This window comes from Chiroxiphia lanceolata, chromosome 2 (genome assembly GCF_009829145.1).
Source record: "Chiroxiphia lanceolata isolate bChiLan1 chromosome 2, bChiLan1.pri, whole genome shotgun sequence".
Lineage (NCBI taxonomy): Eukaryota > Metazoa > Chordata > Aves > Passeriformes > Pipridae > Chiroxiphia > Chiroxiphia lanceolata.
The window spans coordinates 37,080,624-37,152,712 of NC_045638.1; the positions used below are offsets into that span (position 1 = coordinate 37,080,624).

The 72,089-nt window shown below is 39.6% G+C and overlaps 1 protein-coding gene across 1 annotated transcript; it reads left to right on the forward strand.

Moving 5' to 3' along the window:
* The first annotated feature begins 3,571 nt into the window (after window positions 1–3,571).
* EFNB2 (ephrin B2) lies at window positions 3,572–48,835 on the forward strand. Its single transcript, XM_032680887.1, has 5 exons — window positions 3,572–4,768; window positions 26,154–26,437; window positions 42,727–42,819; window positions 43,578–43,691; window positions 45,007–48,835. The coding sequence occupies exons 1-5, from the start codon at window positions 4,641–4,643 to the stop codon at window positions 45,387–45,389; spliced, it is 1,002 nt and encodes a 333-aa protein (XP_032536778.1). The 5' UTR covers window positions 3,572–4,640; the 3' UTR covers window positions 45,390–48,835.
* The last annotated feature ends 23,254 nt before the right edge of the window (window positions 48,836–72,089 follow it).

The following is a 72,089-nucleotide window of genomic DNA, read 5'->3' on the forward strand; positions in this document are numbered from 1 at the left end:
ATCATTTCTCTTTATTAAATGTAACAGTAATTGTATCCATTAAGTTATATATTTTCGACTTTTAAAATTGGTACATTTTTAAGTAATGATTGATCATGGTGAGCTTTTCCACTTAATAAAAAGATTCATGTCCCATATATTCTCATTGCCGATGTTTAGACTGATGTTTAAAAGAGAATGAAGGATTGTGGGCCCAATCCTGATCCCATTCAGATTAGCTGCCTTTTATTATGGATTTCGTAGGACCAGAGCAAATGTCTATGTAATTATTATCTGCATCACTATCCAAAAAAAGGCGAAAAGGGTTATTCAGCGATAAACCCGAATTTTTGTTTTAAGCCTGGCTGAGGTACAGGAAATTTAAGCGATGCAAACGACGGAGTCCCAGTTTTTCAGTGAAGGAAAGGGATAGGTGGGTCTCACCTGCTCGCTGGCCGTACTCATCCATCCATCCGTCCGTCCATTTGTGTGTCCATCCTCTCCCGCGGAGCCGGACCGCCCGGGCGCCGGGGAACCGCGGTGCCGTTCCTACGGCCGCGGCAGGATTTCCCCCAGCAGCCTGTCCCCTGCGAGTTCGTATGTCAGGAAACCCCGTTCCCTGCGAAACCCGAAATGTCTGCCGGAACCTCCTCCTGAAATAGCCCTCAGAGAAGACGCGGCCGAAGCCGATTTCTAACTTCCGAACATCTGTCATCTTTTTTGCTTTAAAACCCCCGTCCCCAAGCTCTACTCTCACGTTTCCCCCGGGTCCGAGGCGATCCCTGCTGCTTCTCGGAGGCGAGACGGGAATGCTGGAGGCCGATGCAGCGGGCGCAGGGTTCGGGGATCAGGCGGGGAGCGCGGTCGCAGCGCGACTGCCCGGGGGCTTCGCGCCGCCGCGGCCCCTCCGAGCGCCGCCCGCTCCGGCCCGCCCCCCGCCTCTTGGTCCGGCCCGGTCCTGCTCTCAGCCGTAAGTACCTCCGCGGCGCTGAAAGGGCCCCCCGGCCCGACCCCAGCCGCAGGGACCGGTCCCTTGGCCAAAAAGGGTGACCTGGGTGGAGTAGCTACCGAGCCCCCATTTCTTTGGATGTCTTAATCTTCGATGCTCAGGTTATTTCGGAGATAAAGTGTCGTTTTTCTCTCAGTTCTTACTTAAAAGTGATTTTATTAACGCAATTTTTTATACACTTAGAGTGTGCATCGGTAGGATGCCGGACGGTAGTAAAACAGCTGTATTTGCGTAAAATGATTAGCCGCTGGACAATAGGCGTCGTGTGATATATTTAGATACTGGAGGATATTTTCAGACAATACTAAGGCTCTTCATTTCCTCTGGTTTACTTAAAGCAAGGATACGGAGAGTTAGAGGTCACAGTTTACTCACAGCTTTTACAAAACACCGCTCCTAACCTTTTGCATCCAAACAAACAGAACCAGCAGTATCACAAAACTGAGGTAGACCTATTTTACACGTCTCTGTTGCTGGAAGCATTTATCGGGCTCCGTGTTTACATTGCCTCACGACCGGCAACACACCACACATTTGTTTAAAAGTTTAATAATTAAGTACTTTCCTCCCCTCACTGGCGAAGCTCTCCTTTGATGCCCCTTGTAGTGCATAGATACCCAAGCTCTGTCTCCCACTTGAGCGCTAAGTTTCCGTCCCGGGAATCAGATCCTTTTCCACCAAATTGCGTTGCCGGATCTGCAATTCCTTCCTCACTGCAAATTAAATTTAATTAAGCAGTTTACTTAAAACGTATTCGATGTTTTGTGTGAAAAGCAAACTGATTTCCTTGTTTCCTTAGGTGGTAGATTTCATTAGAGAACTACCAAACACAACACAAAATCTATGGGGCTTCGAGCGCACCTCAAATTTCTTTACCCTCTGTTGCGAGCGAAAAGAGCGGGCTCCGCCAGGCTGAAACACTGGTTTAGTTAAAGAGGTGGAAAGAGAACATTGGCTTCCAAAATTGATCCGAGAAAGAAATTACAGTACCAGTTGTTTTCCTTATATGAGCTTCTTGGCGTTCGTCTAAAAGCCGGACAAGCACCCCCACGAAGCCGATTTTTAGGTGAATGCCCGTATTTTTTCGGGAATAAAATTATGCGAAATTGGTTCTTTTTAGGGTCTTTGGTAGCATGTTCCTTGCGTGCCTCGACTAAAAGGTAAGATAATAACAGAAACAACGTCGTAATTTCCTGGGATTTAACTTTTAAACCTTTCTGCAGATACTATTTTGGCAAGAAATCACCGCTGGAAGAAATTCGGTAACTCCCTTAATTTCACAGGAGCGACTATTACATTACACAACCCGTGTTTAGCCTCGGTACAGCTCTTGTTGCGGACCTCTCGCGTGTGCTGCCTGCCCAGCCCGGTGCCGCCGTACCGCCGCCCCGTTTCACCTTGCACGGCGGCTTGTGCGGGGGAACGGCGTAGGCGGCGGGCCGGGCAGGACGCGGGGGAGCAGCGGAGGGGCACAGCCGGGGGCACCACTCCCCCCGCAGAGGCCAGCGGCTGGCCGCTAGTGGGAGCTGTGGTCCCGTGGAAGAGCTGCGGGAGCGGCCGCGCGTCGGGCTCCGAGCGCGGCGTAGGGAGCACCCGCGGGGGCCGCCGTGACCCCCCGGCGCCTTCCGCACCCCTCGGGGGACCTGCGGGGCCGCAGGGGAAGCATCTCCCGCACTGCTCGTAGGTAGCTCGCTCTGGCCAGAAATTAATGATAGAATGAAATAAAAGGGCCAGGTGTCGTGCCGTTGGGATACGCGAAGAACTGTGTCCGAACCCTTCCCCACCGAATTCTGGAGGGGAGGAAAGAAGTGCTGAGCGATCGCCAGGGAAAGGCGAGGGAACCCGCACCCGGCCCCAGAGCCCCGCATTGCCCGCCGCTCCGCATCCCTTTGAGGGGCTCCGCGTGCCCGATTCCTCTTTATTTAGTGACGGCCTGTGGCTAATTGTCGCGCAACCAGACAAACTTTGGAAACTCCCAGAAACCAGGGGAAGGGCCAGTGGGGACCGAGCGCGGGAGCACCCCCTGCCCTCCTCCCCGCCAGGAAACCCGCAGAAAGTTGCGGGGGGAGCTCCGCGCCAACGGGGACACGGCCCGGTACTTCCTCGCGCAGCGCCGGCAGCCGCGCTCCCCCGGGGCGCTGCGCCCTCACCGGCGGGCGGGGTGCGGGGGAGCCCCGTACTCCCTGGCCTTGCCGCTGCTCCCCGCTCTATAAACTGCACTGTACTGGAGGAACAGTTTTAGCAAAGACTGGGTTTTAATGCTTATTTAATTTCTTCCCCCCCCCCCCCCCCGGTTTCGCCCCGCGTAGGCCCGCCGTCCGTCCCGCACCACCCTGGCATGACTAAGAGCCACTGGGCTTCCCAGTCCCGCCGGCCGCCCGCGGCGCGGCGTGGCGGGGCCAGGGGGTGTTACCTGGCGGCCCCGCTCGGCCGGGCCCGGCGCGGCCCCGCCCGCCGCCGCCGCGGTAAGTGACAGGCGCGGCGCCCAACCAGCGCGGCGGCCCGGCGGCGGCCCTATGAGCGGCGGCGGCGGGGCGGCGGGGCCGCGCTTATATGGCTACGGCGGCGCGCTGCCGCCGGCCGTGCTTCTGCGCCGGGAACTCGCCGAGGCGGCAGGGGTGGCAGCAGCAGCAGCAGCAGCAGTAGGGGAGCGGAGCGGCGACATCGCGGGTTGGAGGCGCCGCGGTGGGAACGGCCGTGGCTGGCGCCGCTCCTCTCCTCTCGCCCCCTCCCTTCTCCTCCGCGGTGGGGCTGCGTGGCGGCGCAAGTCCCGCGCTCGGCGATCCTCGTCCTCCGTCGGTCGGCCGCCGCGGCGCGCACTGCAGATCGCGAAACGGGGGAGAAGGACGATTTGACGCTGCGACCCCCCGCCGCCCATTTATTTTTTTTTTAATTATTTACTGTTATCTGTTCCTCTTTCTTTCCTTGCTACGCTCCGTGGTCTTTGCCGGCGACAAGGACAGCAGTGCTGCTCCCCGGGGAAGCCGGAGCCCTGTGGATGCGCCTCCCTGGGACCGGGGGAGCTGACTCGGAGTGGATTTATTGACTCGTGGGTGTTTCCGAGCTCCCCGAAACAGCCCGGGCTAGCGTCCTGCGGATTGTAAACTGCGGGGAGCAGTGAGAGACACGCAGGAGGAGCCTCCCGCCGAAGCTGTGTCCTTTTCCCTCCCCCCTTTATTTCTCCTACCACCGTTTGTTTTACCCTGCTTTTTTTTTTTTTTAATTCCCTACTCCTTTTCACGCGAGCCTTAAGACACTGTGAACGCGTATGGCGCTCTGGATTCAAATGGGAGTTGGCAGTTTGAGTGGCATCTTCCAAGGCAGCCGGGAGACCCCCTGTAAGAGGAAGAACTGAGGCGTTTGCATTTTTTTGTTATTGCTTCGGAGGTAGCTTGGATCTTACCTCTCAGGAGATATTGCTACATGCGAGTGGCATACATGACTCAGTAGATCTGCTTACAGCTCTCGCCAAGTGCATCGTCGACTCTTAGCTTGTGATTTTTTAATTTTATTTTATTATTATTATTCCCTATTAATCGTCCCAGCTGTTGGGATACCGGGCACCCACCCTACTGTTGCTGCTCAGGTGCGGGGGAAGGCGCACGGCGGAGTTGGCGAGGTTCTGGGGAGGGACTCGGTGCCGCCTGCGACCATGGCAGCGCGGAGGCGAGATGCCTCCGCCTGGAAGTACTGCTGGGGAGCCGTGATGGTTTTATGCAGAACTGCACTGGCGCGGTCCATCGTTTTAGACCCCATATATTGGAATTCCTCCAACCCCAAGTAAGTTTCTATCCCGCTCCCGTCCGCCGTCTCTCCGGGGGCCGGCGCTGTCCTCCGCGGCCGTGTGCGGGGGAGGGACTGGACAGTGCGGCAGACCGGCCGCGGCTGCCTGGAGACGCGGGGACAGGGTGGGTGCAGCAGCGATGAGCAGCGGCTGCAGGGGATTCTGGCCAGCGTTGGCAGCAGGATCCGGCCCTCCCCAGGGGGAGGGTTCCGTGTGGCGGTGGAGCGCCCCGTCGCCCCTTGTCCCCGGCAGGAGGGCCCCGGGAAGGGGGGCTGGCCACGACGGGAGGGGGCAGCGGACCGGGAGCGGGATGGAGAGTGGGGCGGCGGTAGCAGGCTGAGACCTGCAGGCGGGGTCCGGGCTCGCCCGAGCTAGAGCAGCGGCGGAGGCCGGAGGAGCCGGGCTGCCTGCCCTGGGCTGCCAGGAAAAGGTGATACTCTTCAACTTCTCCGTCTGCAGATGCAAACTCATCCCATTGACTCCAGCGAAGTTACATCTGCTTATAACAGGGCTAAATTTGGTTGTGGAGTTGATGGTATCAAGGCACATGTCAGTGAGTAATGAACTAAGCATTACCCATCACACAACCATTTAGTGTCATTCTTCATTAACAAACCCGGGCAAAAATGTACATGCGTTCCCAGGACTTCACTGTTAAAGCACACTCTTAAAATAGAAGCATATCCTTTAAAAAAAAAATCCTCTTTACTTAAACATACAAAATTATTGCTGTTGGAAAGAGGAAATTCTGGAAAGTGGGCCGTCCTTCTAAAAAGAAGTCTGAGGCAGTAATGAAAAGCTAATTTTGCTACTCTTTTGTCCCCTTGAATTTTTGACATACAAAGTGGAAGTTGGCTCTGTACAGTTGTGAGATCTTTTGAACTTTTGTGATTATAACCACTAGTTTAGAAAACAGAAATCACAGTAAGAAGAAATAGTCTGTAATGCGTTTAGGGAGTTTTAAAGCAGTGATGCAACACCAGAAGTGGGTTAAAATAATTTCTTTAAACGCATGCTCTATCTTCAATTATAGATATTTAAAATCAAAACATACGCACTGGGTTAATTGAATTTAGAAGTTCCCATTAAGTCCAGCGAGTACACATCTTGTTTTCCCAGGGGACTTTGTACAGGAAGTGTTAGGTGGTGATGAGAAAGGAATGAACGGAGTATTTCCTGGATCGAGGATTAATTCTGCGTAGGTGGCAGGATCTCCAGGAGTTTGTTGAAGATTTCAAAGTTTGAATTGGAAGTAGCATCTCAAGTTTATCAAGTAGCCTTGCCTTACAGGCATCATTATCTCCTGTTGTTTTCACTGAAGGAAAAAAATCGCTACAGATTTCTGCATGTTTTGTTTTTTTTTTAATAATGTGAATAGTTGCTATATTTCTGCAAGACTTCTTTACCGAGTAGTTTTTCTGATATTTCTTAAAAAACACCAGGAACGCTGTGGACTGCTCAATTCGGTGTCTTTATTTGTAACATTAATTGACAAATGCTCATTTTATATATGCACCAGGTGGGAAGCCTGTTAAAATAACCTTTAGCTCCAGTCACTGGCTCAGCACTTGCATGATGCTACATAGCTAAAGCCTTTCTTTGACTTAAGAAAGACACGGCATCACATCAGAGACTAAAAGCGGCCTGGCTGGTTGTAAAGCGGGCTTTATAAGGCTCTTTAGGCTCTCGAAAGGCAAAGGCTGCGAGCCGGGGTTACATTGCAGGAGTGGGCCTGCTGTGCTGGTGGAAAACAGCCTTGGCTCGGCCTTAGAGGAAAGTGAAGGCTTTTGCATCCCAGCCCTCGCTGTGTTTATGCCTACAGAGGTCACTCTTCCAAAGCAGAAGAGCCGGCTGCTCTGAGCTCTCCTCCACCAGCCCCAACCTGCTTTCGCTTTTTTTAACTTACCTTGATCGCTTTTATTACCTATCAGTGAAACGAAAGTATCCGGGCAGCTGAATTCAACCCATCTTACAGAGCCTGGGGATATGCTTCCTTTATCAAACACGATTTTTGTTTCCATTTAGTTAATTCTAAACTGTTTGATTACGAAAAAGGTTTGAATGTTGTTAATGGTAGATCTAATGATAATATCTAATTACTTTTTCAACTTAAATGCACGCTTAAAAATAGGTTGTGTTGCTGATGTAATTGAATTTTCTCGAGTGATTCATTGAGGCTTAATCACCACAGTGAAGAAGTACACTATTAAAATTAGTCTTTTCAATTGCTGGGGCTAGTGATTTATAGGCCACTTGGAGGCCTGGAGTTTGAGGAGGCTTACAAATGCATTCCTGATATTGCTGCCGGTAAGGCAGCTCCACTTCTCAGAGCAGGATTTCTTACTAATTCTTCTCACAGTTGTTTGCCTGAAGGATACTGAATAATTTCTCCTTAGATGAGATTGTCCTTACTCTGGATTCAAGCTGCATGTTAGCCTGAGAAGTAAAGCTGCTGAATAGATCTTGGTATGGTGTAATAATAAAGCTCCTTTCTAGGTTTGAAATAATAACTGTCTTTGGTGCTGTTTAATTTATTCAGGGAAGAAGTGCATTTAACTCTATTGAAAGCCTCAACACATAAATCTGCTGAACAGGTAGGCAATTAAATGTTGGCAGAAGTTGTTAGTCAGGTTAATATATAGTATGAAATAATAAATTTTATGTTAAGGTGAATGTATAAACTGAATTGGTTTTGCACTGAAGTCTAGAGGTTATAATTTCTAGCAGGTGGTTGGGATGGAGAGCACACGGTAGCTATTTCAACACAGAGCTCCCTCCCTTGTTCCCCCCCTGCTTTTTAGAGATCTGTTTTATTGCCTTGGCCAAATCACGAGGTTAAAGTGACCTCCATATAATAATTATACCTGTGACTTTATTACTTGTGAGGTTAAACATCATTGTTGCAGATGGTCTTGGTAGACTTTACAGACTTACGATCTGAAGAACTTCGGATCTCCTGATCCTGAAAACACTGAGGAAAAAATACTCTGTAGCTTTAACTCCTGTTACCACTTTTTAAAGGGGGGGCTTTCTGCCTGTGTTGTTTCTGCCAAGACAAACAATGTATGCAGATAGCACGGCTTACCTCAGTTTCACCTCACAAGGGCTCAGCACTGCCTTTGATACCCAGGGCCGCATGTAGTGTTATGGGGTGCTTTTTTTTGTGAAGCAGTACAGGAATCTCATTCAAAAAGCATCGCTTATGTCTAAGTGTCATTATTCCCTGCGTGCTATAGGCCGGCGAGCAGGGCGGTTCTTCTTAAGACATGTGGAAGGTTATCCTCACAAGTGGTGCCTTTGACACTGATTAAGTTAGGTTATATAGCTGTTTTTCTCTCCCTCTGATAACCAGTTATATATGGGATGTTTCACAGCCCGCCTCTGAATGAATGCTAACATGTCAGAAACTGATAAAATAAACTACAATTGATGACCCTGTTAAATGTTCTATTCAGTAGCATATAGACTAGTCTGCTTTTCATTGTATCTGAAATTCTTATTTTTGTAGGTAAACAAATGCACATTCACTACGGATTGAATAGCCCCTTGAACTATGCTCTGCAGTTTGCATTTGGGTTAATCTTGTCGGTTTTAATACAGAGAGAAAAAAGGGAGAAAGCACCAGGGGTGGAATTGTTAGTGCTTTCACATCCACATTCCTCACATTTTGTCAGGATGATAAACTGTAGGTAATGGACAGCCCTTGTTTCACAGGACCGGGCTAGCCAGCCAGAGCACAAAGAGCTTGCTAAAACGATATCTCACAACATGTTTGGGAGCCTCACAGCTAGACAAGAATTTATTTGGGACTCTTGTGCTGTGGGACCGCATTTTCTAACCTCAGCAATTACAGCTTCAAGCTGAAGAAACAGGAGTGGAAGATTAAAATGATTTAAACACATGCTCCTAAATTGTACCCAAAACATAGCTATTGACACTTGGCATGCTAAGAGAAGGAGCGAGAGGTGGCTTCCAGTTCATTTGATATCTCTGGCATTTGTAGCCAGGTCTCTGAAGCACAAGTGAATTAGCAAAATTAATTCAGAATAAACTGAAGGCTGATTTCTTTAGCGCATTATTTTCTCCAGCCTTTTTTATATGCAGTATAATTGCTATATTATTTATAGTAATTATCTTAAAGCATGTTATCTGTAAGCTGTGCTACGTTATTTCACTTTGTTTAATGAAGTAATTGCTTTTGGAGAGGCAGTGACTAAAAGTCATGCTAAAATCACTTAAGTTCTCCCTCTTCCCACACACAAGAATGCCGCCCTCCCCCCCCTTTTTTTTTCCCCCCTTTTTTTCTCTTCCCTGTTTTATTGTGAGGAGATCACATTGCTCGAGGTGTGACACTCTGGATCATCTCAAATTCGGCCAAGGTTTCCGTCATGGGAAGTCAGCAGCAGAGGAGCTGAGGTGACTGCTGTGACACGCTGGCAAAGACAGGCCTTTCAGCCCTGAGCAGCAGCCACAGGCAGGCCTGCTTTGAGGACTTTTTTTTTTTTTTTTTTTTTTTTTAAGGATTTGGTCTTCATGTGTCAGTGCAAACCTGCAGTACTTGAAATTGCTTGTTGCAAATGAGAAGAAAGTGTTCTTCTGAGGAAAAAATAGTGATTAAAATGTTATTCATGTTTGCCTAATGTCTGTCTGCCTTGACTGCTGACATAAAGAAACCTGTTTTTCTGGTCATTTATCATACATCTACATGGATTTCCTTATGAGCTCATTCTTTGTGAGGCGTTGTGGAAACTTACATAGGAATGTTAAACTGCTTGAAATATTTTGATTAAAATACTCAGTGCCACTGAATATAGACTTTTAACCAGCACACTATTGTCTTGGGGGAGGGGAGCTTTTTTTTGGAGGGTAGGGAGGGAGCAGGGAGGGAGAAGAGTTTATGGGGGAGTTGCATGAAAAAGCAGAGGAAGGGAGGATGGCAAATAGACAGTGTTAGAAGAGCTTGGAAAAAAACTCCTGTGGCTTCATTGTCTCTTTAAAGCCAGAGAACACAAAGACAAATGCAGTTCAGCCTTTCTCCCATGATGGTAAATGTAAACCGTTGACACAGCTCCCATGTTTAACTTGTTTAATTCTCATTTTAAATTCAGTACTATACCAGCCGTGTGAACTCTGAAGATTTCTTTAGTAATCCATTTTGTAGTTCCGAATCAAAAACAAAGTGAAAAGGTCTGACACAATTTGCTTTTATTTTTAGGCAAATCAACCCTGGTCATAGTTAATAAGGGGATTACAACCCAGACTAGGTCTTTACAGATGTAATGTAAATCAAGGGCAGAGTATAAAGAAACTGATCCCTTTTGATTGAAGTATGGTAAAAAGGCATAGAGAAACTAGCAGCAGTAATCTGATTGTATGGCAATAAAACCACCATTTTCTGTCTTTCAGATAAAAATAATGTGGTAAATCCATGCAGTTCATAAGATGTAAAGGCAGATAAAGGGTGGTGCCATGGCAACATATAGATTAGCTTGATGTTAGAAATGACACGTCTCTGAAAGGAGTGTTATAAACTAAGGGCCTTGCTCCGGGCTGTAAGGTATTATGTGAGAACTGCACAAAACTTGGGGGCCGGGATTAGGAAGTATGAAAGGCCTACTTGTGGCTTGGGGTGGTTGAAGCGGTGAAGAAAAGCTGCTCAGTTCTTGCTCATTGGTGGTGTATAATATGGTAAAGATAGATTCCATTTACTCCTTTTTGCCGAGATGGGGGCCGATTAAAACTTGAGATGGCTGCAATTGTGAGGTGTGGAAGATTTTCCTTTTTAACTCCTGCCCTAGCAGCAGCCTTTCTGAAGAATTGGCTGCGCTTGGGGTTTGTTGCCTTAATCTATTAGGGCTTCGGGCAGTAGCATGCTGGCAAGGCATAGACAGCAGAGGGGATAGGTGGGATTGGGGTTATCTGGAAAGAAAACAAAGACCTTTTGATTTCAGCTGTGTTTCAGTCTGTGGTCTCCATCTCACCCTCCGTGGGAGCAGCAAAGATAAACATGCTGCATTGTCTGTGCCTTGGCCAGGTGATAGTTGAGAGAATCTCTTGTGTTTCCCGTCCTGCAAAAATATAAAAGAAAAAAAACACAAAACAAAACCACCACAAACGAAACAGCATCCATTCTTATTTACCAGTCAGGCTGCAGATAACCAAATGGATCTGGCTCAGTCTCTAGGTGGTGTTTATTTTCGAAAGGCAGGCTGAAATCTAGAAATGAATGAGATAAACATCTGCCTCCCCCCCCTCCCAGTTTACAATCCCTGGGATGAGTTTGCTGTTGGCCTCTTGAGTTCAGCCTGCAGACAATTTAGCTATGTTTTGTCATTTATTTTAAGCAATCTGCAGCTGTAAAGGTAGTAAAAAACCTCTCCTAGTGCGGCTACTTAGATTTGGTTTTTCTTGCCTTTTCTTTTAAAGAGCTTTCTAAATAGTTAATACCTGCTTTTCTACCCAGCTGACAACCCTGAACACTCTCAAAGTCAGTATTACATTGCAAATCAGCGGTACGATTCAAATGAGAAATACCTACTTTATTGCCTGCTCATTCGACTGCTAAGGGGGGAAGGAAAGCACTCAGCATTTGTTAGGCACAGTCTAGACACAAGAGGAAAAAACACCGAAGCCTACAATAACAGTTGTGTCTTTCTTTAGTGGGAGTGAGCCTGGGATGAGCTTGGCAAAATGGAATTCATGCTGTTTGTTTGGCAGTGGCTCGGACACTTTTAAAGTGTTTTTTTTTTTTTTTTTTTTTTTTTTTGTTTTGATTTGGTTTTTTTTTCTTTTTTTTTTTTTAATATAAAGATGTTAATTACATGCTTGAATCTATCATTCTTATCCTACCCGATGGTATGCTGGAAATCTTCACAATTCTGACTGAAAAGGGAACTCCAGAGCCCGATGTCTAGCTGCTGATGCTGATGTGATTTAACAAATGAAAAATAAACAAGTGCATATAGGGAGCCAGACAGATTGGCAGAATACAGGGGGCCTGAAGTGCTCAGATAGGTTTCCTGTCTTGCAATTTAACCTTCACAAATCTATATCAAAAGATCCAATTCATTTGCTGAAATTCTCCAAAGCTCAGGGGCACCCTCATCTAATTTACAGGCCGGTCACATCCAAGCACCTTGCATTCTGCATTTGACAATGATTGCTAATGGGCCATTCAACTAAAGTATTTGCTTGTTAACAGGGAACAGAGCATGATAAATGTCCAGCAAGCTTGCAGCCTCCTTCAGCTTTTCAAATGCAGACTGGTGCATATTTATGGCAGGCAAATGACAAAGAGAGAAGCTGAATTACTCTGGCCTTATGCTTTCTGTTCGAACGAGGGTTAAAGTAATTAAAGAAATAATGCAAAAACCGATGTCCTTTGTTTGCCCACCATTATCCAACGTTTAGCTTTCGAACCTGCCTGCCATGTCACATTTCAGAAATGTCCCAGATAAGGCACGACAGGTTTGGCAGGGAGAAGTGGGGAATCCTCTATGGAGAGCATCTTGGGCAGCGCACCCCACCTCTTCCAGCGCACACACTGAGTCCTTCCCCTCCAGGTTCCCCTCTCCTGAAGGAGTTTTCAGTGACATAAACTCGGAAGATGTCTTTAAAACACAGAGGTTTTGCAATTTGCACTCCTGTTCCTTAGATGAGAAAAAAAAAAAAACCACACAGAAAAATGGAGAGGCTTTGAGAAAACAAGTACATTGAGCTCAATATGTTTCTGAAAGCCTAGTATGAAAACAAAATGGCAGAACAAAAAACAGTTTTGTAATGCTCCTCCGCCCCCAGATAGATCTTAAGACCTGAAACGATAAAGCATACACACAGAAATTTCCTAAACTTGAAGGGTCTTCATTGTCATTTTGAATTATCTGGAGTTTTTTTGGTTACCGTTTCTATCCCTGTAAAATCATGTTTAATCTTAGCCCGGTTTTCAGAAGTCTTTGAGCAGACTTAAATACAGAATTACAGTAGGTAATTTTAAATTTCGTATACGAAAATCTCATTTAGTATTTTGTATTTGTAGTTTCAAGTAGATAAACGTGTTCAAAGCTTCTGTCTAGCTCCTATTCAACTCCATGAAAATACCTCCTGTGATTTCAATGGGTACTGCAAGTCTTGCAAGCCTGCAAAGGCTTTGCATTATAATTGTTTTTTCATTATAGGCAAAATTCAAATTTTCTTATAATGAACAAAATCTATCATTTTAGTCTAGGAAAGAGAACATCCAGATTTTATTTTTCTGTTAACTGTGATGCACAGAACTTTGATGCAATTATATACGTTGTCAGAGACAGCAAATAAGGGCAGGACCTCTATCTTTTTTGGCAATCCTGGCCAGCCAACACCCAGTGTTTATTGCGGTATCAGCATGATAATTATAGTGCAGCTGATTTAAACTTTGTTGTAATAGTCTGTGCTTTCTTCTGATTTTAAACATAAGTTCCAAGCCAAAAACGATAAAGGCTGGTAGAGGATTATGTTGCTAGGTGATTCATTCCTGGTGTATGGTATATACATAACTATAAGATGGGTTTCCTACCTATAATGTTCTTTTTAAATGTCTTGTGGTTGATGGCTAAAATAAGATTTACGAAACTTTATTTAGTAGGATCAGAGCTTTGTACACTTTAAAGCATAATCAAGTTTTACATGTGTCAATGGAAAATGAGAAATTATTTGGCTTGTCTTACACAGGAGGATAGGTTGGATGGTGGAATGATAATGTTAGGCTGAAAAATCTGTGATGCTGCAAATTGCTTCTCACTGTTTGTTAGTTTTTTTTCCTAATTATGCATTTACTTAGGTACCAAAACTAGAGAACGTCAGTGGGAAAGGTGAACACTGCACAGTAAAGGGAAGTGCATTTTAAAGCTGCAAAGAGGAATTTGAAATTTTATTATTATTATTATTGTTAGTTAAAGCCCAGTCTCACTTGAATGCAATTTTATTTTGAATTGGGAGTTCTGCCAGACTTCAGCCTGTCAGAGCTAAGAAGACTCAAATCAAGTCCAGGCCTATTTCTGCAGCAAACTGGAATCCTGGCTCCTTGCCTGTGGATTCATTCAGGAAGACCCATCTGGCTTTTGATGTTCTGCAAGTTTGAAGCAGTTTGTTTAAGGAACCTATCCAGTGAGCACTGGTAGAAGCACACATAACTGGGCTTCTTCTGACTCTTCGGGTGGTGCATCGTTTCGCAGTTTCATTTTTGCTTGGTGCTTGCCATCTGCTTACGTGCTGCCTGAGCAGCAGTTGGTTTCTATACCTGACTGGATAAAAGTGTAAATTTGGAGTTGGGAACATCTTGACTCCTTTTGAGGATTTGCAGTCCCACTTCAGTTGCTGTCCACACTTCAGTTGCTATCTTCATGTTTAATTAATTTAAGTTTAGTTCAGAAGCAGTCTAGCTTAATCACTGCAGAAGGCTTGACCTTCAGGTTTTTGGGGTGTTTCTTTTTCCAGGGTATTTCTGAGCTATATAGATTAGGTGAACAGAGAAAGTCACATTGGCAGACAAGATTACTAGTCTGCGTGAAAAATATTTTAAAAGATAATTTTTAATGGTAATCATTGTTCTTTCTATCAGACAGTTTTTAGGCACTTTTTGAAGAAAACCAAAAGCCAATTCTTCTTAAATTTTTAGCTTATTGTAGTCTTTTCCATTTTGTGGATCTTTGTGTGAAACCAAGGCAAGCAGGACTGCACTGTGCTGCTAGGGCCTGACTTGGGGAACTGTTCTTATTCAGAAAAATTCATGTCAAACATGTTCTGAATGCTGAGTATTTTTGCTGAAGCGGGATGAATTTGAGCATGAGCTGTCTTGAACCAAGGCCAGAGTGAAGAGTTTTTTGGGCTTGGACAAATACAGATCTCTCTGAAGCTTCATTGCTCTTTTTTAAATATCAGAAAATTACGTCAAAAACTACAGCCCTGTCTGCATTTGGAAAGAGATGTGTAGCTTACCAGTAGTCAGAGGTGATCCCTTGTGCCAGTGATGATCCCTTGTGATGATCCCTTGTGCCAGTGGTGATCCCTTGTGCCAGCTGGGAGCTTGAGCGGGCACATAAGCTGTGCCTCTGGAGTCTGGCTGCGCTGATAGCTCTGCTGGAACTGAGTTTTCTGTGCTTTTTTTTGCTCACCGTTTGGTGTACTACCAGCAGCACATTTCCACTGACAACTGATCACTGAGGATGACCCCGCTGTTCCCAAGATCCCCTGTTTTCCCCTGAGAGAGAACCCAATGTGCAAGGGGTGCACAGGCTTAGCCTCCCTGGCGATAGAGCCTGCATGAAATGTCACTGTCTCATGGGTGCAGGGCAATGGGTTAAAACTGAGTGGCTGGATCTTTTGTTGTCCCCAGCTTTCTGCTGAACCCCTCTGATGGACTCTTCTTTTGGGGCAGGGATGTCAGTCATGTGTGTAATGCCCTTTTGGGTGTTTACAGAGTTTTTTTAACTAATCCAGTGTCAGTGTAACTTCATTTGAGAGGCTCAGACCTGCAGTGGGCCAAAAGCTGATTCTTGGTAGGTCAGATATTGCTACTGCCTTGAAGGTGGCTGTGGCCACCCAGTTTATGCTGCTTCTGCAAGTCAGTCAAACTTGGGTGAAGTTGGTACACAATGTAAGAACGTAGGATCTTCATGCTTGTAAGTGGCTGAATCTGGGGTTTGATGCGAGAAACAAGTGCAGACTTATTGCAGATCTCCCACTCGGTTTTTGCTCAAGGTCATTTGCTCCTCAGCATAACAATGGTTTGCCAAAATAGATTTGTTATACAAACTTTTATACAAGGCTGTTATTGATTTGGCATAACTTTTCCTGAAAGTAGTGAGTTAACAACTTCTACTTCCGATGTTTACTTATGCAGGCAAATGGTATGCAATAATATATTTTCTAAAGACTGCCAAGCAGATGAGATTTTTTCTTTGAATTTGAGATATAATCACTGATCATTAATGTCTCATCAACTAAAAGGCAGTCCCTGCCCTCTTTTATAGACTTAGCTCGGAGCATGTCCTGAAACAAGACTGTACAGGTGTGAACAACCTCTAGTTAAGAGAAGGAAGACTGAAAACTTTGATTGGCATTCTTACATTGTGGCTGACATAAGACATTTGTTTTTCTAACAGGAATGGTGGAGAAGAGCACAGAATAGCTCAGCAATAGAACAATCTGGTTGGCACTTTTGAAAAGTAGTTCTTTGGCAAGTGCCAGCTACTCGCTGTTAGCTTTCTAAAAGCTAAGACTTAAGTGACTTGTGGAAGAAACACACATGGTTTAGTTTGACTTTGTGTTCCATGCTAACTACTGCTCTGCATTTCTTTAATAAAGTGCTATCTCTCTTGGTTTTGGCACACCCTGCCTCTGTGTGCACAAGTCAAATAGAGCAGTGGTTTTGCGTTACGCTGAATTCATGGCACAGATTTTTTTTATTTTACTTTCTTTTTTAGTTTTTACCCAAAATTCAAACCATAGAAATACCTGATTATCTTTGCCGCGAGAGCAAAGAACTACTTTAATATTCCCAGTAGCATATTTTGAACAACAATTCTTTAATTAAAACAACATTGGTCTCTTCCTGTATTTCATAGCTAGCAAATGAGAGAAAACACCAGTGTTAATATCAAAGGGAGTCAGTTTTCATTACAGTAATGGTTCAATTGTACAATGCTGTAGGCAGTGAAATTTAATATTATTGTGACTTGTACTGTAATTGTAGGATGACAGAGGAAAATGGATTAAGTTTAAATATAAGTGTACACAGCAGCACATGGACTTTGTCAATGGAAGCTGAGGGTTGGGCCAGGATGGGTCCCCTTCTGGCTCTGTCACAATGAATTAGTATTTTGTAAATAGCTGGCCACTAGACTATAGATTTATTACCTTTTGCAGATCTATGTGGACACAGACATACATCGATTCCATACTGACTGTAATTGCAGCGTGGAGTTGCAGAACTGGTTTATGCCTGTAGGCTTGCAGGGTATTTGAATGTCTAGGCTTCTTGTCTTCACCTTTCATGAAAATATTCTTGCCTGCCAGTTTGTGAAGTTTTCTTCTGAAGGATACACCCATCCTTTCAGTTCAGACATTGCTAACACATGAATGACCTCAGACTGGAAAGCCCTTTGTCATCTAGATGAATAAACCAAAATCAAATTGCAGATGATCTTTGCTTTAGAAAATTATGCTATAGAGACAACTAGTGTTAATGACCAATATCCCCCTCTTTTCCAGTTGCCCATATACATGCAGATTACAATGGAAGACAGTAATTTAAGCCATCCATTACTGCTCTCTTCCATGGAAGATTAAGGACAATCAAAACTAGATGTTTCATCTGTTTGCAGTGTAGGCAAGTGGAAGATGTCTCCAAAGCCTGTTAACTAAACATGATGCCCTGTTGTTTTACCCCGTATCTTCACAGTGTTTCTCAGACATGTGTTCGTGTTGAAACCTGTTCTAATGTTAGAGTGCAAAAGGGGGCAGTAAAGTGCTATCCAAAAAAAAATGTTTATTTTTATGGGTGTTTTTTGTGTCAAAAGTTGCTTTTCTCGATAGGTTTAAAATCTCCTGTATTAAAGTAATGATCACATGAATATTTTCTGTTTGAAAGGCTTACAAATGTCACCAAAGCGTGTCTTTAAGTGTTGTGGGAATAATGTTTGCCCTTTGTATTTCTATGTACTTCTGTCCTTTAATGGAGTCCTGAAACATGCTATATATTTCAAAGGAATCGAAGGCAGGAAGCTCCCCTCAGATATATTTAGTACATAGCTATATGAAGCACTTTTGAAAGAATTCCAACTTTGTTAATCATGGCTTATTCTCATGTTATGCACTAGAAGCGCCACGTTTCTGGAAAAAGTAAAATGAAAAGAATGCTGAGGCTAGGGGTTTCTACTTGAAGTACTAAAGTGTGTAGTGGTGGCATGGGTCAAGAGTTGGGCACTCATCCAGACCCGCATGCATCATTTGTCAAGAGGTAACTAGAAAGAGCAGCTAATTATAATGCACCTACTGAGTGCTTTTTCTTTCAGAAATTCCTCAGAATAAGCCATTTATACAGACTGGCTGCTACTCTCTACTGCAGCCACTTGCAGTTTTTAAACTCCACGTAGAAAGCACATTTCTGCTGAAATGGAATAAAAAGGAGAATGTGCCTGTGTGTTTCCATACTTCTGCATCAGAGCAAGTGAGCAATGATTCCCTGTTTGGTGAAGCTGAGTAAGTCCAGCACTGCTGTGAGGTTCATATTTCTGTAAATGCTGATGAAATGTTAATATAATACACTTTAAAATAGAACACTGGTCATATCCATCGTCCTTTTTTTTTTTTTTGTTCTTAGTTAGAAGACTGTCCTGAAGCACATTAGTGGTTCTTTTGTGGTAACAGGAATTGATTTAGTAAATGGATCAGAATTCTCTAGTGCTTTAAGTACTTTTAGTAGAGCAGTAATTGCTTTCTGCACATAATACAGAAACTTAATTGCTATTAATAGTGCCTGATGTGGAGGTCATGTATGAAAATCGAATATAAAATCTATATATTTTTTAAAAATTCCTTAACTTTAGTAAAAAATTGGTTTGTACATCTTTCCAACATTCAAGCCTTACTCTTGTGATAAATATTCTGAGTTTTATGTTCTTGTGCAAAAACCACATTGTACAGGAAAAGGCAGATAGATGTTTACTCTCAGAAGTTTCTTTTAAAGTAGGGAAAACATGCTTAACTTTTAGGGGAAGAAAAACAGGCATTTGGCATTCGTTTTACACTCTGGTTTTCTGTTGGGGGTGGAGGGGTAAAACACAAGTTGGTCTGAAGGTTTTAGTTGTGTAAGTGGGTTTTTTTGCTTTGTTCTGCAAGGGAGAGCCAAAACAGCGAGGGAAAGGGCAGTTTTCGAGCAAAACTAAACCATCTCTCGCAGGCGGAGATGACGCCTGATTGAAACAGATATACTGTTTTAACAGCAAAACCTTTCTGCACACTGGGTGGCTGAATGCAGTGTGCTGCCTCTGCCCGGTGGGGTGGGCTGGGCTGGGAAAGGGGGGGCCCTGTATCTGTGGTTACTCCAAGATGCCATGATCTCCCCCTGAGATGACATGATTCCCTGGACAGGGATTGCAAAGTCACCTACCTCTGCTGGAACCCAGGATTGAGATAGCGCTGAGTCTGAGGAGTCTGCGGTAACTCCTTTGGCTTATTGACTTTTTTGTACAGAACAATATCACATCTGTAACCTTGAACATCACAGCTTTTAAGGAACCAGCTTTTCTCTTTGAGTATCTCCAATCAGATGTGTTTGGTACCATGTTGCAGGTGACCTTCCATATATGTGAACGATGAAAGGGGTACGGTTCTTGCCAAATATCATGTGTTGGCTGCAGGTTTTGTGCTCTCTCAAATGTAAGACACCTTTAGACTTGTGACCATTCTAAGCTGAGTGGGGCAAAATAGTGTATTTCTGCAACAGCACTAGTCTTAAGAGTTATTTGTTGAAGGAAGCTCATAACTCATCAGAACTGCGTGTGATACGATGGTACAATTTGACTCTCAAATCCTGCAGGTCCACGCAAAAAAATGTTTTCTCTGGGGAGAAGTGTATGCATTGTCAGGCCATCCTTATTTTACAGCTGTTAGAAATCACCTGTTGTATTTTAAATGCCTTCCTCTGCTATTTTACTAAAGGCAGTACAATGAATGGATAGATGAAAGGGCTAAAATTTTTATACGTTTCTAATTCCCTGTCCACCAAAAAATTTGAGAAAGCGTAATAATACTACAGAATCATTCTTGTGTAGGTTATTAAGATTTCAGTTGCAAACATACTGCATTGTTTTGCCCTACTGAAGTCGATACAAATTTTGCAACCAATTTCAGTAAGAATAGGTTCAGGAAAATGCACCAAGAACAGTGCCTATGAGCATGGCTACTTGGGACACATGAAATAGTGGCACCACTGCCATTTTCTGTCCAGAATTGAGATTAAAACAAAATAAAATTTCAGTGCATTGCAGGTATTTGCCCCAGGTAGTCTGAAAGAATATGGGCTCCTTCAGAGGTGAGGATGGGTGAGAAGAAGGAGGTACCCCAAGTCCCAGAACGGAGATCAGCTGTGGTTTCAGGGGACTGTTTCAAAGCATTTGTGGTCTTACTGCAGGTTTTATTGCAGGGGAGCATTCTTCCCTTGCAGTAGAAGTGAGAAATACAAGAGCTGCAGTTTTACCAACTTGTCTGGCTTTTTATAATGTGGTACTTGCCATTAAAGATCTTAAGGAATGAGCGTGAATATATTTGCGAATTTATCTGTTTGAATTCCATTTAGTTCCTAGCCTGCAAGTCCCATTAATGCTAGTAACTATTCCTTACATGAATGGTTTCATTAACTGTGTGGAAAAATGTTACATATAAATAAAGGTCAGCGGATTAAACTTCTTAAATTTTATTTAAATTCAAAAACATCCCTGTTGAGCATGTTCTGTAAAACTTCACTATAGTATTAAAATGATTTAATAAGACTGCACTGGCAAAGAAAAGTAGCTTCCATAACTCTCTTAAAAAATTTTAATAATATGAAATGCTGTACTTCTTTTTACTTTCAAAGTTTTGTTTGCTAGTCTGTGTATAAAGCCAGTCTGTCATGTTGCTGTGTCACTCCATGGTATTTTTTCTCGCAGAGACTTCACGTAAGCATAGTGCCTTTCTTTTTCACAAAATTACATACCCATTTTGAGACTCCATATTAATCTTGTTTTGATGAAGCTTGTTTTTCTGTCTGTCCACAGCAGTTAATGATCCTCTTCTCATTGGACTCATGTTCACTTAATCCATTTAAATTGGAGTGAGATGAGTCCTATAAAATCACTGCTTCTGCTAAAAAGGCCTTTCATGTTTACAGCTGGGTGTATACATTCTATCCATGTGGCATATCTTTGTATATGATGTTGAGTATGACAGAAACTAATGTGAAAGCTTTGTATAGAGCAAAGGACTCTTACAGAGAGCTCTGGTCTATGTTTTTGAATTTGTTTCAGTTCAATGTTTTTGGGAATCAGTAAACTGATTTTCATCATAATTAGCCCACTACTGAAATCATTAGCCTTTTCTTGAAGCTTTTATTTGGTTTGCATCAAGCTGGTTAGGACTTTTTCCTTGCTTAAATATTTCTCCTGTGGACAAAGTGATATTCAAGATGTGAACGTTGTTATTTTCTCAAAAGTAAGGTGATGAATACATATACTATTTAATAACCATTCTTTTTAAACAGTAAGGACTTGTATGTGGGATGTCATTCTGTATTCTGTTTCAGTTTGCAGTTTTACAAGTAACGGACTAACATAGTGTGTTATTAGTATTCATGACATTTCCTTAATAAAACTTTTCAATGAATAACTTTATAGTCAGGCTGGTAGTTAAACTTCATAAAGTTAGGTGGGTAGGATTCCCCAACAGTAAGTTTCAGGCTGCATTTTAAGAAATGTCTTGACTGTTCACATTTTTAGGGTTATTTTTGTGACATTAAAGCTAACTGCCTACACCAATTAGTTCAGGTAAGTTATTAAAGCACAGAAGTTTGGCACTGTTTCCCCAGTTAAATATACAAGACTTGCAACAAGTAGTAACATGCTTTCTAAAATCGTGTTTGTTTTACAATTGCTACAATACCATTAAAGCTAAGTGTGCATATCTATATTTATAGTATGTGTACATATATCTATGTGTGTGTATAGTTTTGGAAGTTGGAAAAAGCCTGACAAAACACTTGGTTACATCAGTCAGTACTGATTAACAAAAAGTGTTAAGAATTTATTTCTCTTAAGAATTTTATCTGTTGATAATTTTACAATTTCAGAAATGATTGTGTAGTAAGAAGTGGTAGAATACTCTCAGTGACTAAGAGTGGGTAGGTTAAGTTCTTTTTTTTTTGAGAATTTGCTATTATGAGATTAGACAGGTTTGAGTGGTTATCATTAAGCAAAAGTCCTTTGTAATTTAATATGCTTGAATGTGCTAAGTTTCTCTGAACAGTAACTAGTTTCTAAAGAAATTAGTGTGAAACTGTGCAAAATATATGTTTTATGTTTTTATAAAATTTTACAATCAAATTTAACTTCTTGAGGACTTCGACCAGTAAGGGTATGTTAGTGCCAGGAACTGCTGCTGGCCTTAAAATAAATGTGGTAGATAAAATCATTGTAGCGCTGGTGTGAGTGGGGAACAAGATACTCTGTTCCTGTTTTCTGTTTGTATGTCATGTGACTTTTTGGTCAAATACAACTATTTCAAAAAATGTTTGGAACTCTGCAGGTTGATATAACTTGATAAGCTACATGATTAGTTGGACATGTGGGAGGGATTCACATCCATGGGCTTTTCACAGATGTCAAATGTCGCCCACAATACACCAGTTTTGGGCTGACAGTAAAAATGCCATCTGTATCCAAAAGTGCCAGACAGAAAGCGCATGAATTTTATCGTACAGCTTATATGGTACTTAATATACTTTTCTGTGCTTTTTCACAGCAAGCACCAGGATTATTTATTGTGAGAAGGATTTTTCAAATGCTCTAAAAGTCTTGCTATATCTGAGTGCTGACAGAAATGAGTTGGGAAGCTCGCTAAGCTTCTCTCCTAAGTTTCTAGTAGGGTACAGGGGCCTATATTGGTATGTAAGTTTCCTAGTAAATAATATTTAGAGCTGAAACTCAGAAAGTTAGAAAGTTAGCTTTTTTTAGACAGCAGCAGTTCCAGTACTGTTGCTATCCTGACTGCTTGGAGAGCATGCCACTGTCCCAAGACGCCACTGGAGCAACAGAGCTTCCTCAGGATCACTCACAAGATTCTGTAAACCTCTTGCTCCATCTGAATTATATTTCTGTTTTGATGGGAAAAAAAGCTTTTTAGTTAGTTGAAGGCACATTCTGATCAGACTTTTTAAGCCATTTCATTAACCTAATTTTTATAGTCACCATCCTGGAAACATTTCATCAGTGTTGATGCTACTCCAGAATAGTTAAGGCTACATGAACACTTGTGAAAATAAAGATTCAGGATTAATCCTAAAAGTTTTGTAACCTCTACTAATGCTGAATGTATGTTGTCCTTTCTTTTATTTTTCAGATAGAAGGTCTTCAAAAATAGGATCATAAAACAGTAGTCTTAATCCTCCTGACATTTCATAAATAGCTTCAGAAAATTCTTAGTACCCAGTGAATTATTTACTTAAAGTCTTTAGAAAAACTACAGTAGCAAAAGTATATAGGGATACGGGGATAATAATCATGACTACTACTAATGAGCCACTGTAAGTTTTGTTGTCGAACTGAAATACGTAAGGTGAAACTTTTTTGTTATCTCCATGCATATGCTTTGTTGTTGTAAGAAAATAAGGAAAGTAAATTTGTAAAATATCTCTCTCACAAAGGTCACGATAAAAACTACAGACTGTGGAAAAAATTTCAATACAGTCAAGTTCTCAGATTAATCCTTGCATTTTCAACCTTTTTTCTTCCCTAATCCTATCAGCGTTAGATCCTGCAAGTTCAGACACTCGAGTGAAAGGAGACTTACTGAGTGTAGTTCTAAAACTGTGCAGACTTCAGAGTCATAGCAAGAATATTCCCCTGCCATAAAGTCTAACGAGTGCATTGGTTTAAAGCTCTTGTAAAATGTAGTTTTAGTTTTCTGTTGGGGGTAGTTCTGTCCTCTACCTTTTATGGGGCAATTCCTGACTACTTAGCCAAGGCTCACAAGTGTGCTTTCTCTCCTGTAGCTATTTCTGAGGATTGCCTGGCATGCTGTTTCTCAACTCATCCTGTTTGTGCTCAGAGTCTGCATGGAATATGTGTACTGTGGCTGTTTCATGTATATACACAAAGTCTAAAATTGGAATCAGCATTTTTTGTTTTTCAGAGGAGCTTTTAGGTCATATTATTGATAATGAAAAACAAGTGCATTTATCTAACCTTACAAATTTCATATTTGTTATGTATGGAAATCTAAATTGATTAATTCAAAAGCAAAGATGCAGTCCTCTGAAATCTCATGTGTTTCATATTAAACATTCCCATTACGTGAAGAAGAATTGCTGGCAAGAAGAAATATTTTCAGCAGTGGGATCATACAGTGACCGTCCTTTGTCCTGGCGTGCATAATTGACATCTTCCTAATGTACAACACTGCTGCACAGGAGCAAAGTTAAAATGGGGCTGTAGTCAGACAAGGTGGTAAAGTCAATCATAGATGATGGAAGTTGGCTCAGAAGTTCTGTCCCTTTGCCTTCGCCTGGTCAGAGTTGGTCCCCAAGGAGAGCCGAAATCAGGATATGTGCTGCTCCCTTGGGAATGTTTGCAGACTGAGATCTTCCTGCCCACCTTTCCTTGGTGCCCCTGCAGAACTGGCGTTTCCCTCAGTCGTAGAATCACAGAACCAATCATATAGGTTGGAATAGGCCTGTAAGATCATCAAATCCAACTGTTAACCCAGCACTGCTGTGTTCACCACTAACCATGTCCCTTAGTGCCACATCTACACCTACATCTGGTCGTCCTTCTTTAGGCCTATAACTCCGAAGATGCATTTCCACATTCCCATTTGTTTCGCCCTTTCAGCTTTCAGGAAGTGGTAGTCACTGCATTCCTTTGGCATGTCTGAAAACTGGAGGGGGAGGAAGCACAGCTTTGCCCCATCTCCACTTCAATCTCATTTTGAGCAGCCGTGGCCAAGCCCAGTTTCTGCAGTCTGGAAATTACACTGCACAGTACAAAAGAGTGCAGTAATTTATACATCAACAGTCGCTTTTCTTGCCATAACATTTCATTGTTCTAGTTCCCTAAATCTGTAATTACATGTCTTTGTCCTGCTACGTGCTGCTTCATAACAAATATAATTCTTACACAGGCTTTGTGAGTGAAAATAATCCTGCTCAATTAGCACAGATCATAAACTTGAATTGTATAGGAGCAAGCAAAATTTGGGGGGCGTTGCATCATCCTTTAATTTAGTAAGCTCTCCCCCACCACTACTGCTCGTGGCTTCTTTCGCCAACCAGAGGCTGGAGGTCACTGACTGACGCCTACACCTTTGTTCTGTGTGGCTCTTAATACTCTTAATTTAAACTTTCCAGGAAGGCTGGCTGTGAATAAGCTGGATTTACTACGTGTGTTGTTTAAATGCTAGCACTTGGAGAAGGGTGTTCATTAGGCAGCAATTGTTTCGGTCGGTTTTTCAGGCCGATTTTCCATTAAGGAAGATCTTTGGAAAAGGCTGGCAGGCAGGAGAAAGAGGAAAGAAAGTTAGTCTTTTAGGTCTGTGCATTCGAGTACATTGTGTTGTTGGCTGTCATTCTGAAACATGCACTTTTTGGCCTTAATTGGAACAAATATATCTTAATGGAGAGAGAAACAAACTTGCTGTGGCTTTTGTCTTTGTGAGAACAAAGCTCCTAATTTTGTGGATTAATCAATACTATAAGTAATTATTTATATTTTTCTTTCATGAAGTGCTGATGTTTGCCTGTTAATTATTATGAGCAGAAAGATGCAATATTATGCCTAAGTGTAAACATTAAAGCTCACTGTCTGCTTGTTTAATAAGTGTTCCCATACTAAGGCAGAAGCACACCTGCGTTTCACTTCTAGCACAAAAAAGAAAAAAAAAATCAAAAAAGAGCTAAAATAATGACAGTAATGGTGGAGTTTATGAAGAGAAATCCTTGTAGTGTAGCGGTCACACTGTCTTGGTTATAAGTGTTCTATCAGAAGCGTGTGTGGTCTTTCGGTCTCTGCCCGTTCTGGGTCTGTAAGCATGGTGCTACTGAGTGACTGATGTTCCTTTGTGTTATACTAGTAATATCAATCAGCATCTTAATATGTTGTTAACTCTTAAAATCTAAGTTGTTTCCTGTCCCACTTGACTGTTCAAGGGGTTTGAAAGATTATTCTTGTCATTCTCCCATGTCCAACATTAGCAAAATATGTGCAGGAATAGTAGAAATGCTACCAAAGCAGAAAAACAGAATTGTAGCCCACCAGATCCTGCGGTAGCTGCTCTACGTGCCAAATGTGGAAAAAATAGCAGTGCTTGCCAGAGAGAGATGTAAAACCTGCTAGAGTTCCCACAACTGGGATAAGGACTATAAGATTCAATCCATCTCTAATTTCCAAGATCTAAATAAACATCTTGTTGATATTGAGTTAGGCTCAAACTGTTAAGATTTGGTTTGCTCAGTCTGTCATTTTGGTTTTGGAAACTGTGTTTGTTCCTTTCTGTTCACTGCAGTTGCTACTTTTCTGCATGAGATTTTATCAAGTGTCTCATATTTTCCCTCTTCTTCTCTTCCCCCACCCCCACCTTTTTTTTTTCCCATTTTAGATTCCTCCCTGGACAAGGATTGGTACTATATCCACAGATAGGAGACAAACTGGATATTATATGCCCAAAGGTGGACTCTAAAACTGTTGGTCAATATGAATATTATAAGGTCTACATGGTTGATAAAGACCAAGCAGATAGCTGTGCTATTAAAAAGGACAATACACCTCTACTCAATTGTGCCAAGCCAGATCAAGATGTTAAGTTTACCATCAAGTTTCAAGAGTTCAGTCCTAATCTCTGGGGCCTGGAATTTCAGAAGAACAAAGATTATTACGTCATATGTAAGTTCCACGTTTTTGTTCATTCTTTTGATTATAATTGTTCATTCTTTAGTACACTGTCTTGTACACTGTAAGCAAACTAAGAGGAAAATGAATGGGTTTGTATTTTTTACCTGAAAATAATTTCTTGCTAGCATATTTTCAACATTATTCCTGATTTCTGAAGGATCTCTGTCTCTTTTTTCTTTGGTTTGTGTAAATCAGATTGTACTTCTATGCCTGTAAAGGGCTTCTTTTTTCTGTGCACGATGTCGTGTCTTGTTCGCACTGAAAGTTGCGTGCAGCTAAACTGCAGTGCGTTTCCTGCCCACAGCCCTGGTGATGTACCATACTGTTCGCCTTGTCCTTGGGTCATCTTATGCCACGAGTAGGAGTACGGTGACCTGGCTTTTCTGGGATGGGGCATCCTATGTGACATGGCTAGCCATTGCTCCATGTGGTCCAGGCACTCCCACAGGAAACGTCTTTTGGCGGTTTTGGTGCCAATTTTGACAGTGTAGCTTCCTCACAAGGGTTACTGATGAGGGGCTGTGGTTGAACATGCCTTTCCTCACAACGTACCTACTGTGTCCATACAGTAGTCAGGAGGGTTCTTGGGCAAAACGTAGGCTTGCATGATTTTGGAATTTCATCCTTTTTCGTGGTCCTCGCTTGCAAAATGAATGTGCACGACACAGGCCTCTGTCCAACAAAATAAACTTTGTGTGAGTTTTAGTCTGATGAGGAATTTGTGGCTGAGAGCAAGTCTGGAGGTAGCCACGGTGTTTATTGATTCAAATTACTTATGATGTGTAAAGTTAATGATGTAAATCAGGAGTTAGCATTAGCTGAGACCTCAGCAGTACAACAACAATTTACATTAGTTTAGGTTTTGTCATTGTAATACTGTGTATGCCCTGCAGATCTCATTTAGCCCCATGGGCACTTTTGAAGTCTCAAGCAAGTATCACCAGGTATTACGAGATGGAACAAATTCTGTGTTTTGGCTTTTCTGCAGTTACAAGGAAGTTAGATACTAGTGTGTCTTATTTCACAGAATCATAGAATAGTTTGGGTTGGAAAGGGACCTTTAAAGGTCATCTAGTCCAAGTCCCATTCAATGTGCTGGGATCTCTTTAACTAGGTCAGGTCTCTCAAAACTCTGTTACCAGGGATGGCGCATCTGGCATCCCTCTGGGCAAACTGTTACAGTGTTCCACCACTCTCACTGTAAAAAATTTCTTCAATGTATCTAGTCTAAATCTACTCTCTTTTTGTTTAAAACCATTAATCCTTGTCCTGTCACAACAGGTTCCTGCTAAAAAGTTTGTCCCCAAACACATTTCTGCCATCTCCTTGAAAACTGAAGGATTAATAACTATTTCATGTGATGTCTGCCAGTGTAAATATTTCTTAATTTTTTAGTTAAAAATATGGGTAATTTTAAAAGTACTCTGAGTAAGTATTTTTAAAATGGAAATGGAAATGGAAATGCATTCAATATAAATTAATGCTCACTTCCCAGTTATATCCATTATGGTACACACTGCGTATAAAACAGGTTGTATGTCACAAAAACTAAGAAAGAATTCACTGTATTAAATATTCATTGTAGAAATTACTAAATAACAGTAGCGGGAGACACAAACCACCATTTTTTGGTTTTAAAGATCACTTAATATAGGCGCTTTCTCTTTTAGTCAGGGCATATATAAAAACTTGATCCTACTTAAACAGTATTTAACTTTGACAAACTTCCCACTGAGATCCATTGAGATCCAGGGTAAAAGTGACAAGATTAGCTGTTAATAGATAGTTATCTGTAACTCCACTGAAAATGTGTAGCATAAAAATGACCGTGCTCAAATATTTGGCTTAAATGCAGAAATATGCCCAGAATATAGTGCTGCTTTTAAAATCGTCCACAGAAGACCAGCTGTAGTGGAACAAATGGCACTGTTACAATTATTACCTGAGAATTAGGGGCACAAATGGAGCTTTCTGATACCCTGTCAGTTCTGTCATATCTATATCATGGATTTACCCAGAGAATTATTAAGTGCATATCATTTTCATTAGTTTTGTATAATTATTTCATTATAGCAATAAGACATAATAGGCGTTGCATTTCCTGTAAGATTACAGTATAACTTGGTTGAAAGAACTTAGTCAGCCTTCAGCCTCAAAAATCACACTGGCCTAACAGTAATACTGGAGTGCCTTAGGGTATTACTTTTCCTACTCATTGTGGCATAAACAAATGGCTAATTTTTCACTCTACTGCTAGCATATACTGACCAAGCTGCAGCGAGGGTACCTATACATTTTAATAGGCTGGACAAAAAAGCATCTCAGCCCTGAAAACCCAGCCATCCTGAAGCTAAAACTCTAACTTTTCTGTCATTCAAGGAGAAAACAGTAAACTCAGTGATGTTGGTCTCAGAAACACTGAGAGGAGTAGAAAACAAGGCAAGTGTTCAGCTAGGACACCATTTTACGGAGATACTTGAAGCTAGATAGGGTTTTAACAGTTTGTGTTCAAAAGGTCATGGCACAGCCTTGTCAATGCAAGTTCTGGTAGTCGGAATATTTACTGTCATTTCTTATAATATAATACATCTTAGTCATGTATGCAAATCAGACTGTAAATCGTTTGCATAAATCCCTCTTCACAGACCTGCAGTTCTTTCTTCTTCTGTCCTTCCTTCCTTCCTTCCTTCCTGTTTGATAGCTTTGAGTTTTGTCTTACTTGTTTTGTTGGGTTTTTTGGAGGGGATTGGAGTGCTATGAAATTAAAGCAGTGATGCCTTTTATGTGCCAGCTTTGATTTTGAAGTATTTTAGGATCTTGCATTACCTCAACTAAGGGGCATCAAACAAACCTGACACGAGCTTACTGAGCTCAGCATCTTTGCAGCACTTGCTGTGGCTGCCCCTGCAGCCTAATCTCATGCTATTTATGCTGGCAGGCTGTTGTCAGCCCTTTAAATGTTTTGTGCATCATCACATACCTTTATCGTCTCGCCATTTGAAAACACAGTTTGTTTTTCTAAGGTAATAGTATGTGGTTTGTGGAGCTGTATTAAACAGTAAAATCTCTCTTCAGATTAGGGGGTTAGTCATTTTGGGATAAGGAATTACACTGCAGGATGAAGCAGCTTCCTGAGCCCCATGTACCTTCAGGGACATGTGATTTCACAGGAATTCTTCAAGCCATAATTTTTATATCATCCAGATGTATTCACGATAAGTATATCAGAAGGAGATCTTTTCTATTCAGTGCTTCCCAAAGCCTAAGCATAAGAAAAAGATACAAATCTTCTCATTTCACAATAATTCGCAATATTTTAAAAAGTAAAAATGTAAATGAGTTTCTGATACCTGTTTTCACATTTAGTGCTACTTTCATAATAAAAAAAAAATAATCCATTTCCTGGCAGAATATTCCTCAATATGAGTATCAGTATCCAAAGAGTTAATTCTGTGAACACCAGTAATTGGAAAGATGATACTGAGTGGTATTGTGAAAGTGAATAAATGATGTAACAGTGTGTCCTTGCCTTTCTCTTCTTTGCCATCATCAATTTTTTGTTCCTGGGAAATGAATAGATTCATTTTCCTACAGTTACCTGATTTCAAGAGAACTGGAGAAGGTCAAATGTACTTGAGATCTCAGAAGTATTAACGTTTGATTATCCTAAAATATGTGACCATTTAGCTAACATATCATAAGTCTCTAAGGAAATCCTTAATCAGATGCATGGAGATGCATCATGCCCAACAACATAAATATCTGTGCAAAGGGCAAACTTACGCAGAAGAGTGTGAAAATTTGCAACTCTGATGTTTGCATTAAGAAGTCTTTTTGTGTCTTTGCATGGTTAGGGAATGAAGTGTAATTTTCTGCTGTTGTGAATTGCTCAGAACAAGCAATGAGTATCTTCTGAGTACTGAGAGATTGATCAGCAAATACTTGAGTCATGGTGTCACTACTTCAGTACCTCTCTTGGATGCAGTGTTTCTTGTTTGGAAGGGATATGTGTTAGCATAGTACAAATACATATAATATGCCAAAGATGTTTACTTTTGGTGAACAGGAATTGTCCTGAACCCTTCACTTAAAGGCAGAGGGCATTGAGTGCCCTGTAATACCCTGGGTTTGTGCTGAGGGAGCCCCTGGGGAAGCCTGAGGGAAGCTATGCCAGAGGGAAGGGAGCAGTGCCGCCTGCCTTCAAGCCACTGTCAAGCTCCTAACGTAAGCCAAGCAAGCACATACCTCACTCTCTTCATCTCTTCTTTAGCATAAGTAAAGTGAAGTTTATAGGCTGACATCATCAACATTAAAAAATAAGTCACCTGCAATGAAATCTTCACCTGTTCCAAATTTGTAATAGAATGGCTTGGAACTTGGGAAGAGTAGTTCTCTGAGATATTCCTCTATAAGGCTTGCTCTGCCTGGACCTCATTGGCCACAGTTGCTGAGCCGATGATGCTCTTCAGCTTTGACATTGGCAAAATGGAATATGCAGCTTTCCTTAAATGTTTTTTTATCAACTTTTTTCAAGTGACCCACTTACATAATTGGCTTCTGGTTTAAATTAAAAAACATATATACACACACACGCACACACATATATATATATATATAGATTTGATCCCTGACTGATTTAGAGGATTATGCTGGCTAGTAGCACTGCATTTTGGATAACTGCTTTAATAGTGCTGTGGCTTTTAAAATCAAAACAGTCATTCTGAAACTTTAGCATTAGCTGTGTTTGAAAAAATCACAGGTCTTTTTCTGTTTTCACTTTGTCATTCTTCTACAATTAAAGGACAATAATGGTCTGAGGAAGAACACAGTAAATGGATTGTGCCTTGAAGTATGTCCCAGCTGGGAAGAATAAATCTCTTTGCGTGGCCAAATAGATTCACATTAAAATATTATTTTAGTATGCTGACCAATTTAAGCGCTGACTAATCTGTCTGACTGGGCATTCTGAAAACGTTTTGAGGCAGATTTCAACCTGCAGCCCGCTGCAACCTGCAGGTCACCTAGCGAGAGCTGCCTTAAAGGAAACAGTAAACAGGTTTTCCTTTGTTCGAGGTTAATTCCAAACTAGCCTAAAATGGGAACAAAAACTCTTATCAGTATTTCAATTCATTTTCATTTGCAATAAAGACGTTTTCCCTGCTGTTTGTTAAAGACTCTGGGGTCCAGAAATCTACTGTTATTATTTTTTTTTTGTGATGCTGGTGTGATAATAGTCACTCTGATTCCATTTGTACATAGATCATATTTTTTTCTTTCCTTTTTCCTTCTCCTTTGTCAGAAAATTAGATAAATAATTTCTGCTTAGTGTAAAATGATATCCAGAGGTCAGTCTTTGACTCTACTGAAGAGTCTTTTAAGGGAAGTGTTAGCAATACCATTTAGCTCTTGTTGAATGAAATATAAATACAGCTTATACAAATAATATTATTGGAGAGAAAAATCACTTGTCTGTGCAGCTTCAGATTTCTAAGAGTCTAAGACCTACAGGATTAATGGAGTCATGGTCCTTTGGGGTTTTGTCCCAGACCACACAGGTCTTGTAAGAGAATAAGGCTATTTTATATTGATGGACTTTGTTCATATTCGGTGCCATTACCTAAGCAATACCAATCGTTTATCTCCTTTAAAGTAGACAGAGATAGTTCAGTAGGAAATCTGTTATTATGTGTCTGTTCCTAAGGGAAGGAAATGAAAGATAGGAATGCTCAGTTTGTTAATTGATGGCGTCTTGTGAAAAAAATTAGTTATCTTCCCCCACACCCCCACAGGTATTCCAAATAGATATGGAATCAGATGAAAATGAAAAATAATTATTCAGACTGGAAGAAAAAATTATTCAGGAAATACTCAGGACTTGAACAGGTTTTAAAGTTTCGTAGGAAGCTGTTTAATATTTTAAGTCACTATTTTTATTTCTCGTTTTTATAGTTCCTCAGAAACAATTTATAAATATTGGAAATACAGTACAGTCACAAAGAAAGATACACTCACTTAGAAGTCTTTATATATATAGCATTTATAGTGCTTTGCAAAAAAAAGCTTGAACCCTGTTCTTCTTGAAGTTGTATATGTTCTCATATAAACATCCTTAACAAGGCTAAATGCAGAAGAAGACTGGGTTGAGTGTGTATTTTATGCTTTATGTTCAGGCTATGAGTAACTGTTTAAATCAGGGGGGTGTGTACTGGGGAGACATACCATGATATGAGGAAAGTATGAGGAAAGTGTCTGCCTAAACAGAAACTTGGAAGAGCACTACCATACTGAAACACATTTAACTTTCATTTTGTACTTAACTTTGGTGATGAATATTTAGCTTATCAAGTGGGGTGACAAGTCTTGTCTTTATGCAGTTGCTTGTATTAAATGTTACATTACAGTATTTTAAGTCCTAACATAAAAAGTGAGGAACTTCATAAGGCTGTAATGAAACTGATTTTAAAGATTTCAAATTGTTTGCCTTATTAAAGTCTTTACATAGCTGGAATGGAGGGAAATGTACTTTTGTCTGAGAACTGCATTAGCTAAAACACAGGGTTGGAATGGTTGAAAACCGGGGTTAAACGTCATTATGGATTTTCTTTCCTGACTTTAGTTAGTCCTGGAAACCTTGGATGAAGACTATTTCAGTATTTATTTCTGATAAACCACACTATAAAACTAAGCTTTAATGGGCAGTCTTCAGTTTCGTTTTTTCAGTCTCAAGGAAATCATGCAAATATTTCTGTGAGTAAAAGCAGGATTAGGCTAAAGGTAGTCTTAGGTGTTCTTGGAGAAGAGTCCATATTAAGCTGATAAGGCTGTTATTAAAAAGCATGCTCGGATCTTTGTTTGCATGATTTATCTGTTTTCTGTTCAGTAAATGAAGACAGAAAAAATCACTAAACTGCAGCAGCAGACTAGTCATTATGTGCTTACTGAGCTGCTATGAGAGAAACAGAGTTCTGAATCCAAATCCTGCTAGGAAAACTGAAAATTATTTGTTTTTTATGTATTATATATTAGCATATAATAGTGTTAGACCACAACAGCACCGTTAATTACAGTAACCCACAATGGTTTGCTTTGGATGGCACCCGTGGAGGTCATCTAGTCCCTGCACAAACCTTTGCAAGCCCAACTGCAGCCAATTGCCTAGAACCATGTCCAGCTCAGTTTTGAGTATTTCCAAGGACAGAGCCCCTCCTCCTATACAGATGCTCCAGTTCCTTTATTGTCTCCATGAGCATTTACTGGACACTTGGTCCCGTAAGCCCATGTCTGTCTTGTACGGGGGAGCCTGTGACTGCACCCAGCATTCCAGGTGTGCCCTCACCAGTGCGGAGTAGAGGGGAAGGATCGTCTCCTGGAACCTGGTGGCAATACTCTAACAGATCAAGCCCAGGAGGCTGTTGGCCACCTTTGCCACGAGGGCACATTGCTGGCTCATGCTCAACTTGGTGTCCACCAGGACCCTCTGGGCATTTTTTGCAGAGGTGCTTTCCATATGTTTGGCCCCAGCCTGTGCTGAAACTTGATTCCACCTGCCATCCAGAGGCTGCCACAGCAGATGTGGTAGCAGAATCAAGAAATTAATTAAATAATTTGTGTTGCAAAAGAAAGAAAAAACAAAAAGAATGTTATAGTGTTAGAACACTAGTGAATTATTAAAAACTGTATAAATGTAAGTTTTAAAAGTATCAGTTTGCCTGTCTAGTTGCAACTTTTCAAAATTCTGAACACTGGAGGATTAACATCCATCCCACCAGAGTTTCCTAAAGTGAACCACAATGAACATGTTTATGTGATAATTTCTAAAGAAGCTAAACATCTAAAGACTTAATGGCAAGTGTTTTAACTGCAGGTCCTGTAGTACCTTGGAAATTCAGATTGCTTTGTTTGCAATGTTCCCTCATTAAAGTTTGCTTTGTGAGTATTTTAAAGCTCTAAACACAAACATAAGCATACTGCAATCAAAACAGTGTTTAACTTCTGATCATCTTTGCCAAGTGCGTAGTCATCCAATAGTATCATAATTGATCTTGGTACTAAGGTGCCAAACTCTGTGTTACTGAAGGATAGTTAGATGATGTAAATAGCTTTTTGTGTTTTGCAATAAAGCACACTTTTGTTGTCCTCCATGTAAAAACAGGAGATGAAGGTATTCTTTTATTGAAGCAAACATGTGGAAAATTGCTCTAGATTGTTATAGTACAGAGCATCTCCCCTGAAAGGAATGAGGTTCATCTACAGGGCAAAGTCTGACTGTGGCACTTTATTGGGGTTACTCCTGGACTCTGTGTGGTCAAAGCAAATAACATCAAGTCCATCTAAACTGTTATAACCTTATAACCATGAGACTGGCACATTTTCTCATCTATAGTGTTATGTTCTAAACTGTCACTAGGCATTAACTCAGTCACTGGTGAAGTCCTACCACCTAGAGATGAACTCTGCCTCAAAATGATGTTTTCCACTTCAGTGCTACTCGTATAGCAATTACTGGGTCATTAATATCATTGCATGCAATTAGTGACAGTAGAATGAGCAAGAGGTTTGTTATTTATTTAATATGAACTTTCACTATAACCCTTTCTTATCCATGTGCCACAGACAAAAACCAGAGAGATTTTCAAGGCAGGTGAACATCCTTGTAGAGTGATATTGAATTTGTATGATACAGAAAGTGGGTCCTCATTTTCTGTTAAAGCTTCTACTTTTGTTTCCGTCAAGCCGTCTTGTCATTAGCAACAATCAGTGTAACTTGAATGCTAACTAATTCTATTAGTTCTGTTCAGCTGAACTGTTAAGCAAAGCTTGCTGTGGTAGTGGGGAGATATTCGTCCCCATCCTGAGAGGCTTTTGTCAGTAGCGTGCAGGGAGAAAGGATAAACTTACGTAAAATACTTGTTTGTGGTTGGTGAAGTTAACTAGCTAGTAATCTGTTTTAGATGCATACTTTCTGATATACACTAAATACATCATAATTAGTGGGCTTACATCTGCCACAGTTACTTCAGCACTCACAAATATATAATTTGTTTATGTAAACTAAAAGCAAGCATGTGTGCAGTGGATCGTTATCTGACAACATTTCTCAGAGTATGTGAAATATGTAACTGAAATACTTTCAGAAATGCTTAACTGTAATGAAAGTCTCAAATTGTCGTTCATAGTGATACAGGATTGAGAGGCTTTTCTGGTTTTTTTTTTTATATAATCTCTAAATCATTCCAAGATAATTTTATAAAGGGACACTTGACAGCAGTGGAGCAAGTAGGATTTTGTTGTGGGTGGGTGGAAGCTGTGACTTTCAGTTATGGATAATAATTGAGCAAATAGTTTACTGTTTAGTATACTTCAGCTGTGGTATTCCTTAACCCAGCAAGAAAGTGGTGGTGTTTTTAAAATTATGCACAGCAGTAATCAGTTGGAACTCATAGCTTTTTTGATGTTTTCCAACCCCATTTTGCTCACTATAGCTTTTTCCCATATAGCTTTGTTGACATAAAGAGGGGGGTTTTTTTACCCCTTTTGTATTTTTCTTATACATGCCTCTCTGAAATTAATAAAATCCTTCTGAATGTACAATACTTTATAATTCTCTATTTTGTGCTGTCAGGTGACATGAGATGTGGGAAGGAGAGACTACGGGTTTCCAGTGATGTGCCTAGAATTTTACAGTTGGTATATACCAAAGTATATCACAGTATAGAGCTGATTGGCCTGTCTTGATTGTGTCCCCCACGTTGCACCCTTAAAAAAAAAAACATTGAAACTGTAATAGAATCTGTCTTTCTCTTAACATGAATACAAGTGGAGATTTTTATGAGGAATTATATAAATACCCCTATATCATGAGTCCCAGCTCATGATATAGTAAGTACCATAAGTCATGTTATTCACAGTTGGACAAGATACATTTTAGAGCAGTGGTTAGAAAAGTGAATCACTAAGTTTCACTGTAGAGCCTTTGCTTCTTCCAGGTTTTATTTTACTTCGTTTTGTTCTGGTTTTAGCTTGACTGGGGAGGGCATTGCTGCTTACTTGCTGTGCAGAATATAATTTGTGGGCCTGTTTAGATATAAATCCTGAGACGTGCAATATAGGACTTAATTTAAAAAACAAACATGAGAAGTGAAAAAGAAGAATGAAGAATTCTTGTCCTTTCCTTCACATTGAATTTTTGCCTCGTGTGGTTTGAGAGAAAAAGTCTGGCTTCAAGTGTTTTTATAAACATTGCATAAGCTTTAGTTTAAGGAAAAAATCTATCTTAATTTAAAGCATTGTGTGGATTAAATTGAGAGATTGAGAGTTTCTGAATGACTTTTAGATTGATGAAACTCCTCAAAATTCTGCTGCCACCTTGACTTTGAAGTAGGGCAAATAAAAACAGACATTAAAAAAAAAGCAAAATTATTGGTAAGCTGTTGTTATATTTTTCATTACAGTCTTGGTGTCCTAAGTTGTACTAATTGAGCAAATTCAGCAGGTTTTTATCTTTTTTTTTTAATTAAGGATAATTTCTTTGTCTCTATAAGACCATTAGAAAAGCTGTGATTTTATTATCTGTTTATAAAAACACATTCAACACATTGACAGTATTCCCTGCAACTATTCATAATGTATTTAAGTTTTAGCACTTAAATACCTTTTAGTCCAGGTTTGGGACCACTGATAATTAAATTTTGGAAGACAATGTAATCCCTTTTAAAAAGCAGAGTTTTCAGTGTCAGTCTTATTTTTTGTCTCTACAAGCAAAGATAAACCATTAGTTGCTAGTATTTGAAATTTTTATATTTCTCCTCTTTCTAAACATTCTGCAGCTCACCCAACATAGTATGTGCCAAGATATCTATTCTTTGGTGAGTGGCCTGAACAATTTTTTTTTGTTGTTGTTGTTCCAGATCTCCATGCAGATCTGGCATTGCTACTAAGAGGGGGTGGAATTTAATTTCATTTAATTGAAACACTCTTCCTATTAACTCAGCTACCTTGTTCTTCGTCCATGACTGGTTTAGAAACAACCTCCATGTTGTGATTGGTGATTTGTGGTTTCACAGTGTGTGATTTCTGGTGTTCTTAAGCCTGTCCCATAAATTATCTAAATTTATGGGAAAGAAGAATTATTTATTTGGTGCTTTTCTTAGAGAGTCATTAAAAGGACCCAAAAGCAGATGAAAGCAATCAGAGCACAAACACATGCCTGAGCAAAATAGTTTTCTATGACTTCATAAAATAAAAAACCCTGAAAGATTTTACATGCATTTAGTAGTCCTGAGAGTGGACGTGAGATCAAGTGCAGCTTTGCTTTAAGAATAACTTCTTACTAATGTTGGATCTAAAGCTTGTGTGGATTTTTGCTGCTGTTTAGGCTTTTCCATTTCGTCTATAAGCACAGCAGGGGAAAGTGGCGATGGGTGGTGTTATTTGATTTTATTTTGTTCTGATTTTGAGAAACCTATTTTCTGATGCAGAATTTGAACAGTATTTAGTGAAAAAAATGTTGAAAATCACTGCTATTAGTGATAGTACTGATCCACCCCAAAGAAACCTGTAGTTCTCAATTTGCTATTAACAGATCCACATCAGCAGCAATTAATTTTTTATGACCTCATCAATAATGTATCTTTGATATATTGCCAAATGACTTTTATTGTCCAGCACACTAAGGAGGAACAAAACCAGTTTTGTCCTTGCCCATCAGTTGACATCATTCATTCATTCCTATAGTCTGTGGTTTAAGGTCCATTTAGTTTTCACAGGAAAATTGAGTACGACGGTCATCATTTCTCTCATCAGCTATGTAGTACACTTTATATTCAAGCTCTAGAAATATATGTATTTTAAAGTTGTGTTGGTTCAAAGGATATTACATTTGATTTGCAAACAGGTAGTATTTTTCATCATCCTAAAACATGAAACTATAGGTAATAATTGTAGCAGAATTAAGAGGCTGAGATTTTTGTCTGCTGGTGTTTTCTTTTAAGTAATTGTGATAGCATTTTTTCATTTTGTAATATGTGTTTTTAGGAGTGAAGGAAGTTGAATTTTTGTGACTGTGCCTTCATTTTTAATCTCTTTTTGAATGAAAAGCTATATACAGGCATAAGCCCAGCAGCTTAATTCTCCATCTGATTAGAGCAATGTTACCAACCTGATAGGTTGAAAACAGCCATGATCCATACAGTGGCTCAGCCTCCTGGGGGGCAGAGTAATAACAATCAAATGAAGACATATTAAAATGTAATATTACTTCCTCTCCATGGGGACTGTATAAGAATCATAGCCAGAAACTGTTCTTGTCAGCTGACTCTGCTTCGTTCACGGATTCCCTGCCTCTGCATTTATGACTAATGCATTTCATACAATAAACAGCACTGTGGAGTTCTAAAAGCAAATAAATGTAAAACATTTACATGAGTTCCAGGCTTTTTTGTTTGTTTGTTTCTTTGTTTTGTTGGGGGTTTTGTTTGGTTTTATATAATGCATATATTTCAAAGAAGGGGAGGCAGATCTGAATGAAGTTTTTTGGTCTGAATAATTTCATTTCTCCCTTGTGTACGGGAGAGGATATGTTGAGGCGGTGTTTTACAAAACTGAAAATGTAGACTAGCTTCTCCAAAGTTAAGTATGTATCAGCAGACTCTTAACCATAATTTCATAACAGATGAGTGTTTTCTGAATGTTGAAAACCTAAACTTGCATTCCTCATAAAATGGCAGCTGCTGTTGTATTCAAGGAATGCAGACACACAGTGTCCGAAAAACTACTACTAAAAATGCCTTTAAGTTATTATAATTTTTTTAGTCTTAAAATTTTTAGTGCAATTATATATGCTTATTTGCTGGTGTGGATTAACTGTTGACTGAATAATTTAATGTGCCTTTGACTGTAATTATTAGTTTTGCAATTGACATCAGTGGAAAGGGACAGGTCTCAGAAAACCAGAGGTGTCTAACCACCAAGAGATTTAAAAATATTTTGCTACCTGTTTAGCAACATTTTACTTACTTTTAGGTTCCTATGTATTGCTCTATTAATAAAAAGTGAAGTGTGGAATTCTGAGAACATTTAATATTCATGAGAAACTTCATATTAATCATTAGTTATCTTTATTAATGTTAATATTTAAGTAGTATCTAGTCTTATCAGAGGGTCATGTGTAAGAAATTGACTCTAAAATATGTCCATATTTAGACATATATATAAAAAAAATCCAGACCATATATAAAAATAAACTGAATGGAAAGTTTAAAATTTGATTATATAAACACACTGGGGAGTATAATTTCCATTTTAGACAGAAGAAGCTTGTGTTATGTTTCTGTGTTTATACCCAAAACTCCTATCACGGCCACTTTATTATTTTTTTTTTTTAAATATCCTTGCAGTGTGAGCAGAGCTACAGGTAAAGGGTCACTTTCCTGCAGAGGTGTGAATGCAGTGGCGGAGCTAACATGATAGTGGGTGTAGTTTTCGTTTGGAGATCGATATAGAAAGGCCGCAGCAAGTGTTTGAGGAATATTTTGTATTTGCTCCCTTGTTTGACTTCTGCACACTACACTGTCAAGGGGCATTAGCAGTATGAAACTGTGTTTTCTCTGCTGTCCCAGATTACTTCTTTTTTCTCTGTGCAGCTTTTCAAAGCTTGAAATGCTGTGTTTAAAGCTACCCACTTTCTTCCTGGTACACTAGGGATATGCAAGGTTATATTTCGATAGTCTTAATGAATTTCGAAAAATAATTTCCTCCAGTGGCCCTGGGTAATTGTCGGTTTAATTACAGGGAGAAGCTGAGATGGAAACTTTGCTTTGTCACTGAAATACTCCTCTTTGAAAATTCCCCATTCCTCAGTATGTAGCAGTCCGTACTCTGAGCTGTAACACAGGCTTTCCTAAAATCCCTTGAAGAACTGTGGAAAAAGTGAATACTTCTACAAATTCATTCATCTGACATCAAAGCTATGAAAGCATTCTTTTAGCAAGCAAGCGAGGCAGATTGCGCTGGCGTAGGCACACAACCAGACTCATTGTACATCTGAGTCTTCCCGTTTGGAGACTGTATTTGAAGTAATTTTGCATTCTTTTTGCCGTCTTACTTTCTTATTCTGTACTGAGGTCAGACTGCATCGTCTGCATCTTATTGAGGTCTCCTGCTCTGTGGGTTAAATGGATAGGCCTTTAAAGAATAAAAAGGCATTGATGTTCAGAAGAAGCAGCACTTTATTCAATGAAAATCAAGTAGAAGGTATTTAAGGAGATGTGAATCCCCATTGCCTCGATTAAAAAAAAGATCAAGTAACAAAAAACCACAAGACAAAGTCAGTGTTTATTACTCGTAGGTTCAGTTGATGCTCAGCTTTGGTATTTCTATTTACTGCTTTTTTTCTCCTTGTCCTTGTGCTGGTACATTGGAAAATAGATCATAAAAAACACTTTCAGCAAAGACACATTTGATTTATGTCCAGGATGGGTTCTTGGTATTGATTTTTTTCCCCTCTGGAAAAAAAAAAACAAAACAACAAAACAAACCAAAACTATATGTCTCCATTATTTTCTGAGCCTGGCAATGCAGTGGCAAGTTTCAGATCAGCTTTTATCCTAAATAACTCAATGTGCTCTTTTGTATTTTAAAAAGTGTTTTTGCCATACGTCTGTTGTCATGTTTTTACAGGGGGGAGGGAACAAGAGGAGGAACTGGGAGGGGCCACATATGAGGAGAAGGGAATTTTAAGAAAAGAAAGCACAATTTGGGAAGTTTGTATGGTGGCTGTAATTCGAGTTGGTGACAAAAGAGTCAGAAGTGGAACAAAAACAAGAAGTAGATGAAAGGCTAGGAAGCAGGGTTCAGCGGTATGGGGTTTATATCTTTATGGCTAGAGAGAAGATTAGAGCAAGAAAAATACTACCATGGGGCTAGGAAGACATTGTGGAAGAAAAAGGAAATATACATAAGACTGCATTTGAAAGAAAATCCCCAAGGAAGGTGAAAGAGAAGGAATGAGAATTAAAAACAAAGACCTGAACAGTGTAAAGCCCATGAGCTGAAAGGACAGGGGCAGAAGCAGGCATGTGCTGCTTAAGCATTTCACCACAGCCATGACAAGCAGTGAGCTCCCTTACAACCCATTTTTCGTTTGTTTTCTCCAGTTGGTGGCCCAGTGCTGATGCCCATGCATGCACCCTCTCATATATCTGTTTTGGGCCTTGGATAAACAGCTCCAAGAAATAATGGTGAAATTTCCATCCTCAGAACAATCAGGGCAGGAAAATCTCTGGTGCATTCCCTGCATAGCAAAGCCAGAGCCCACCGTGTGCAATTGTGCCCTCTTTACCACCGTGCCGAGGGCACCCCCGCACATGCCGACGGTGGCCAGTGCCCAGCACAGTGCAGAGCCGCCACCCTGACGACTGCTGAGGAGCTGCCAAATCATTTTCCAGCAGTTGTTTTGGAACCAACAGCTGGCTTGGGCAGCAGCGGTGCACCCGTAGACCATGATTCAGTGTTTTGGGTTCTCCAAGGGAGTGGTGCTTCGCGCTCAAATCACATGGCAGTGTCGGCTTGCACCAGGGTTGCGTGGTTCCAGCCAGCACCTAGATAAGCAAGAACGATATAAACACAGGGGAAAGCACCCTATTGTTCATGTGAGCTAAAAGGTTTCCGTGAGACTGGAGCATATTCCCCTCTGGCACCTATCCTGGCAGAGGCTTCTCAATGCTGAGAAAAATGAGATTGTGCTCTAAAATATTAAATGGTTTTCCAATCAGTTCAGAATCTTAGCTTTCACCTGGGTCTTTTGTATGCATTCACTTCATCCAGCAGGAGATTTGTAATAGAGGAAGCAGGTGTAATATAGTGATTATAAAGATATTGTTGGGGTTGGGGGAGGAAAGAGTGATTTTTCAGTGCTTTCCTTCTCTGAGCCTGCCAGAGCTTCCTTTTCAGCTGACTCCATCACCTACTAGCAAGGCACTGTGTTTTTGTCCAAGTCAGTCAGTCTATCAATTGTGCATAGGAAAAAAAGGTTGCTGGGTAAATTTGAAACAGTGATAACACATTCCTCCATTTGTATATATTGTACAGCTTACCAATGTATTCATTCCTTTGGCTTTCAACATTTCACAACTTTCCATAGGTCAACCCAAGCAACAAGAACAGATCCTGGTAGATTGAAAGATCCCTGCTTTCAGACACTCATGTTCACATCACTTTGCCTGTTGATTTCCTGGTTTTTATTTATTTTTCTTTTTATTTATTTTTCTTTTATTTTTAATCAGCAACATCAAATGGGTCTTTGGAGGGCCTGGATAACCAGGAGGGAGGGGTGTGCCAGACAAAAACCATGAAGATCCTCATGAAAGTTGGACAAGGTAAAGACCATCTGCTGTTTCATGAAATGACTTTGATCGGTCTCAATGTCCTTTTTAGCTTTCAGGCTTCTTTTAGCAGTGTAGAGCAGAGAGCCAGTCGAGTCTAGTGTGGTCATTCCTCCCTTATAGTCTGAAAGCAAAGTCTGTTTTCTCTTCCTCAGCTACTGACAGATTTCTACAGAAGGATGGTTAGCGTAATAAGATCTCTTCATTGCAGAGATCCCTAGAAGGAAAGGTCACCTGGGAGTAGTGTGTTTCAGTCATTTTTATTTGTATTTTAAAAACAAAAGCCACAACTCTGCTGCTCAAAATTATTTAAAATACATGGAAAGAGGGAAGCTAATATTTCTATAGTTTGCTTGTTATGAATTCTGATTACAGAGAGGTTTTTGTTCATTGTCTCTTTTCACATATAGATAACCTATTGTGCACGAAGAAAGAATTATTCTTCTAAGCAGAAGTTGGTTTAGTAGTCAGTCAACTTCCTCAGTTAAACTGAAATGTCATCTGCAAAGCTTTTCTTACCAGTCACAGGAGTCCTTATAGTTTCTGCAGATGGCCTCACAATTTAAACATCTGAAATAACTTAATATAACCATTTTACTTTAAAAGGAAAATTATGTTGTTATATCTTCCTGTCCTTTGCATAAAGATTCTTCTGCTAAACCATTTGTGTCTCACGAGGTACTTAGAGCTGGCATGTAAGGCTCCATACCATCAAGTGCCAAAGCTGCATGAGTCGTCTTTCTCTCCCCCAGATCCCAACTCGGCAGGGCTGCCCCGGCACACGGATCCCACCAAGCGCCCTGAGCAGGAAGCTGGCACCAATGGGAAGAGTTCCACCACCAGCCCCTTTGTGAAGGACCACTCAGGTAGGTGTGGTGGGACTCCAGGATGTCTCCTCCTTGTCCCCAAATGCATTTTACTTTACCGTTAAAGTGCCAGAAAAGCAAACATTTTCATAGTGAGATGAAGCATAAGCCAGTTCTGATGCTCCAGTTGATAGTGTCTTGGAGCTGCAAGTTTTGGCAACAGCTGCTCTGTCCCCTCTTCCACTCTCCTGTAGAAGTTCTTTATATCTAGTGACAATATCACTCATTTACAGGAAAGTTTTTGGATAGGACGTTTGCTAAGCAGCTTTACAGCGGTCACTGCTGCCTTACATCTAGTACTCTGGCAGATAAACGAGTATCTTTCTCTTCCCATATAATGCATTATCAAGTGGTTCTCGACAGCCATTTATGAAGTTTATTTCAAGGCATCTATAATTAATATCCTGATCTTTTAGCCGACCATATAAAGTCTACACATGGCTGGTCTTTTATTAAATGCAAAGATCTGTTTTTTAATAATAATTATCTAAACAAAATAAATACATGATTCCAAACAAATACCTTCAGAATGCATTGCATTTGTTAGGTGAACAGGAAAAAAAACTAACTCTTAGGACTGAAGGTGTCTAGAAGAAAATTCAGTGAATTGGGAATGCTTCAAAAGCAAAACTTGCTGACAGATGGTTCTGGGTTTCCTGAAAAAGGCTACAAGTTTTCCTTGCTAGCTCTGTCATTAGTTACTGGGCTAATGAATCTTTGATGGGGTGGTCACTAAGTAGGCTTCGCTGATTCCTGCAGAGGCTCTGGTAGGATGATTTAACAGTTATGTGAATGTAGCATCTGTATCAGTCTTCCATTGTGAGTGAGCATCAAGAGAGGGAAATTGGTTCAAACTTTCAAGAGAGAAAGTGTCAAGTAAGCCCTTGTTCAATTTTTGTGACAAATAATATGGTGGTGTGATGGCACCAAATTGTCATTTCCTTGTGTTATATTCAATTCCAGTCCTATCCCGCCCCTCTCTTGTGCCCGGGGCTGGCCAGCATCTGTTAAAAGATGCAGTGTGCATCAAAGGCTGCCTTGTCAGTGCCAGTCCTCACCGCTGATGGATGATGATGTATGGAACAGAGTGGTTTGGGAGCAGCACAAAAGTGAGACCAACAGACACAAAGTCTTGTTTAATATTGATTGCTGACTTTGGCTGTTTGCATTTAGCTATCTAACAGGGTAATTGGTTTGTCAAACTTTAGCTGTCAGTTGATTCTTCTAGTGTTGCTTACTCAACACATTTTTAAGCAACGTAAACGGGTTGCAGGATGGCAATAACTTTTGTCTGTTGTATTTCCATTCTTTCCAGGATCTAGCACAGATGGCAGTAAGGCTGGGCATTCCAGTATACTGGGTTCAGAGGTGGCCTTATTTGCAGGGATTGCATCAGGGTGCATCATTTTCATCGTCATCATCATCACTTTGGTGGTTCTTTTGTTGAAGTACCGGAGAAGACACAGGAAGCATTCCCCGCAGCACACGACAACTCTATCACTTAGTACATTAGCCACCCCAAAACGCAGTGGCAACAACAATGGTTCTGAACCCAGTGACATTATCATTCCTCTAAGGACTGCAGACAGTGTCTTTTGCCCCCACTATGAAAAGGTCAGCGGCGACTATGGACATCCAGTGTACATAGTTCAAGAGATGCCTCCTCAGAGTCCAGCAAACATTTATTACAAGGTCTGAAAACACACAACCATCTCTGTGGTACAGTTGAGTCGTAGAGGAAACTCACTGGTCAAATGCTTTCTGTTGGGGTTTGTGATGATGCCTGGTGCGCTAGCATTGACTTAAGCACAGGGGGGAGAAAGCAACAGCTCTTTCTCCAGGAACCAACGCGAGCTGGACAGCTTACCTAGTCTGTAGAATTCCTATCTCAGTGAATAAGTATTCACTAAAAGCTGGAAGACTTTTATGTAGAAGATGCCCATTCTGATTGCTGTACTCTTGTTACATTCATCATCCTCAAAGCCATGTGCTGCAGGCGTTCAGGCATGTACAAAAGCCAAGGGAAGATGGAGCAATCTGTGGATGTTAATAGCTCTAGGCATCCTGGGAAGGTGCTCTAGGATATATCAACCTTGAAATGCAATCTTCTGATTTTTGTGTGTCTTTCTCAGTGCATACTGGATTTGTCACACAGACCTTGGTGTCTAAGTAAGACTTGTTAAAGTTCTCTCGCTTTTAGTCCGTCACTGTTCCATTTGTTTCTGTTATCCAGGGCTCTGCCATCCTTCACATAAGATTTCCTTTCACTCCACCTCCTGAATCACTAATGGAACATTAATGTTTGGAGATCCGCACTCCATCCATCTGCTACAGCAGCCTCACTCGAATGGGTAATGCATTTATAAAAATTGTGTTTGATAGTAAGGAGCCTTCCAGCCAAATAGTTAGGCTGTCAACAAAGTCAAGAGCAGGACTGGGTGGTGGAGGGAAGGGCTGATTGCAGTTGAATATTGCTGCCTCAAAAATAGAAGCTGGGAAGTAAAAAAAAAATACATTTAGGTAGCACAGCACTTTGGTATGCTAAGTTTTAAGAGGCAAGTAGGAAACACAATAACATGCACAGTGGATTAAGGCTGCATTTGAAGGAATTCTTGGTTATCAAATACCAGTGTGCAGAAAAAAATAGAACCTTCGATACAGTAGAACAGAGGGGTATTGTTAGTAAGTGAACAAACTTGGAGAAGACAAGACAATAGCAGGCCGCTGAGGATTATATTAGGGCAGGGCTGATGTGGTACTGGCAATAAGATACACAGCTTTGAAGCTGTAGGGAAAACATAGTCTGCTTTGGGTGACTTTTAAGCAGACTCAGCTGCTATACTATCAGATTATACTAAACACGGGGAAAGCATTTAAGAAAATAGCAGAGAGCCAAGTCTGACCAAGAAGATTATAAGCCAGCGGGTCAAATGAGCTAATTCTATCACTGGTGAAGTTGTGGGGGGAAAAAAAAAAAAAGCAACAAGCCACAAAACCTTTCTCATCTCTAAAAGTAAGGTAGAATTCCTTTCTGACTGACCCTTTTGGCACTTTGGCTTATTGTTGTGCTGTCCCTGCACAGTGAGTGTAAGTACTGTGACTGACACAGCCGTTCATTGGTGCTCTGTTGCAAAGTGAAAGCACATATGGCAAACCTCTTTCAGTCCATAAGAATAAAATAAATTATGACACTGAGATGGAGAAGGAAAATATGTCTTATTTATAATAGGTGTATAGAACACAAGGGATATAAAGTGAGATTTTTTTCTTTCGTTCATTTTTTCTTACTTTTTATTTTGGTTTGGTTTTTTTACTAATATATATTTTGAGATTGCACAGAATCTACACCAGAAGATGTGAAATTCATTTGCGGCAATTACATAGTCTTAACTTCTTATCATTTTACATATATAAATGTGTGTGTATATAAGTATATACACACATATATATATTTATATATGCATACATATGCATATATATTTATGCATACGCACACATTTTTTAAAAAAATAAACTACTTCTAGGAAAAAAAAAATTAGCCATCCAAAAATAACAATGGGAGCTCATTTAAAAAAATAAATTTCCAAAGCATCTCATAAGAGAAAACTAGGAAATGTAAGGCCCAAAATATCAAGAAGTCAATGTTACTGCATCACATATTTAACAGTGACAAGGTGTGCCGGCATTTATTTTCTGTGTTGTGATTTCCCTTGCCTTACAGGCTGATGTGTTCTGTAGATTTTGTTGAGGTTCGTAGAGGGAGGTTTCGGGTTAAAGTTTTCTCTTTAGCATGGCTGTTCCCCTAAAGCTCCCACCCTGGGGAGGAAGTAAAAAACCTCTACTTTTATATGTGCTATGCAAATAGACATTTCTAACATAGTCATGTTACTATGGTAACACTTTGCTTTCTGATTTGGAAAGAAAATGTAGCAACAGCATTTTAGGGTTCTCAGATGTCCAGTGAGCCCCTGAAAAAAAAAAAGAAAAGAAAAAAATCTGTTATAGAAATGATCACTCTCTTTGTTTTCTGAACCTGAGGATTATGTTGAGATGTTGGTCCAAAAGAGAGAAACAAAAACAAAAAAAATCTCAACCCATGGTTCTGTGGAAGGTTACCATGGTGACTAACTACAGTACATATGTAATTCTTTTCAACAACCTTTCCTTTCTGTGAATCCATCCATACAAGGTTCTCTTGTAAGTCATTAAGATTTTATTTTGGGGGAGGGGGAGGAAGGGAAAAGATGGGTTTACTGATACTGATTTTTATTAAATCATGTCTATGCTTTGTCAGTTGGCCACATTCTAGTTACATACTAAACTGTGAAAAAAATAATCAGAATAATTGCTCAAGAGCAACCTGCAACCAACTGAAAAAAAATGTACTGTGCGTCTGTTTTGTGTCTGGTGCAGAATTATGACAATCTACCAACTGTTTCTTTCTTTGACGTTGGTCCAGCTTTGAAAAATTACTGTAAATGCCTTGCTTGTATGATCATCCCTAGTCACCTGAATTGGAATTTGCACCATCATGTCTAAGTGAAGATGCTGTAAATAGGTTCAGATTTACTGTATATGGATTTGGGGTGTTACAGTAGCCTTATTCACCTTTTTAAATAATTAAAAAAAAACACATGAAAACAAGACAAAAAAGGCTTTTCTTAACCAGATTGTGTATATAGAGCAATGTTGGTTTTTTATAAAGTCTGAGCAAGATGTTTTGTATAAAATTTGAATTTTGCAATGTATTTAGCTACAGCTTGTTTAAAGGCAGTGTCATTCCCCTTTGCACTGTATTGAGGAAAAAATGATATAAAAGGTTGCCAAATTGCCGCATATTTGTGCTGAAATTGTGTACCATGAATATTTATTTAAGAATTTCTTTGTCCAGTTTGTAAGTAACACAGTATTATGCTTGAGTTATAAATATTCTTCTTTCCTTTTTTTTTTATTTGTTTGTTTTGGTTGTTTTTGGTTTTGTTTGTTTGTTTTGTTCTGTATTAAAACTAGCTGGTCATAAGTTTGAAATCTGCTTTAGTTCCACACTGCAATTAGTTCCCAGAAAATGGAAATTATGAAAATCACATTCCACGTCTGTTTCAAACTGAATTTGTTCTTAAAAAATAAAATATTTTTTTCCTATGGAAACCTTGCCTTCTAAGTATTTTCTTCTTTTGTTTTGCAGTTTTTTTCTTTTTTAAAAGATTAAAATAAATAAGAAAATCACCAAGATTGCCTGTATTCCTGCCTCCCTCCCATTTCTCCCTTTCTCCTCTCCCCCATCTCTCCAACCTGATTGTTAGTGGTTTATAGGAAAGAAAGCTTCTTATAATACACTGACTTGTGTTAACCTACTTCTTTCCCAGACACTCTTACATATATCAGCAGATTTTAGAAAACACCTGGGTATCTTATGCCTTTGGAAGTCAGTGAACTCCAATCAGGTGCAGTAACCTGGTTGCCTGGATGATCTTGGAGGTGAGATTATAACCACACAAATAAGTCCCAGACATTATAGGGTGGACTTACACTGTGACCAGAATCAGAGAAAAAAATACACCTGAAGCCTTCTGGATACTGTTGTCACTGCTTCTCCAGAGGAGGGGAAGCAGCAAGCCTGGGGTGACAGGGCTGAGCAGGAAGGGACAGATGTAAAACCTTAGGAGGATGATGAAGGATTAGAAATACTGCAAAGTTAAAACATCTCTGCATGGTTCTTTCAGTGGGACCCTGCATTGTCCTTTCTCTGCTTTACTGCACCTTAAGGGAGATGGAGGCCAACATGTGCAGGTAGCACAAGCCTTAATACAAGATCTATGGTTGTGCTGCTGTAATTTTCACTAGAATAACAAATTCATTTAATAAATAATACCTTAATTTTCTGACAAACCTTGGTCACCCTGAAAGTGAAGCACCATTCAGTTTGTTAGCAGCACGTAAATGGCATGATCATCTATGGAGTAACAGGTGGGAAGGTCTACAGAGGGCAAAGATGCATTTGTCACTTTAACAGCAGATGCCAATTTGTCATAAAATTTTCATTGAAGAAAGGCAAGTGGCTATTCATAGTATGGGTCATGCAATTCCCATTTGTCAAATTATTTGTTCTTTTGTGAATAATCAGAAAACCATGACTGAATGGCAAAGGCACTTAGCATGTCGCGATGGCACAAGTACTCTGAAATAGGACATACAGAAAATCTCAGACTGGGGGATGGTTGGACTAGCATGACAGTTTGCTGATGGAACTCATTTTAGAGCTCCAGTTTACAGAATCTGTGCTGGAAGTTGACCTTAAAAGGAAAGTCACACTGTGGTACTTACCTTCTGGCTGCTACAGATGTCCTTGGGAGACTGACTTGGTCCAGAAGGCGGCATGTGTGCTCACAGTGGAGCCTATGAACATCCTCTGGCATCTCAGTAAATCACTGGGACCTAATCCTCCATTTATGTCTGTAAGTTACTTGAAAGGAGGTAGACTTGTGTTCTCTGAGCACACAGATCTTTGGCTAGACTGAGCTTTTACTCCCTGCTTCGCACTTACACGCAGGATTTCACTTGCTCGTCTCGGTGAGTTGTCGTGAGGGTTCCCATGTTGTTAATTTGCTGTGAGGTGCTCAGGTCTGGTCTATGCTGAAAGCTTGTCTGGCACAGCCATCTGTTAGAGCTGTGGCTCTAGCTTAGTGAAGGCTAAGGCTATTGTTTTTATTTTAGGCATTGGTAAATACAGGAAGATCGTGATAAAAAGGTAGTGTCAAGTTTACATGGCATTTTTATTATTGTGCCTCTTTTTTCATACAAATATATAATTCTTTTATTGTATTTATAACTAGCATGTATACTGACACGCGTGGACACCTATTTTTGTCACTGTTATAGCAATAAGGGAAAATCAGTGCTGCTGTAAACCATGTCTCCACTGGGGGAAAAAATGGTTGCCAGTGTAACTATCTGTATATTGTGCCTGGGGCCGAGGATGCTTGGTTAATGGGAGTGCCTTGCACACATACCTTCCCAAACAGAAAAGAACCTCCATTGAATCTGCTGAACGCATTTTAGTAAAAGATATGTGCCTTAGATACTCAGCATAAAGTCGTTGACTTATATCTTTTATATCTTCCAGAGGGAAAAAAAAAATCATACTTGCATTTTGTCCTGCTGCTAATACTGCACTATTAATTATCAAACAAACACAAAATGAGCACAGAATTTACTGCCTTTATGACAAAACTAGTTCTCTGGCAAGATCTAGTCCAAGTCAATAGGCTCCACTAAGTGGAAAATAAAATTACAATTCACAGTTGTTATCCATCTAGAGTGGAATAAGATCTGTTACATAAAATAGTGCCTCACAAATTAAGCATAACAGTGTTACTGCCTAGGTTTAAAATGTTATACCTCTTCTTTGGCCTGTCTCTTTAGCCTTGCTGTGATGCATTGATCAAATGCTCGCTCAGTCAGCAGCACACTCATTTTGATTCTATGGGCACTGTAAATTTTCTTTTTGCAGAAAAGCTTAAAATTTTGTAGTGGTTAGCAAAACAAAGGACAATGAAAACTCGGTCTTTCTAAGTGACACTCTCCGTCTTCATGACCACAATACAAATTTTGGTGGGCAAAAATCCCGGGGTTTGAAAACACCAAACATACTCCTTATACAGTTGGCATGTCATTACATGAAGAATCACACCAAAAATCAAGCAATATTTGGTTTGGAAAAAGATGAGTATTGGAGCATATACCACAGTGTATTCATGATTGTGCCATTCATAATCCAAATGGTGCTGGATTCAGCTGACTGAGCTCTTGTCTATGACACAAAATAATATCCGTCTTTCACATGACTCGTGGTAATACTTTGATGCTTAATTAAAGGATAATGTAATCCATAGCAAACCCCCTTGAGAAAGAGGGGCAAGAGCCTGACCATGCACGGTGAGGATGAGGTGGGGGAGCTGCAAGTGGCTGCTCCTGGAGAAAGGCCTGTGGAGCAGAGGGAGGAGGCAAGGAGAGGGAAGGTGGGTGAGAGGGTGCTGACTTTCTGAGGAGGAGGCTGGGAACATCTGCAATGACAAAATCCCAGGGAGAAATCAGAGCAAGGTGACAGCTTTGGAGAGAGGTAGAGAAACAGCTCTGGGAAAGACTTTGGTGTAAAACAGGTCTCAGCAAGCAGAAGAAAAATGTTGACAGATGAAAGGCAAATAAGTGTAGTATTTGGTAAGTATTGGTTGTTGTTTCAGGTAGGTGAGGAGATCAGGCCAGGTTGTTCTGCTAGACACTGAAAGAAGACAGAGCTTAGATGGGATGGAGAACCCAGACCAGAACTCAGTATTTTCTGCAACCTGGGATCGTGTGAAAAAGAGATCAAAGATCTGCAAGAATTGAATAACTGTAGGACTATTCAAATTCCAAATAGCAAAGAACCTTGTGCACAGCTGTCATGACCCCTGGAACAGGACTTGTGTTTTCGTAAGTGCATTGACAGAGTCTCATGTGCTTAGACTGCTGAAATGCAATTATTAAATTAATAATATGGAGAATCCATTGAAGGTGGGAGGATAGTTTCTTCTAGATCAGACCTTCAGTGGATATGAATTAACATAGTTCAGTTTGATATCTGATCCTACTTACCACAGTTCAGAATTGCACATGCATAAGCAATACTTATACAGATTTTATTGTAGCTCTTAGCTATGAGAAAATGCTTTATAAGAGTGTTGTCCTGAATATTATAAAGACTGTACTCAAAAACATACCAACAATTACTTGCTTTTATAAAAGACTGCTATTAAATGCCATAAAAATTGTTATTTGTAGTTTATTGAACATTGTCAGCAATTTGCTGTATCTGTTCATTAAAAGTAGGTTGGATTACTAGAAAATGTGTAATAAAAATTGTTCACATTTTAATGTGTCTTTTTGTCCTCTCTTTAATATTTAAACTCATTCTTTCCTACTTTTTTGTTCAATTCTATTCCATATGCATAACCAGCAGGTCAGCTGTGCCCTGTCAGTATCTGTTCATCCCCCACAAGCCATGTTCCCAGTGCTTCCAAATCTCCTAATTCAATCAGCATATCTAATTTTGATTGTCTTTAAACTCAGCTATTGGAAGCATATGATCACATGAATAATTTAGTAATTATGCAGAATCAACAGCATTATAGCCTTCATCACTGTGAGGAATGTGGTAGGATGTAAGGCCAGAAGGCCAAAAGAGTTCTTTACATCACTCTGAAAAATCCCAAGATTTGGGGAGATTCAAATGATGGTGCAAGAGCTGAAAATAATTGCACGTGCTGCTTTTGCTTCACACTCTTTCCTTCGTTATGTCTTATGTTTTCTTTTTGTACATAACAAACAAAGCACATGTGAATTTTCTAAGCCTCAAAACAGTGCCCAAGCTGTAGAGATCCATATGGCTGGGTCTGGAGGTCTTTTCTCAAATTTCCACTGTTTAGAAAAGGATAGCTCTTTTCCTTCAGCCTGTTTATGGCATACCCTGATGCCATGCCCTGATCACCTGCTCAGTATGCCAGCCGTGCCCATCCCAAAGCCTTTGCTGGCGCTTTGTACCTTTCCAGATAAGGTTTCATTTCAAGACAAAGCTTTTGTTGCTCACCGTGAAAGTTTCTTTTCAAATGTTACGCTAGGCTTTCCTCTTTATATGGCTGGCTCTGGATTTCAGCCAGTGACAACTTTTTCCTGAAAAAAAAATAAAGTTCTGATGGAAAACAGGAACAATCCTTGTATCAAGAGTGTGTTTTCTTATAAGCCCCTTATTTTTCAATCAGCTTTAGTTTGAATTTTTATGTGACTTTATCTCTTCCTTTTGTATTTATTCAATTGCATCTGAAAGAAAATAGCATGCAGTAAAATTCCTAAATACAATTTAAATAGAACTCATTTCAATCCACTTGGTTTTACATTTCCATTCATCAATCCATTAAACTAAAAATATCTCAGATGGTTTTGTCTCGTTTCTTGTAATTTAAGAAAAATTATTAAATCTGTTAAAATCTCTTTTCAGAAAAGTGTAAGCAGTTCACTTTGGAAAGCATCATTTGAGCAGAATTAAGAAGCACTTGTTGATGTGCAGCTCAAAATTGAACGAGCATATTTGGAAGACAGAATAATTTTTTACAATAAACGATATTTGGTTTTGTTTCATTTCCTTAAGGCAGCTCAATACTAGGAAGCAGAAAGTGCTGTTGGTTTTACTGCCAGTGCACCAGTCAGGTGGCAGCCAGCTTGGGGCTTTTTTATGTAGCTTTGTCCTTTCGATCTCCTCTGATGAGCAGTGATAAAAGAGAAGTCTGGATACTTTGACCACTGGTAGGTGTAACCTATGTGATTACACACAATACAAGGAATTTATGCTAAGACATTGTTCCTGCAGGAGAGACATAAATCCCTTTTGCCAGTTTCCCTCCACTCTGTTCTAGTGTTGCATTTTAAAACAGCACATGTTTTTGCTTCAGATTTTTCACCCAGCCTAAATATTTCAAAGATAGCATCAGAACTATATTTATCAAGTTTTCCAACACTTTTGTTTCCCTGTGTAGCTGGCTACTTGCAGTGTTTCCACAGAGTCCTCTCGCTCAAGACACCATTAATAGATGCCTACAAGCATCCAGATGAGTCTTGAAAGACTCATTTTTGCATCAGTTTTTTGAGAGATATCTTACCGTTGCATTTTAGCTGTGTCATGCTACTAACAGATTGCAAAAACAGCACACCTTGCTCCAGAAAAGCCTCATCATTGCCACGAAAGTTAGACAGGCTGATTTTATTTTCTCTCTTTCGGTCACCAGCAGTGAGGGATTAGTGTGGGCTGTTCAGGCTTCCACTGGGAGGTGGAGAGGAGGTGGCAAAGCCTCAATCCCCAGCACTTCGATTACCCCTTCTCAAAGAGAAGAGCTGCTCCGTGTTGCCCGAGGCAGGAGTTTCACAGGGCTCTTGCTGTGGCACCGAGTGTGTCAGACACAGGACTGAAGCTGAAAGTGCTGAGGCTCATTCATTCAGCTTTGTGTACACGGCTGTGACGGCAACTGCTTGGAATTCAAAAGATTTCTTGGAAGTGGGCTGAGCATGTAAGGAAGGCACGGCACGGCACGGCACGTGGAGGTTGATCCGGGGCTTTTGGCATGTATTAGCTCATCTGTTGTCCCGCTGCTGAGCGCTCTGCCAGACATGATTTGCAAGGAACAAACAATGAGTAGGATCCGCCTTAATTAAACCCTTGGAAGTTTCACAGGTGGTAAGAATCGTGGAGGCAGGGATAAACAGCTGGGACTGTCACAGCAGCATCTTCCGCAGACTCGGAGGTAGTCATTGGTTTCTCTGTAGCGGCTGTTTCTGGGTCACAGAAGGAGATCTGTGAAGGCTTATACTTCCTATTTATTATTTGATGGCTCCAGTTAACGTTACTGCAGGCTTCTAGAACAGTGTCTGATCCAAATGGGACTTCTTAAGCCTGAAGTGGAATTTTTTGTTGATGCAGCTGACTTATTTCTGGGCCCTGAAGAATTTGGCCTCTGATTACCAACCAATTGACAGACATGAATCAGGTGGCAATTAAATCCCTATCAAATATAAGACCCATTTAGTAACATTTCCAAGTTCCATAGAAATAATGGCTTTTGCAAATATCCTATCCATTGCCAGCTATTTTAAGTGAGTATCACTGAGTGTACCAAGTTCTTTTATTTTAAAGGCTCTGAAAATCAGAGCTCTGAGCTTTCTTAATGAGTGTTGAAATTCTGATCTTTTTTAATCTCTGTAAATTCCAGACCTGAGTGTCTTTATGTAGAGGTGAGTTTTATGGTTCAGTCACACATCATATAAAAGAGTGTTTTCTTTGATCAGTTTTTAGCTTTCCACCTTTGAAACTTTCTCTATTCCGTCTGAGACAGAGAAATCAGCTCCTAAGTTCTATCACCTCTTAGCATATTTCTACCTTATAAAAAAAGATAACACTCATTCATCTCATTCTCTTTCTTATGGTACCCATGCTTCTCAGTCTATTTCCATTTAGTGAATTTTCCATGCCCCAAACAAAACTATTATTTTTGTACTGTGAACTCTCTTTTAGTTCTACTTTATCCCTTAAAAAGAAAGAGAGGTAATATATAGTTTACTAGTTGAAATTGCTTGTCTTTTTCCTATAGCATAATCTCAGAAAAGCTAAAGAGGAACTGCATGAGGAACAGTTTGGATGCCATTCATGGCCAATTATTGTGCCCACAGCATTGTGGGAAACCACTCCTGTAAAACGTCTTGGATGGCGATAAAGCATTTTAAGCTTGCATTAATAGTAGTAGGATTTGAAACCGCTCAGCACCTCTTAGGCATCCTATCCAGAAAGAGATGATTATATTTTTGGCTGCAGTCACCAAGCTTAAGAGGTTTCTACCTATGTTAAGGTAGAACATAGGTAGAAACAAAGGATGTTTCCTTTATAATATATTAATGGAAAATATTTCTCTGAATATTCTGTTGTTGTATCTTCCAACCTATTGCATAAAACTGCCTTTTCAAATAAGCCTATTAACCCATTTTTCCTCACAAACCACATGAATCACTGCTGTACTAATAATTTGCTTTATTTCTCAATCCATTTTTTTAGACAGACCACACTTTGAGCTTGGTCTGTGTCCTTTCCCATGTACTAAAGATCCCTGCTGGCAGCCAGACTGTCACCATCTCCATCGCCTCTGAAAACACGCAGTTTAGGTCATTCACCAGGGGCATAGGAGTCCAAGGTTTACAAACACAGCCAGCGTGACTCAGAACAGAGGTATGGATCTATGACTTCAGGTTAGTGCCCTGCCAGGTATCTTGAGTCTGTCATTCATTTCTCTTGGAGTTTTATCACTTTTGGAAGGTGAACTTCTATTGTTCAGAAGAGCCTCTAGTATACTAAAATTCATGAACCAGTGGTCTAGGGAGTCAGGCTGAAACACTACTCGCCCAGCCTCGCCGGTTACATGTAGAGGCATTATCCTGTTGTTAAATAAGAGAGGTGGATCAAGGATATCCCAAAACCTGACATTTAGGGAATTCCCCTTTAATAAGGAGGTATGGCTTATGTCGCAGAAGAGACTGCAAGGCCACCTGTAGAGCTTAAATCTTGTTTGAGGTCTCTGACATTGTCCCAATTCAGCATGTGTCCTAAGTGGGAAATCGGGTCTTACTGGCAATGTGGCTATTTGTAAGCTGTCCTCTGAGCTTTTGGCTTGAGCTGAGATCCCACGCACTTCACTAATGGTAGACAGTGGACTCCATGAGGAGGTTTCTTTTTTTCAGAAATCAAGGCACCCGCTGGGTCCAATGTCAGGGGGAGGTGTCAGCAATGCCCATTAGATGTATTTAGATGAGAAAAGGCACAGCAAAGAGCCTGACTGCTTCTGAAGATCCAAAAGAGATGAATCTGTCAATTTTTGCTCTAAATGGGAAGCTGAACTTTAAGTCATGGCTTAACCAAAGGGCAGCATATGGCAGCACTACAGCTGTTTGAAATCCACTTGCACTTCACACTGGCACTTTGACAAATGCTATTGTGTTACAAATACTGGATGACACAGTAAATCTGGGGCTGCATTCAGCTCTGCTGTATACAGACATAATTCCCACCGACTTTGTACATGTCTATACCAAAAAATGTATGGAAGTGTGTAAGACTGAAACAAATATATGGTACTTGTAAGGAAGCCTCCTGGCAGACTGAGAAACATTTGATACGGTTAGACCCCTGTAGCAGGAAGCATGAATGCTATAATATGGAACTGGAGGAAAAATTAGGGAATCCATGAGGTCTAGAAGATACCTGGTGATTTTAAAGACAAGACTTGAATTTCTGCGCTGGAGCAACAGACACACTGGCTGGTCATTGTAAGGGGAAAGGGGCTTCTCCTGCTGAGATCCATTTACTGTCTTTCATACTCTGTTTTTTATCTCTCTGCCAGTTAGTTTCTACAGGGAAAGAAAGAATTCAGAGGGGTTTTTTTTTCTCGAGCAAAAGCCTACAGGAGACCTAAAAAGAGCACTAGACAAATATATCAGAGAAGAGATCATGTTGCAGGGAAGCTGTGGCTGCCAATGATGAGATCTTCAGTTTCTTAGCCACTTTAGGTCAGAAACCAGGTGTTACATTGTTGATCCCATGGCTGCTTGCCATCCCTGCCTCGTCCTGTAATGAACAGTCTCAGTTGAACAGCTTTCATGGCTCCAGATGTTTAAAAATACACTTTTAGTGTACTGGAACAATAAAGTGCTCTTTGCAAAGTATTGCTGTCTGTGTTCAGTGACAGAGCCAGCGCTGACTCCTCTACACTGATTTTTAGATGGCGTTTTAAAAGCGTCAACAAGTCAGGACACATATTTTCTCTGCTTAAAACCTGCTTAACTCTTTCAGCACTGTGGTTTTAGATCCTCCTGAGGTTCATATAACAAAAAGGGCTTAAAATTAGAACAGTGGAAAAGAAATAATGGGAAATCAATAGCCTTCTTTTTCTCAACAAGAATGAAGGAAGAAAGAAAGAATGCTGTAAATATATCTGTGAAATCAACTTACCTGTGCAGTTTCTACCCCTAAGAGCCAGAACAAGCTGGCTTATACCAAATGGTCAGGCAGTGGGGACAATTTTTGCAAAGTGTACAATAGCTGAAGAAAATACCATCCCACTGGAGTACTTGGAGTAATTTATTTTATAACAGTCACAGTTCCAAATGTATTAAGCCAAATGACATTACAAACTGTGGAAAAAAAACAGTACAAGAGTTAAAAATCGTTTAAGATTTACATAAAAATCTGTCCTCATGTTAAAGACAAGTACTTTATCCTAAAAGAGGCAGAACTGGTGCTGGCATCAAAGACAAGGATGTCAGCAGGAAGTGCCAAGGAAACAGCTGAGGCCTTGCACTTCAAAAAGCTTAGCTCTGGGTGAGAGATGTTCCCACCAACAGTCAAGATCCACAGATGACATTTTCAGATGTCTTCAGTATTTTGCATCCAGGCAGTCACATGATAGATCCTGTACCATATGTTTTTTCCATGGGCTTTAGTTTCTTAGGTGTCTACAACTGCTTTCAGTTCTCCACTACAAGGTGGAAGAGAAGTGTACAAAAGCCTTCCTGGTTTGTGTTGTTATTTTAGAATTATCTGTCCATGAGATTTGTACAGATTTCTATCTCTTTTCCATTAACAGAGACAAAAATTTTTAGCTGTTTAATGCAGTGTTAACCGTTTTCTTTGACGAGGACATGGCCGACCCATCGGATCTTTGACAAATGATTGATTTAACCTAGAAATGTCTATTTACATACTAATGTAAAAAATATTAACTAATTAATAGACAGTGTATTCCCCATGGCAACATGAATAAAATTACTGCTAGGTCAACAGAGAATTCAGCATTGCTCCATATACTTCTTTTAGTGTGTTTAAATAGTACAGGTGTAAACTTTGGGTGACCTTATTACTTCATATTTAGGTGGGTCATTAAAGGAAACTGTCACCTATTGAACTAATTGCTTTTTTAATTCCTTCCTGCTGCTGTGAAGAGGAATAATAAGCTTCTTATCTTGTTAATACATCTAGAGTTCTTATCAAACTTCTCCTGCTTTTGGAAAAACTCTCTATCCTCAGAAATGAGGCTGAATTTCCCCTAAAATCAGAGGCACCATCTTGAACACTTATAATCTGAATGAAGGAGAGACTCTGACTCTGTGTCTTTAACGCCCTTCATCCATTTATTTGTTAAGGTAGGGCAGGAAAACTCAGTCTGAAGGGGTGTGGGAGGGAAAAGCAGCCTTAGGCACAGCTGAGGTAGGTCTTTGTGCCTCAGATGCAAAAAGAGTTGTGGGCATGGTAATGCTCAAACCTAAATTTTAGGTGTCTGACTTTTGTAGTGGAATCCAGAGACTCAAGTGGTGTGTGAATTCCCCACCTGACACTTGAGGAGAAGAGTTAGGTGAATCATACCCTACCCAACTAAATTCATCTATTATGTACAGATTCTGAAGTCAGTAGTGTTAAATTGAAAATTAAATGGAGAACACTTGGACTGTGGCAGAAAAGAAAAAAGAAAAAGAAAGAAAAGAAAAGAAAAGAAAAGAAAAGAAAAGAAAAGAAAAGAAAAGAAAAGAAAAGAAAAGAAAAGAAAAGAAATGAAAAGAAAAGAAAAGAAGAAAAGAAGAAAAGAAAAGAAAAAAGAGTATTTCTTTAAATTTTCTGCTGACAGACCAGAAATAATTAGCTGACAGCTGCAGACTGGGGAGAACTGCTCTTTTTTCTGCCTTGAAGCAGTAGGTGAAAACCCAGAATGAGAAACTGGGTGCCACTGACTTAATTTAGTTGCTTGAATTGAAGGTAGCATATAACACCACAGAGAAACAGGGAAGTGACAAACCTTCAAGACCAGGATTTCTGAAGAGTGGCAGTTAATAAACAGAAATGAGAGTATAATTAGGGAGAAGAAAGGATTAAAAATATGTACTTATGACATCCCTGTGGTATCATAGATGCCTTAGAGATGCATCAGCTAGACACAAGCCCAGTCTCAAAAGTAGTGCAGTCTGATGAGAAATGTGACATAGCAATGGAGAATTGTAAACAATAGAAGATAGAGGAATGTTACAAAAAACGTCATGAAGCTAATACTACTACACATATATCTCATGCAAAAAAACCTTTCCCAGCTGTCTGGTGTAGTCACACACAGTGTTCTGCACCATACCAAGGCCACACTCCTTGTGACACCCAGATACTAATTTCTGTTGTGAGCCAAAAGACAGTCATGCATTGCTTGCAACATTTATTGTATTGTGACTACCTCTATTTTAGAAATCTATTAACATGAAGAGTATTTCGTGTTTGTGAAGGGGAAATTACTTGTCTGTCTCCATAGGCAACAGTTGAGGACTGGTAAAAGGTAATAATAATCATGACAGCAAATTAACATAGTTATCTACCCACATAATTTCTTATGATACCTGTTTTATTGGGCATTTATTTAAAGAGGCTTTTTTTTATCTGCATGAGATGATAAAATGCAGATAAAATTGCTCCATTTTTTTTTCCAGGACAGTTCTTCAAAGTAGCCTGATCACTGTATGCTGACATTTTAATAACGTCAATAGGAGGACTTGTTGAGTAAGCTTAAATAAGTGTGGCAAAGTAAGGTAGAAGATTAAAATGTATTAAAATGAGTAGGTAGAAGTTGTCTTTCCAACACTTTCATTTGAAGGCGAGAGAGAGTAGTGTCAAAAGAATACTGTGTTGCTTTTTCAGTCAGGAGATAAGGTTTCTACTAAGAATACAGGCTACTGGCAATCCCCAGTCTCTTCTTCCCATGTGTTGTGCACACACATGGTCAGGTCTAATGAAGTAAGAGGAATCCTCGTTTTGGGATCTCAGTAGGTACAGTCAAACATGAGTACAACCATGATGTAAAGCCAGGTATGATTCCACAGAAGAAATATACTTAATAGATCAGATATTGCGTGGTATGAATACTTGGAGCCATTGTCCAGAAACAATAAAGTTGCATTTGAACAACCTTTACCCAAGGTTAATATTCTAGCATTCTACTATTTCTGGTTATGAGAGGGCTCACTGTAGGGCACAGATGAAAGTTATAAAAAAGCCACAGTACCCAGTGGTCTGAGTTGTCTCCCTGTGCTCACATATTGCTCCACCTGAGCTAACAACCCCTTGCAGAGCAGCAGGTAACCAGGAGTAGATGGAGAGACAGTATCATGAAAGAACCACGTCAGATCAGGAAATAAGCTTTTATTACTCATGTTTAGATTTTTTTCCTTCCTCATTTTTTAATTTTTAATTATGGCAAGTTATGGAGAATTTGTTTCTGAAATGCAATAATGAAGCATAGACATCATCCAGTGCAGTACATTACAGAATGCTGTGGGTTTCCTTTAAAGCCTACTCTAGCAGCCGTTGTGTTTGATATACCATCACATCAGCAAATTTATACGCTTTTGATTAAACTTTTTGGTTTAGAATAGCACCTCTTATTAACACATAAGAACAGAGCCAAGTAGAATAGCAAACAGAAGGAGAAAGAACCCTAGATGAAAAAACCTGCAGATCTTGGATAGCTGCTTAGAGATTTTGTGTGAAAAACCTGTGAAGATTTCTTGTCACTGAGCAAAAAAAGATTGTTTTAGAGGTTTATAGGAAGTGTTAACGACTGCATACTAGGCATTATTTTCCCCTTGTTAAGCAAGATAAATCGTTATAGTACCAAGGCTTTTCAAAGATTCTACTAAGTGGTAAGTGCCAGCTTTCTGTTTATTTATTTACTTTTATAAATTAGTGATACATTGAATGCAAAATCATTTGAAGGGTTGCATATTTATCCAGTGAGAATAAATCTCAAGGCCTGTGTTAGATATCTGGCAGCGCAGTGAAACTCAGCCATGCCCACACACCTGCATTAAGTGGGTGTTTTTGTTCCTTGGATCATGTGGATTATCTCTGCTGTAAACTATGCATTAATAAAGAGCAGAGCAAGGGCTTCCTATATTCCCTTTTGGAATTAAGAAATAAAAGAGAACTTGCAGACTTGGCTGCCTTTGAGGAAGCTTGTAGAAAAGAAAGTTCAGAAGGAAAATGAGAGGAGTATAATGACTAATAAAATAAAGAAAAATACCGTACCTCTTCAAGTGTAAATTTGTCTAGGAAATACCAACCCAAAATGCTACTGAGTAGCTAAGGAAGATGTCCATGTTCCTAGTTTCCTTTGCTGGACATTTGAAAACATAACAAACAACAAAATCATCAAGCCTAAAAATCCTCTTTTGTAGTGACATCTAATATATAACTTTCAATAAATCTTAGACTTGGAAAATTGTATTTATAAGTAATTAGAAAATCATGACAACCACTTTGATTTTTCCACTCATGCTGGCTGCAGGAAAGGAAACAGAATCCAGAAAAACAGTCATGCCTGACACCTATTTCATCATCAGTTATCATAGTGCAATGCTGCAGCAAGGAATAGTTTCATCAGGAGATCAGGAATTTAAAGAGCTAATAGTGCAGATGAGAGGTATTCCCTAAGAAGGACAAGGAGGGAAGTTTGTGGTGCAAAATGGGGTGGATTTGGCACGTAAGGGCTACGGTGTACAGATTCAGCAAGAGTAATGCATGAGGAAATTATAGTAGGCAGGGAGCAACGTTCTGCAGAAATCCAGCTTGTGTCCCCTTAGTTCCTTATTCCCTGTACAGGCAGCTTGAAATCAACATGGCTGTTCACAGAGTGTGGTACCAAGATATTAAAAACTGGTCTCAGCTGATCAGAAATATCCTAAAGATTTTGACCACTAAGATCCAGGGTACTGGAAAGGTGGAAAGCAGTCCTGTTCTATTGGCTGTATTTGATTCCTTACTCATTTTGTAATAGTATATACACCTGGTATAGAACAGATCAACTTTTTTGTTGTTGTTGCTATTCTATTATATTTTTGTTATTCTATTTTCCAGAAATATTTTCTTTTTTTGTTTACACAAAAATGTCTCGGTAGTATATATTAGTGCCACCTTGTTTCAAAGAAACACATATACATTACCACAAGACTAATCATGTGATTCAAAAGCCCTTCAGTGCTTTGTGGCTGTAGGCTTACATTACCTCTTACAGGAGGATTATGGCTGCTGCTTTCTGTTAATTTGTTTTGTGCAATGTCTCTTATTTTTCTTAAGGCAACAGTCAACTACTGTGGGTAGGCACGGAACCACTAGCTTCCCTTTGTCTCTTCATTTTTTAGGTGTGCTCACACTATAAAATATTATGTAATTTCAGAAGGATATAAGTGAAAGAATGGATTGAAAAATAAGTAACTTCATTTATGTCTAATTTTAAACATGTATCTTTCATGTATAGCCAAAAATTAGATGATGGTACATTTTTTTTTTCTCTTTAGATTTGTATTTGAACATTTGTGTCACAAAATCAGGTCCAAACTAATCAAGTCCACATCTTTATGCATAGAGCTTTTCCCTGAGGCAGAATGATTAAGCAGATTTTTGTACTACTGATTTCTGAAAAAAACCCCACAAAAATAAAAAATTACCTTTTTTTCAGTTTATTTTTGCAGATTGATCGGATAAATACCATCTCTTCTTATGTGTTTGGCTGCTCGGTCTCATCTGATTTAGCTCAATGAGAGTTCGTGCCAGTTTACACATGGGCCAACTTTGCAAGCAAAGTACTAATTGAGAGAAGGCACCATTGCTCAGGGCTATCCACTTTGTGGCTAGGACAGCTGATGTTACTGACAACATTATCAGCTGATGTTTCCAACTCAGATGATGAAAATGGGACGATTTGAACTGGGTCATCATTTTGATAAAATTAAAACAAAAATGTTTGTTGAGTTGCCAGGGTTTAAGTAATATACCACAGGATACTGGAACTTTTCATGTGGTGCATATCTGTGTTGGATTCAATTCAGGTAATCACAGGTCAGTTTAAACACCACTATTGCAATGTTTATCTCTTTTTGTAATAGAGCTCATTTAGGCACTCTTTTAGGTTTCATTGACACTAGGCTCTTGGGCGAGAACTTAAAAAGGCAGAAGTTGTTCCTGATATACTTCATAATTGTGAAGGCCTTGGCCAACTTTTAAAAGAACAGTTTACAAAAGCTCCTCAAAGTGAAAGCCTGGAGGTATCCTAACCCCACAAAGTGAAGGTGTCAGTCAGTCACTAGGTTGGGTCACAGAGGTTACCAGAGATAAAGGAATTTTGCAAACCATGCATAGATACTGCATGACTCAACAAAGCAAGAGGGGAATGTGCTCACTCCACTGAGCAATTTAATGTCTTGGAATAATGAAATGATAAGTCTGTTTCACACAGTGGGCTGTCAAAAAAACAGTAATAATGATAATGGGATTCCCTTAGGAGAACTCTGGAAAGTTTTACTTGAAAGACTTCAAATATTTAATTTTTCTGATGAAAAGTCATAATTAACTCCAATAAGCTCCCGTGAAATAGTTAACTCCTGTTGTCTCTGTGGAACATTATGGATTGCTGGAGAGGAAAAGACAGCTTGGTCCAGAAATCATGTACCGAATTTTACCCCAACTTATGTTTCATTTATTTATTGGTTTAGCCTCAAATTAGAACCCTCAAATTAGACCTTATCTTTCACTTGCAGGTGTACTGAGCCTCCCCTAAAAATTATGTATACACATGTATATACCACAGTATGTACTTTCATGTGCACGGTCCTCTAGTCCTCAGATGCTTGTATTTAATTAAAACTTATTAAATTAATACTTGGGGAAAAAAAAAGGTGGACAATATGTCACAGCTGCTCTTTTTAGGTCGATAGCCATTTATTTATAAAAAGCACTCAGAGTATTTAAAACAAGTAAAACCAGGTAGCCTATCATATATTTTTCATATTATGCATTCATACTCTGCAAGAAGGTCTGTATTGTTAGACTTGGATAAGTTGCAACATTTTTTTTCTAGTTACAGTTCATTTTTACAAGCTTTGCTCAGCTAGAGCAGGATGAAGGATGACTTTGTTTCTTTGTAATGAGCGCTGCTACAATTATGCCCTCAAAATAGTGCTTTAGACTGAAGCAATAAGATGGAGCCTTTGTAAGTGTGAATAAAGGTATTTTATTATCACTACTGATAGCATATAAGCTTTAGATAACTAATAAGCTCAGTTTTTTCTTGCATCACACCTCAAATTTTGCTTTGTTTAGCCACGAATTCAGGGTAAGCTTGTCACTAGCACAGCAAATACACGAATAATAGGCACTTCATATACAGCCGTAACTGGCCTTTATTATATTCAGTGATATCCACTACAGAACAACTTGGAATTAGGCCATTTCTAGAATACAACTTTCAAACTAGTTTCAGAAATCATGCATAATGGGGGTATGAAATATGGTTGCCATACAGGAGTAATGTTTGGACACTTATATTGTAATTGTACGCTGTATTTCCTGAAGTGAAATCCATATTTGAGTACTTGCAAATGTGACCCTAACTTCCAAAATCTACTATTTTCCACACAGAGTTACCGTCTGCTTTCTATTCTACTCGATTCTAGTCTTATGTCAGAATACTTGATGTCACTGTAAAACAAAAGGAAAGTAATTCAAAAGCATATATATTACCTTGTTAAGTTGAATTGCATTTTGCACTGAAAGATGAAGTTTTAAAGAAAACATTCAATATTCCTGAGTTTCATAAAGGATTTTGCAAACAACATTACATCTATCCTGACGCTTAAGGATAAATTGTCTTTATCACCTGACTTAGCAAATGAATTTGTCAATTACTTGATTATTTTCTCTCTATATAAGACCCTTAACCTTTTACTTTGAAATACTCATTTCTAAGTGCAATGGTAGCCTGTGGAAGGCTTAATAACAGCTCAGAGGTCCAGATAAATATGATAATTCATTTAACCTTTACTTCAAATCCACTTATTTGTTACAGGCATCAATCACATTTAAAAGCTTGAAGATGAACGTACAACCTGCACTTGGATGTGCAGTTTGTGTGGTCAGGCACATAAACATGCGAAACGTACTTGTGTAGTGTGAGCAGATAAATCCCTACAAAAGTTGGCAGCACAGACAAGCTGTGAAATAGCAGCCTGGCATCTTGAATACTAGGTCAATGAAACATTTCAAAGGTAGTTTAAGATATCTGCTGCTATATTTTTAGCTTGCATTAAATATTTGTTGATTTGTTAGTTATTAATCTATTTGGTTAGCTCATACAACTCAACATTTTTAGTTTTCTTCAGCTATAGCCCTTGGGTTTTTTGTGCTCTATATTACAGAGATTCCATGTCAAACTATAGTTTTCTAATCCTATTAGAGCTGCATCTGTTAAGATATTAATTGGTGGAAAATAGTATTTAATAGTTATCCTCTTTTACAGCCTTTTCCTTTATCACCGGTTTGTTTTGTATCTCTAGAGCTCAGATTTTCTTTTGGCTTTAATTCAATATGGTTTGAAAATTCAGAGCCTCAACAAAGGCATGAATGGAAGCACGATATACTCACTCCTTCTTGGTTAACACAAAGAAAGCGTAATATATCTCTCTTTTGTTTCTAGGTAAGGATTTAGAATGGCTTTTAAAATATCTCAGATTACTTTTCTCACATTGTTTATCCAATATGACCAATCATAGCAGGCTCTCTGCCAATTCTCTTGTTTAACTTATCAGCTTGCTTCGTTCCATGGAATCTTTCTCATACATTTTTTTCCCTTCACACAACACTCACCACAGGTGAAATTCATTCCTGAGTCTACAGCCAAATCAAGGCTCATATGATAAGTTATTGCTTAAATTTATAGTAATATTATGGGGACTTAAATTCATTTTAACAATCTGGTATGGTCCTCTGAACAGTTGTCCGTTTTAAACTATTAAAATAAAGTTCTTTTCAGCTGGAAAACTTTCAGCTTTGCCTGTACTTTCAAACCCTTTAAACTTTCAGTCTCCTTGACTATAGATGTAGTTTGCAGTGAGTGAAGCCCGTGGTAATGTGATGCTTAAGCCTCATTTGTATTGAAGACAAACAATGGCTGTTACAGAGCTTCAAAATGGTGTGGGGGTCCAAATTATCAGGCAGCTTCAGTATGAGCGATTCGATGAAAATATGTAGAAATTTCAGAAAAATCAGCTGACATCTGCATGCTTGGTATTATCTACAGTTGAATTAACCGTGAGAAGTAGCTACCAAGAACGTGATTATAATAATGCTAAGAAAAAGAATAAGCTAATTTCACTGCTTGACTTATTTTTGCAGATTAATAACTCATACTAGATTTAGTTTAAATTAGATTGAGAAATCACTTTTCTTTAAAAAAAAAGTTTTGCTTTTGTTTCTTTTTGTTTGTCTGTTTTGTTTGGTTTTGATTTGGTGGTTTGTGGGTTTTTTTTACTTTAGAGAGGAAGGAACAAAGACAAAAAACGTTTGAAAATTCGAACTTTTTTTTTCTTGTTACTTTCAACAAGCAAACAACTCCTCTGCTGGAAAACCATACATTCTCATAGCACAGACCGACGTTCTCTGTTCTATATCTCAGTCAAAATTCAATAAGATTAATTCATGGACAATATGATATTTTTTATTTCATTCTATATAGAGGGCCATGGTTTCTGATCCATTTAATTACAGCTCTTTGCATAATGATAAAGTCAGGATCTGTGCTGGATACCTTAAACCTCTAGTTGGATATAGAACTTTTCTTGTGGATCGCCCTCCTTGCTGTGCAGTGCAAAGCCCATCACGTCCATAAAGATCATACTGGGTTTTATTTTCGGAAGTTCACTAAGAGGGATAATAATAATAATTAAGAAAAAAACCCAAATCTTGGTGCAGCTTTCACATCTCATTTTTTGAACTAACTGTTGAATCACATGCAATTTTTAGCTGGTGCAATTGTGCTGTCGTCATGGAGGCGTTGGGGGTTAGTGATGTTCAAATACAAATGGAGTTTGTCTTCTCATCATGCTTCATTCGAAAAGGACTCCTACTAGAATACATATTCCCTGACTATGGCTTTGTGGAACAGGCCCTCCTCTATGACATCTCCTTTACTTATTCCTCTTGAGTACCTCTCTTTTCACTTTTAGTGAGACAAATATACCATGAAGGCGTGTCACATGTCTTGATATGTTGATAGGAATTGTTTGTCACACAGTGGAGTGTTTACCTGGTTGGACTTGTCCTTTGATGAGGTTGTGTGTGCAGTTCTACCCACCAGTGGGAGGCTAATACCTGAGGGGTAAGTTTGGCACTGAGGGTACCTGCTAACAAAGGTAGTCTTTATGAAATTCTTCCTAGCAGCAATGTGCCTATGAAACAAAAGCAGCAATTAATGGAACACAGATTTGTAATAACAATAATAACCCCCCCAATACAGTAAAAAAAAAAAAAAAATCATTAATAAACAGCAACTATTGATGACCAAGACAAAAAAATAAAGAACAAAGATGACTTAATTAAAGGGAAAAAATTACAATGTTTTTCCTTCCATATTTTTTCTTATTTGTAATGCCTCTCTCAGTGCTCCCTTCTATGATTTCATTTTTCCTCTAGTGGAAAATATTTCAGCCTGCATTACACTTTTCTGTCACTTCTTTTCTTATTTATTTTCAAATGTTATATTAAAATTTCTGATTCACCATCTGTGACATCCAGTAGTTGATATATTAGACCCTCTTACTGTATTCAGTGTTTTTGCCATGCTTCCTTCCTCTCTTAATATCTGTCTTCACAATTACTCAATCATTATCTTTTATATTATCCTGTTTCTCTTGTGCCTTATCTCTGGTTCACTTATCTTTTCCATCCCTGCAGCTGGTCTCCCTCTCCCGTCACCTCTTTGGAGTCTAAAACTAGGAATGTGTCATCAAAAAAATATTTTATATGCATTGATTTTTTTTTTTAAGTGCATCTACTTGTCTCTTTAGTTCTACTATTTGATCTTTCAGTACCATGAATGATAACATTTATAAATGTTCAGTTTTGCCTCAGCATTTCATCCCTTCATGGGCAAAAAAAAAAAAGTTTTATTGCATACCTGAAAAACTGACATCACTCAAAAAATCCCCGGTAGATTACACAAATGCTCTTGATGATTTGCTGTGCCCACATTAAAAGTTAACTTTAAGAGGAGATTGTTCACCATGTCTACAGATACTGGCAATTTCTTATTCTGTGACTATCTTCTCTCAAGTTATAGCAATTTGCTCTGATGGGGAGGAGAAATTAACTGGGACTGCTTCCACTGCAGTGGTAATGATGTCTGAGCTAACTATGTTAAGATAGTCCAGATAGCTCTGTGCTTCAGGGAACTCACTTCTGAGCAGCCACATCCTAGGAATAGTGAGATAATTAGGAAGCAGTCTCAGATAACTGATGGCAGAACTTCATTTTTTTAAGGTGTTGCTGTATATGCTAGAAAATTGAGATTTTTGAATTAGTGGTTTCACTTGCCTCAGCTTCATCCTCTAAAAACCAAGCCTTTTAAACTCAGGATGGTTACACAAACTCAGGGCAATCAAAGTCACACAACACTGTTAAACACCATGGTACTATGAGTATTCTAAAGGGTATGTTTGGATTACATTATCCTCAATGAACAGAGGCTTTTCTGACTTCCTTGGTTGTGAGGATGACAAAAACATTTCTATCTTGAATGTCTTGCAAATCCCTTGGGTGGCCAAACCTTAAGAGTAACTTCATTTTCAACTTCTGGTTATGATATCCTTTTCTGATTATTGTGTTTCGGGCTGTGCGAAACTTTTATTTTCCCTTTCTTTGCATCTCAGGAAGCCTAATAAGGTGTCCAAGAAATCCCTAGAGAAATAAATCTAGATCTTCAGCGCCTCTTCATTTTGTCTATTCCAGACCCCTGTTGAATATCTGAAACAATGATCAGTGAATGCTTAAAGTAAGTGGAGATTGGTGTATCAATCTGTACGACATTAATCAATGATATTTCTTTAAACTCCATTTCACAACTGTTAAACAATGAGTTAAACTCTGGTGAGACAGGATTTTCAAAAACAGCATATGGAGCTAACTGTAAACCAGATTTGCTTCTTACTTTTTTTTAAAAAAAAAAAAAAGCTCACTCTGCCAATGCTAGGTGAAGTTGGTCATCTCCATGAGATCTTTCTTGAACAAACAATAAGATACTCTTCTGATTTTTTTCCCTTTTTTTTCTTAAGGATTTTTCTCCTTAAACATTGTATATATTGTTGTATTTTAGCCTTAATTTAAAATAAACAAAATTAACAAAAAAAAAGGCTGTGAGGGAAGATCTACCCAGACTGTTTTAAAAATACGTATTTGAGAGGTTTTATGTGTATCCTACCATTAAATGACAAGCCGAGGTGAAAAGATGGTGAATGCAGTCATTGACCCTGTGGAGCCTGAGGATGCAAAGGCAAATCCAGGGCCCCCTCCAGTGTGGTGGAGAGGTTTCTTTTTGGTGAAGGTAAGACTTCAGTAGGAAATATCAGAAACCCACTTCTCACAGTATCTGATAGTCAAATCTCCACTCTGAAGTGTTGCAGAGATATAGAGATGAGAAAGGTCAGCAGCCTCAGCTCCTGTTGGAGCACCCCACAGGCCAGAGCTGGAGAGGTTCACACAAGTGGTGAGGTCCTTCTATTGCCTGAGACACAAACTAGTTCTTGCTCCAAGACCCACATGTGATATGGAGACATGGAGAACTCTTGATTTTTTTGAAATGAGGCATACGAAAAAATGCTGCAGAAATCATGAAGATCTGTATCAATTGAAGCACGTCTTTTCCAGTGCAAACTCCAACAGGAATAATTAAAACCTACTGTGAGTTTTTTCCCATCTGAAACCAATGCAAAAGGGCTGCGCTAAGTTAAGGAGTAAAGGTCCTTGTGTATACTGTGTTATACATGTATATACCGTGAAGAGAAGTGCTTCCTTATTCCTATTTCAGGGGGCTATACCTAAAGTGAGACTATATAAATACACAACAAAGAAACCTGGAAGAACAAAAATCCAGTTTCCTCTAGTGGGAGCAGTGACTATCCTCTTCTGCTACACACTGTCACGAAAAACAGCAGCCTCTTGAAGATGGGCAGAGTTTTATGGATATAAAGGGGCAATCAAAGGCAAACAAAAGCATAATTATTTACAGCTCCCTCCACATAGTTTTTATTATTCTTTTCCTCTCTTTTTCCTTTTAGTGAGAGGTACTATACAGTCCATCAGATTTTAATGTGAAACTTTTGTGCACATATTAAATCTTGTGATTGCTACTTGCCCAACACTATTGGGTAATGATTTAGATGATGACTATCTGCATATTCTGTACTCTAAAATTATAATAAAAACTCTGAATATTACATTTTGCTGTCATTCTCCCCTGTCTCTCAGTAAATCTATATTGAAATGAGGTAGAGTTCAAAACCATTACATTGGCCTGTGCTGAAATCAAGATGTAAGGGCATCTGTCAGAAACAACCTCATGGCTAATGTTTTCACAGTAAAGTTTCTCTTTCTTTATATATAGAGTGAGAAAATGATTCTCATATATGATTTCCCCTTGTCTCAACTACAGGCTTTTCCTGAGGAAAGGCAGTTGGCTCCAATTTTGACCCTTTGTCCCCCCTCTTTGTTTTTTTTGGCTACTGGTACAGCAAAAATTATTATTTTTTAAATTAGAGCCAATTACATTACTGGCTGCATATGTCTGACAGATCATCAAAATTTAATTGCCACAAAAATTGCTTTCAAAAAATCAAAGTTGCCTACATAGTCCACAAGATAAAGACTCACTCTGATTCTGCAAGCCTATTTGGTAACAACAAGTTACAAAATAGGGAAAATCC

What these genes read in the sequence shown, in the direction of transcription:
- EFNB2 (XM_032680887.1), top strand. Translation starts at nt 4,641, where the DNA reads ATGGCAGCGCGGAGGCGAGATGCCTCCGCCTGGAAGTACTGCTGGGGA. An exon ending in TGGAATTCCTCCAACCCCAA is followed by an intron (nt 4,769 to 26,153) that starts GTAAGTTTCTAT and finishes TTCCCATTTTAG; the next exon opens with ATTCCTCCCTGGACAAGGAT. An exon ending in CAAAGATTATTACGTCATAT is followed by an intron (nt 26,438 to 42,726) that starts GTAAGTTCCACG and finishes ATTTTTAATCAG; the next exon opens with CAACATCAAATGGGTCTTTG.